The sequence below is a fragment of the Bombina bombina genome, chromosome 1, assembly GCF_027579735.1.
Source record: "Bombina bombina isolate aBomBom1 chromosome 1, aBomBom1.pri, whole genome shotgun sequence".
Classification (NCBI taxonomy): Eukaryota; Metazoa; Chordata; class Amphibia; order Anura; family Bombinatoridae; genus Bombina; species Bombina bombina.
This window is the reverse complement of record NC_069499.1, coordinates 642,586,520-642,658,608: the sequence shown is the minus strand read 5'-3', so window position 1 is coordinate 642,658,608 and position 72,089 is coordinate 642,586,520. Positions and strand designations below refer to the sequence as shown.

Sequence of the window (72,089 nt, the reverse complement as noted above, 5' to 3'; positions counted from 1 at the left end):
ACCATATCATCAGCGTTCTCATGCTCTACAGAATTTTCTAAAACAGAGCAGTCGCGCTTTCGCTGATAAGTGGGCATATTGGCTAAAATGTTTTTGATAGAATTATCCATTACAGCCGTTAAATGTTGCATAGTAAGGAGTATTGGCGCACTAGATGTACTAGGGGCCTCCTGAGTGGGCAAGACTCGTGTAGACGAAGGAGGGAATGATGCAGTACCATGCTTACTCCCCTCACTTGAGGAATCATCTTGGGCATCATTTTTACTAAATTTTTTTTTTTTTTTTTTTTTTTATGACATAAAATACATATAGTTAAATGAGAAGGAACCTTGGTTTCCCCACAGTCAGAACACAATCTATCTGGTAGTTCAGACATGTTAAACAGGCATAAACTTGATAACAAAGCACAAAAAACGTTTTAAAATAAAACCGTTACTGTCACTTTAAATTTTAAACTAAACACACTTTATTACTGCAATTGCGAAAAAGTATGAAGGAATTGTTCAAAATTCACCAAAATTTCACCACAGTGTCTTAAAGCCTTAAAAGTATTGCACACCAAATTTGGAAGCTTTAACCCTTAAAATAACGGAACCGAAGCCGTTTTTATATTTAACCCCTTTACAGTCCCTGGAATCTGCTTTGCTGAGACCCAACCAAGCCCAAAGGGGAATACGATACCAAATGATGCCTTCAGAAAGACTTTTCTATGTATCAGAGCTCCACACACATGCAGCAGCATGCCATGCTGTCCTCAAAAACAAGTGCGCCATACCGGCGCGAAAATGAGGCTCTGACTATGATTAGGGAAAGCCCCTAAAGAATAAGGTGTCAAAAACAGTGCCTGCCGATATAATCATATCAAAATACCCAGAATAAATGATTCCTCAAGGCTAAATATGTGTTAATAATGAATCGATTTAGCCCAGAAAAAGTCTACAGTCTTAATAAGCCCTTGTGAAGCCCTTATTTACTATCTTAATAAACATGGCTTACCGGATCCCATAGGGAAAATGACAGCTTCCAGCATTACATCGTCTTGTTAGAATGTGTCATACCTCAAGCAGTAAGAGACTGCACACTGTTCCCCCAACTGAAGTTAATTGCTCTCAACAGTCCTGTGTGGAACAGCCATGGATTTTAGTTACGGTGCTAAAATCATTTTCCTCATACAAACAGAAATCTTCATCTCTTTTCTGTTTCTGAGTAAATAGTACATACCAGCACTATTTTAAAATAACAAACTCTTGATTGAATAATAAAAACTACAGTTAAACACTAAAAAAACTCTAAGCCATCTCCGTGGAGATGTTGCCTGTACAACGGCAAAGAGAATGACTGGGGTAGGCGGAGCCTAGGAGGGATCATGTGACCAGCTTTGCTGGGCTCTTTGCCATTTCCTGTTGGGGAAGAGAATATCCCACAAGTAAGGATGACGCCGTGGACCGGACACACCTATGTTGGAGAAAGGGACTGCGTCCATTGCTGCTACCATTAATCCGATTACCTCCATGCACCAAGCTACAGAAGGCCGAGGAATGGAATGAAGAACTCGGCAAGCACTTAGAAGCTTTAACCTTCTGACCACCGTCAGAAATATTTTAAATTTCTACCGAGTCTATTAATGTTCCCAGGAAGGGAACCCTTGTGAGCGGGGACAGAGAACTTTTTTCGGTGTTCACCTTCCACCCGTGAGACCTTAGAAAGGCCAGAACAATATCCGTATGAGCCTTGGCTCTGGGAAAAGAAGACGCCTGTATTAAGATGTTGTCCAGATAGGGTGCTACTGCAATGCCCCGCGGTCTCAGTACCGCTAGAAGGGACCCTAGCACCTTTGTGAAAATTCTGGGAGCGGTGGCCAACCCGAAGGGAAGGGCCACGAACTGGTAATGTTCGTCCAGAAAAGCGAACCTTAGGAACTGATGGTGATATATGTGGATAGGAATATGAAGGTACGCATCCTTTAGATCCACGGTTGTCATATATTGACCTTCCTGGATCATCGGTAAGATTGTCCGAATGGTTTCCATCTTGAAAGATGGAACTCTGAGGAATTTGTTTAGAATTTTTAGATCCAGGATTGGTCTGAAAGTTCCTTCCTTTTTGGGAACCACAAACAGGTTTGAGTAAAAACCCAGTCCTTGTTCTGTAATTGGAACTGGATATATCACTCCCATCTTGAGTAGATCTTCTACACAGCGTAAGAACGCCTCTTTCGTTGTCTGGTCTGTAGACAGACGAGAAATGTGGAACCTTCCCCTTGGAGGAGAGTCCTTGAATTCTAGAAAATATCACTGAGCAACGATCTCTAATGCCCAGGGATCGGGAACATCTCTTGCCCAAGCCTGAGCAAAGAGAGAGAGAGTCTGCCCCCTACCAGATCCGGTCCCGGATCGGGGGCTACCCCTTCATGCTGTCTTAGTAGCAGCTGCAGGCTTCTTGGCCTGTTTGCCCTTGTTACAGCCCTGCAAAGGCTTACAGGTTGCCTTGGGCTGTGAAGTGTTACTCTCTTGCTTTGCGGTAGCAGAGGCTGAAGCAGGACGGCTCCTGAAGTTGCGAAAGGAACGAAAATTAGCCTTGTTTTTAGCCTTAAAAGGCCTATCTTGCGGGAGGGCATGGCCCTTTCCCCCAGTGATATCCAAAATAATCTCTTTCAACTCGGGCCCGAAAAGGGTCTTTCCCTTGAAAGGAATATTCAGTAATTTTGTTTTAGACAACACGTCGGCCGACCAGGATTTAAGCCAAAGCGCTCTGCGCGACATGATGGCAAAACCAGAATTTTTCGCCGCTAACTTAGCTAATTGCAAAGCGGCATCTGTGATAAAGGAATTAGCCAGCTTTAGAGCCTTAAATTCTATCCATAATTTCGTCATATGAGGTCTCCGTCTGGAGCGACACCTCCAGCGCCTCAAACCAGAAAGCCGCTGCAGTAGTTACAGGAATAATGCAGGCAATATGTTGGAGAAAGAAACCTTGTTGAACAAATATTTTCTTTAGTAAACCTTCTAATTTTTTTTATCCATAGGATCTTTGAAAGCACAACGGTCTTCAATTGGTATGGTTGTGCGCTTAGTGTTGAAACTGCCCCCTCTACCTTAGGGACCGTCTGCCACGCGCCCGCCTGGGATCAGTTATGGGGAACATTTTCTTAAAATGGGGGAACAAAAAGGTACACCTGGTCTTTCCCACTCCCTAGCAACAATATCCGCCACCCTCTTAGGGATCGGAAACGCATCAGTGTATACAGGGATTTCTAGATATTTGTCCTGTCACAAATATCTCAGGATTCAGCTGCTAAGGAGTTAACTTTGTGTAGCTTGCACTCAAAACAGTTATTTGTTTTCAAGAAGAATTGTGTTTGTATTTTCTTTGAAGTGCCAGAACCCTCTAACTAGCCACCAAATGTTAGTGTGTATGCATTGAGTCATAAAATCACTGAAGCTCTTAGTCACAGAGATACACAGGATAAAGTTTATGGCTTAAGCTGTCAATAGAATGCATGATGCAAAACAGGCCCTTCATTACAAAAACTGACCAGGTCACTGACAGGACATTGGTATATTATGTACATATGTGGGTTAAAAGTGTTATAACCTTAACGGCAGGTAAATATGACAACCTATGGCATATTTGATATCAAACTGGTTCTCCCAATAAAACTAAGAGGTTCTAAATATGGAAATTTCTTACCTAGCAGGAATGATAATGGATTGTATAAATTCAGGCAAGAAATTTAGTCTATTGAAGGTTGTAAAGACAGTGGGGTATCTTAGCCCGCCCAGGAGGGTGTGGTTAAGCAACATGATCTCTGAGAAGTAGGTTTAAGAATCTTATTTTTTAACAATAAGATTGTAATTCTTACAAGGGGAGCTGCTGTACAGAAGGAGCCATCATTTTCTTGCCATTCCCCTGGCGCAGATCTTGAAGCTAGTAAAGTATTCAATTCTGTTTTTCTCCTTTTTATTTTAAAACACTGTTTGCGTGTGTAATTTTATTTGTAACAACTTTTTATTATTAATGCATTGTGCATAATATTTTTAGCATAATAAATAATTCCTTTATTAAGTTTGGCCTTTGTCTAATAATTGAACCACTTTACTGAAAGACTGGAATATTAGAACTGTATAATTTTAGGTTATTTTCTGCTAAATTGTATTTCTAGAGTTAGTGTAAAGTCTGGGGTTTTCCTTAAGATTTTCCCTTTAATAAATTTTAAGTGGTGGCAGCATTTGAGCTATAGGTGACAGAAAAGGGGGCTGAAAACCCTTTCTGTGCCAAATAAGTGACTGGTGCAGGGTTGGATAACCTTGGTTCGTCACATGTCCATTTTACACAATTTCTCTGGGACCACCATAGGGTCGAAATCATCCAGAGTCAAGACCTCCCTAAGCAGTACGCGGAGGTGTTCCAATTTAAATGCTAGTGAATCTGATTCTGCCCGCTGAGAAACTTTTCCTGAATCAGAAATTTCTCTATCAGACATAACATCCCTCGCCCCTACTTCAGAATGTTGTGAGGGTACATCAGATAAGCCTCCCAAAGCTTCCGACTGCTCCTCATCTGTTCTCAAAACAGAGCTATCGCGCTTTTTAGGGAAAACTGGCAGATTGGATAGAAAGGCCGCAAGGGAATTACCCATGACTGCCGCCAGTTGTTGCAATGTAATAGGTGGTAATGCACTAGAGGTACTAGGTATCGCTTGAGCGGGCGTAACTGGTGATGACACATGGGGAGAGGACGGCGGACTATCCTCATTACTTTCCGTCGAAGAATCATCTAGGGCTATATTTATAAGTGACAAAATATGATCTTTAAAGTGTATAGACACATTAGTGCACTTGGGACACATTTTGAGTGGGGGTTCCACCATGGCTTCTGAACACATAGAACAAGACTTTTCCTTATTGTCAGACATGTTTAACAGATTGGTATTATACACAAGCAGGCTTGGAAAAACAATTTATGTAATAAAAACATAATTTATGTAAGAACTTACCTGATAAATTAATTTCTTTCATATTAGCAAGAGTCCATGAGCTAGTGACGTATGGGATATACATTCCTACCAGGAGGGGCAAAGTTTCCCAAACCTCAAAATGCCTATAAATACACCCCTCACCACACCCACAAATCAGTTTAACGCATAGCCAAGAAGTGGGGTGATAAGACAAAAGTGCGAAGCATAAAAAATAAGGAATTGGAATAATTGTGCTTTATACAAAAAAATCATAACCACCACAAAAAGGGTGGGCCTCATGGACTCTTGCTAATATGAAAGAAATGAATTTATCAGGTAAGTTCTTACATAAATTATGTTTTCTTTCATGTAATTGGCAAGAGTCCATGAGCTAGTGACGTATGGGATAATGACTACCCAAGATGTGGATCTTTCCACGCAAGAGTCACTAGAGAGGGAGGGATAAAATAAAGACAGCCAATTCCGCTGAAAATAATCCACACCCAAAATAAAGTTTAAATCTTATAATGAAAAAAACTGAAATTATAAGCAGAAGAATCAAACTGAAACGGCTGCCTGAAGTACTTTTCTACCAAAAACTGCTTCAGAAGAAGAAAACACATAAAAAATGGTAGAATTTAGTATAAATATGCAAAGAAGACCAAGTTGCTGCTTTGCAAATCTGATCAACCGAAGCTTCATTCCTAAACACCCAGGAAGTAGAAACTGATCTAGTAGAATGAGCTGTAATCCTTTGAGGCAGAGTTTTACCCGACTCGACATAAGCAAGATGAATTAAAGATTTTAACCAAGATGCCAAAGAAATGGCAGAGGCCTTCTGACCTTTCCTAGAACCGGAAAAGATAACAAATAGACTAGAAGTCTTTCGGAAATCCTTAGAGCTTTGAAATATTATGTTGAAGCTACTAACAACATCCAAAGAATGCAATGATCACTCCTTCGAATTCTTAGGATTAGGACACAATGAAGGAACCACAATTTCTCTACTAATGTTGTTAGAATTCACAACCTTAGGTAAAAATTTAAAAGAAGTTCGCAACACCGCCTTATCCTGATGAAAAATCAGAAAAGGAGACTCACAAGAAAGAGCAGATAATTCAGAAACTCGTCTGGCAGAAGAGATAGCCAAAAGGAACAAAACTTTCCAAGAAAGTAATTTGATGTCCAACGAATGCATAGGTTCAAACGGAGGAGCTTGAAGAGCCCCCAGAACCAAATTCAAACTCCAAGGAGGAGAAATTGACTTAATGACAGGTTTTATACGAACCAAAGCTTGTACAAAACAATGAATATCAGGAAGATTAGCAATCTTTCTGTGAAAAAGAACAGAAAGAGCAGAGATTTGTCCTTTCAAGGAACTTGCAGACAAACCTTTATCCAAACCATCCTGAAGAAATTGTAAAATTCTCGGAATTCTAAAAGAATGCCAGGAAAAATTATGAGAAAGACACCAAGAAATATAAGTCTTCCAGACTCTATAATATATCTCCCTAGATACAGATTTACGAGCCTGTAACATAGTATTAATCACAGAGTCAGAGAAACCTCTTTGACCAAGAATCAAGCGTTCAATCTCCATACCTTTAAATTTAAGGATTTGAGATCCTGATGGAAAAAAGGACCTTGCGACAGAAGGACTGGTCTTAACGGAAGAGTCCACGGTTGGCAAGAGGCCATCCGGACAAGATCCGCATACCAAAACCTGTGAGGCCATGCTGGAGCTACCAGCAGAACAAACAAGCATTCCTTCAGAATCTTGGAGATTACTCTTGGAAGAAGAACTAGAGGCGGAAAGATATAGGCAGGATGATACTTCCAAAGAAGTGACAATGCATCCACTGCTTCCGCTTGAGGATCCCTGGATCTGGACAGATACCTGGGAAGTTTCTTGTTTAGATGAGAGGCCATCAGATCTATTTCTGGAAGTCCCCACATTTGAACAATCTGAAGAAATACCTCTGGGTGAAGAGACCATTCGCCCGGATGTAACGTTTGGCGGCTGAGATAATCCGCTTCCCAATTGTCTATACCTGGGATATGAACCGCAGAAACTAGACAGGAGCTGGATTCCACCCATACCAGAATTCGAGATACTGCCTTCATAGCCAGAGGACTGCGAGTCCCTCCTTGATGATTGATGTATGCCACAGTTGTGACATTGTCTGTCTGAAAACAAATGAACGATTCTCTCTTTAGAAGAGGCCAAGACTGAAGAGCTCTGAAAATTGCACGGAGTTCCAAAATATTGATCGGTAATCTCACCTCCTGAGATTCCCAAACCCCTTGTGCTGTCAGAGACCCCCAAACAGCTCCCCAACCTGTCAGACTTGCATCTGTTGAAATTACAGTCCAGGTCGGAAGAACAAAAGAAGCCCCCTGAACTAAACGATGGTGATCTGTCCACCACATCAGAGAGCGTCGTACAATTGGTGTTAAAGATATCTCAATATCTTTGTGTAATCCCTGTACCACTGGTTCAGCATACAGAGCTGAAGAGGTCGCATGTGAAAACAAGCAAAGAGGATCGCGTCCGATGCTGCAGTCATAAGACCTAGAATTTCCATGCATAAAGCTACCGAAGGGAATGATTGTGACTGAAGGTTTCGACAAGCTGATATCAATTTTAGACGTCTCTTGTCTGTCAAAGATAGAGTCATGGACACTGAATCTATCTGAAAACCTAAAAAGGTTACCCTTGTCTGAGGAATCAATGAACTTTTTGGTAAATTGATCCTCCAACCATGATCTTGAAGAAACACCACAAGTCGATTCGTATGAGATTCTGCTAAATGTGAAGACTGAGCAAGTACCAAGATATCGTCCAAATAAGGAAATACCACAATACCCTGTTCTCTGATTACAGACAGAAGGGCACCGAGAACCTTTGTAAAAATTCTTGGAGCTGTAGCTAGGCCAAACGGCAGAGCCACAAACTGGTAATGCTCGTCTAGAAAAGAGAATCTCAGAAATATAATGATAGTGATCTGGATGAATCGGAATATGCAGATATGCATCCTGTAAATCTATTGTGGACATATAATGCTCTTGCTGAACAAAAGGCAGGATAGTCCTTACAGTTACCATTTTGAATGTTGGTATCCTTACATAACGATTCAATATTTTTAGATCCAGAACTGGTCTGAAGGAATTCTCCTTCTTTGGTACAATGAAGAGATTTGAATAAAACCCCAGCCCCTGTTCCAGAACTGGAACTGGTATAATTACTCCAGCCAACTCTAGATCTGAAACACATTTCAGAAATGCTTGAGCCTTCGCTAGGTTTACTGGGACACGGGAAAGAAAAAATCTCTTTGCAGGAGGCCTTATCTTGAAGCCAATTCTGTACCCTTTTGAAACAATGTTCTGAATCCAGAGATTGAACGGAATTGAACCAAATTTCTTTGAAAAAACGTAATCTGCCCCCTACCAGCTGAGCTGGATTGAGGGCCGCACCTTCATGTGGACTTGGGAGCTGGCTTTGGTTTTCTAAAAGGCTTGGATTTATTCCAGACTGGAGATGGTTTCCAAACTGATACCGCTCCTGAGGATGAAGGATCAGGCTTTTGTTCCTTGTTGTGACGAAAGGAACGAAAACGATTATTAGACCTAAATTTACCTTTAGATTTTTTATCCTGTGGTAAAAAAAAAGTTCCTTTCCCTCCAGTAACAGTTGAGATAATAGAATCCAACTGAGAACCAAATAATTTATTACTCTGGAAAGAAAGGGAAAGCAGAGTAGACTTAGAAGACATATCAGCATTCCAAGCTTTAAGCTATAAAGCTCTTCTAGCTAAAATAGCTAGAAACATATACCTGACATCAACTCTAATGATATCAAAGATGGCATCACAAATAAAATTATTAGCATGTTGTAGAAGAAGAATAATCCTATGAGAATTATGATCTGTTACTTGTTGCGCTAAAGCTTCTAACCAAAAAGTTGAAGCTGCAGCAACATCCGCTAAAGATATAGCAGGTCTAAGAAGATTAGCTGAACACAAGTAAGCTTTTCTTAGAAAGGATTCAATTTTCCTATCTAAAGGATCCTTAAAGGAAGTACCATCTGCCGTAGGAATAGTAGTACGCTTAGCAAGAGTAGAGACAGCCCCATCAACCTTAGGGATTTTGTCCCAAAATTCTAAGGTCAGATGGCACAGGATATAATTGCTTAAAACGTTTAGAAGGAGTAAAAGAATTACCCAAATTATTCCATTCCCTGGAAATTACTTCAGAAATAGCACCAGGGACAGGAAAAACTTCTGGAATAACTACAGGAGATTTAAAAACCTTATCTAAACGTTTAGATTTAGTATCAAGAGGACTAGAATCCTCAATTTCTAATGCAATTAGAACTTCTTTAAGTAAAGAACGAATAAATTCCATTTTAAATATGAAGATTTATCAGCATCAACCTCTGAGACAGAATCTTCTTAATCAGAAGAACCAATATCAGTATCAGAATGATGTTCATTTAAAAATTCATCTGAAAAATGAGAAGTTTTAAAAGACTTTTTACGTTTACTAGAAGGAGGAATAACAGACATAGCCTTCTTAATGGATTTAGAAACAAAATCTCTTATGTTATCAGGAACACTGAGTATTAGATGTTGACGGAACAGCAACAGGTAATGTAACAGTACTAAAGGAAATATTATCTGCATTAGCAAGTTTGTCATGACAAACAGTACAAACAACAGCTGGAGGAACAGATACCAAAAGTTTACAGCAGATACACTTAGCTTTGGTAGCTCCAGCACCAGGCAGGGATTTTCCAGAAGTATCTTCTGACTCAGCTTCAACGTGGGACATCTTGCAATATGTAATAGAAAAAACATATAAAGCAAAATTGATCAAATTCCTTAAATGACAGTTTCAGGAATGGGAAAAAAAATGCCATAGAACAAGCTTCTAGTAACCAGAAGCACAAAATAATGAGACTTAAATAATGTGGAGACAATAGTGACGCCCATATTTTTTTAGCGCCAAAAAAGACACCCACATTATTTGGCGCCTAAATGCTTTTGGCGCAAAAATGACGCCACATCCGGAACGTCGACACCTTTGGCGCAAAAAACGTCAAAAATGATGCAACTTCCGGCGACACGTATGACGCCGGAAAAAGAAAAAAAAATTTGCGCCAAGAATGACGCAATAAAATGAAGCATTTTCAGCCCCCGCGAGCCTAACAGCCCACAGGGAAAAGTCAAATTTTTAAGGTAAGAAAAAATGATTTATTCATATGCATTATCCCAAATATGAAACTGACTGTCTAGAAATAAGGAAAGTTGAACATTCTGAGTCAAGGCAAATAAATGTTTGAATACATATATTTAGAACTTTATATAAAAGTGCCCAACCATAGCTTAGAGTGTCACAGAAAATAAGACTTACTTACCCCAGGGCACTCATCTACATGTAGTAGAAAGCCAAACCAGTACTGAAACGATTATCAGTAGAGGAAATGGTATATATAAGAGTATATCGTCGATCTGAAAAGGGAGGTAAGAGATGAATCTCTACGACCGATAACAGAGAACCTATGAAATAGACCCCGTAGAAGGAGATCATTGAATTCAAATAGGCAATACTCTCCTCACATCCCTCCGACATTCACTGCACGCTGAGAGGAAAACCGGGCTCCAACCTGCTGCGGAGCGCATATCAACGTAGAATCTAGCACAAACTTACTTCACCACCTCCATAGGAGGCAAAGTTTGTAAAAACTGATTTGTGGGTGTGGTGAGGGGTGTATTTATAGGCATTTTGAGGTTTGGGAAACTTTGCCCCTCCTGGTAGGAATGTATATCCCATACGTCACTAGCTCATGGACTCTTGCTAATTACATGAAAGAAATAGATTGCCCTGTTAAAGTGATAACCAGTCTATTGAGCCCATTTAAATAAGCCTCTAGTTCTATACTAAGTTTCAGAACATGGCTTACCCTTCCCACATGGGGAATCTTGTCAGTCTTCTAGCATTATCTTGTCTTGACTAGAAAAAAGATGACTGAAACATACCTCAAAGCAGTTAAGCCTGCAAACTGTTCCCCCCAAATGAAGTTTTCTAGTACTCAGTCCTGTGTGGGAACAGCAATCGATTTTAGTTACAACATGCTAAAATCATTTTCCTCTCAGCAGAATTCTTCATCATATTTCTGCCAGAGAGTAAATAGCACAAACCGGTACTATCTAAAAATAACAAACTTTTGATTGAAGATATAAAAACTACAAATCTAACACCACATTCACTTTACCCTCCCGTGGAGATGCTACTTGTTAGAGCGGCAAAGAAAATGACTGGGGGGCGGAGCTATATGGAGAGCTCTGCTGTGTGCTCTTTGCCACTTCCTGTAGGGAATGAGAATATCCCACAAGTAAGGATGAATCCATGGACTGGATACACCTTGCAAGAGAAATACAAATCTTATGGTGTTTACTGTCCCTTTAACGTGTTCCCAATTATCCATTTTACCTGCTGGAGTGTATTATTTAGATAGCTCCTTTACCTTTATTTTGTCTGTTGTATATAGAACTATACTGAAAACTGCAATACTTAAAAGGGACATTCCAGCCTAAATAAGAATCTGCATGGATGCATTAATTTTTTTTAATAGAAGCATTTTTGCAATATACATGTATTAGCAAAAATGCTTCTAGTAAATACACATTTGAAAAAGCTTTTAAGTACACACCGGGCTTTGGTTGTTTCAGAACTTTGGATAACCAATCTGTTTAAAAAAGGCTATTGTGTTTTTACTGGAGGGGAGTTGAGAAAGGCGCAATGTGAATTTCTGAATCTCACAATTTTGAATGGTAGAAATTAAAAAAATTTCAACTTGGAAGGCTAGAAAAGCTTCAAGTTTGATGCAATTCATTAACAATTTAAAAAGTAAATTGATAACTTAATATGACTACATGTTGAATTTAGAAATGAATGTTCAAAGTTTGTTAAATTGGGAGAATTTATTAAATCACTGTAGGTGAACTTACAAAGGGAATATATTGCTCCATTTATTAATACGGAATATATGTATGCAAGACAGTAGAATGGGTCAGGAATTATGAGAGGGTGTTTGCACCCCCCCACCCCTTCTTACCCTCATTCTAGGTTAAGAGGAAGTTTTTTGTTTTAGGGATGTGTGATCAGAATTTACGTCACAGAGTGGGGTAAAAATCCAAAGTTTGAAACGTGATTTTTTTTCTTCCTTTCTGCATAGGACACATGTATACACATACATTATATTGTGCTTATTTTGAAATCACACTACAGATACGGATTGTATTATTCAAATTCATTATGTAACAGTACAACACTGACACTTTGTGTAATCTATATTTTTGTGAATACTGGCTAATTTGAAGACTGATGTACAATTTTTTTTATTTTCTTTCAAACCACAATAAAAAGGAAATCTTAAAATCATACACCAGGCACCAGCACTTAAAACACAGCACTTACTCAGAAAGCCTAAGGTGATTGTAACATATGGTAAACACTCAATTTGTTATAGGAATATTGCCCACTTTTCTTTGCATAAATGTTTTGTAGATTAACCATTGATATAGCCCACTGGTTTTCAAACCTGGGTTTCATGTCCCTTTACCAGAAAATGGTCTACTGCTCATTGCAAATTCAAAGTGCTATTTCATAATCATTTTTATAACAGTTATTCAATTCTACTGTATTAAGTGACTTGAAGAGAAAAACTATTTTACTGTCCCTGTATGCTTACCTGATAAATGTATTTCTTTCCGGAGATGGCGAGTTCACGGAATCAATTACTAGTGGGAATATCTCTTCTGACCAGCAGAAGGCGGCAAAAACATGATTTATGCTTACCTGATAAATTTATTTCTCTTGTGGTGTATCCAGTCCACAGATCATCCATTACTTGTGGGATATTCTCCTTCCCAACAGGAAGTTGCAAGAGGATCACCCACAGCAGAGCTGCTATATAGCTCCTCCCCTAACTGCCATATCTAGTCATTTGACCGAAACAAGCCGAGAAAGGAGAAACCATAGGGTGCAGTGGTGACTAGAAAATCTTTAGTAGCTTGAAAGTAAAACTTCAAAGCACGGACCACATCCAGATTATGTAAAAGACATTCCTTCTTTGAAGTATTAGGACACAATGATGGAACAACAATCTCTTGATTGATATTCTTGTTAGAAACCACCTTAGGTAAAAACCCAGGTTTGGTAAGCAAAACTACTTTATCTGAATAGAAAATCAGATAAGGAGAATCACATTGTAAAGCAGATAACTCAGACTCTACGAGCAGAGGAAATAGCCATCAAAAACAGAACTTTCCAAGATAAAAGTTTGATATCAACGGAATGAAGGGGTTCAAACGGAACCCCTTGAAGAACCTTAAGAACCAAGTTTAAGCTCCATGGGGGAGCAACAGGTTTAAACACAGGCTTAATTCTAACCAAAGCCTGACAAAAAGCTTGAACGTCTGGAACTTCTGCCAGACGCTTGTGCAAAAGAATAGACAGAGCAGAAATCTGTCCCTTTAAAGAAATAGCTGATAATCCTTTTTCCCTAGGAAGGAGACTCTTGTGAGTAGAGATAGAGAACTCTTTTCCTCGTTCACCTTCCACCCGTGTGACCTGAGAAATGCCAGAACTATGTTCGTATGTGACTTGGCAATCTGAAAGCTTGACGCCTGTATCAGGATGTCATCTAGATAAGGGGCCACTGATATACCTCGCGGTCTTAGGACCGCCAGAAGCGATCCCAGAACTTTTGTAAAGATTCTTGGAGCTGTAGCTAACCCGAAGGGAAGACCCACAAATTGGTAATGCCTGTCTAGGAAGGCAAACCATAGGAACCGATGATCTTTGTGAATCGGTATGTGAAGGTAAGCATCCTTCAAATCCACTGTGGTCATATACTGACCCTCCTGGATCATAGGTAGGATGGTCCGAATAGTTTCCATTTTGAACGATGGAACGCTGAGGAATTTGTTTAAGATCTTTAGATCCAAAATGGGTCTGAAGGTTCCCTCTTTTTTGGGAACCACAGATTTGAATAAAATCCCTGTCCCGTCGGTGGAACTGGACAGATCACTCCCATAACTAGGAGGTCTTTCCCACAGCGTAAGAATGCCTCTCTCTTTATCTGGTTTGCAGATAATCTCGAAAGGTGAAATCTCCCTTGAGGGGGGGGGGGGAGCCTTGAAGTCCAGAAGATATCCCTGAGATATGATCTCCAACGCCCAGGGATCCTGAACATCTCTTGCCCACGCCCGGGCAAAGAGAAAGTCTGCCCCCTATTAGATCCGTTGCCGGATAGGGGGCCGTTCCTTCATGCTGTCTTAGAGGCAGCAGCAGGCTTTCTGGCCCGTTTGCCTTTGTTCCAGGACTGGTTAGGTTTCCAGCCCGGCTTGGATTGAGCAAAAGTTCCCTCTTGTTTTGTAGCAGAGGAAGTTGATGCTGCACCTGCCTCGAAGTTTCAAAAAGGCACGAAAATTAGACTGTTTGGCCTTTGATTTTGCCCTGTCCTGAGGAAGGGAATGACCCTTACCTCCAGTGATGTCAGCAATAATGTCCTTCAAACCAGGCACAAATAGGGTCTGCCCCTTGAAGGGAATGTTAAGTAATTTAGACTTTGAAGTCACGTCAGCTGACCAAGATTTAAGCCATAGCGCCCTACGCGCCTGGATGGCGAATTCAGAATTCTTAGCCGTTAGTTTAGTCAAATGAACAATGGCATCAGAAACAAAAGAATTCGCTAGCTTAAGTGTTCTAAGCTTGTCAAGTATTTCAGTCAATGGAGTAGCTGTCTGAAAGGCCTCTTCCAGAGACTCAAACCAGAATGCCCCAGCAGCAGTGACAGGCGCAATGCATGCAAGGGGCTGCAGGATAAAACCTTGTTGAATAAACATTTTCTTAAGGTAACTTAATTTTTTATCCATTGGATCTGAAAAAGCACAACTGTCCTCGACAGGGATAGTGGTACGCTTTGCTAAAGTAGAAACTGCTCCCTCCACCTTAGGGACCGTCTGCAACAAGTCCCGTGTGGTGGCGTCTATTGGAAACATTTTTCTAAAAAAATAGGAGGGGGGGAAAACGGCACACCGGGTCTATCACACTCCTTATGAATAATTTCTGTAAACCTTTTAGGTATTGGAAAAACATCAGTACACACCGGCACTGCAAAGTATTTATCCAGTCTACACAATTTCTCTGGCACTGCAATTGTGTCAATCATTCAGAGCAGCTAACACCTCCCCAAGCAATACACAGAGGTTCTCAAGCTTAAATTTAAAAGTAGAAATATCTGAATCAGGTTTCCCCGAATCAGAAATGTCACCCACAGACTGAAGCTATCCCTCCTCAGCTTCTGCATATTGTGGCGCAGTATCAGACATGGGCCTTAAGGCATCTGCGCGCTCTGTATTACGTCTAACCCCAGAGCTATCGCGCTTTCCTCTGAATTCAGGCAGTCTGGCTAATACCGCTGACAGGGTATTATCCATGATTGCCGCCATGTCCTGCAAAGCAATCGCTATGGGCGTCTGATGTACTTGGCGCCATTTTAGTGCGAGTCCCTTGAGCGTGAATCAAAGGATCCGACACGTGGGGAGAGTTAGTCGGCATAACTTCCCCCTCGTCAGAATCCTCTGGTGATAATTCTTTTAAAGATAAAAACTGATCTTTACTGTTTACAGTGAAATCAATACATTTAGTACACATTCTCCTATGGGGTTCCACCATGGCTTTTAAACATAATGAACAAGGAGTTTCCTCTATGTCAGACATGTTTATACAGACTAGCAATGAGACTAGCAAGCTTGGAAAACACTTTAAATCAAGTTAACAAGCAATCTAAAAAAACGTTACTGTGCCTTTAAGAGAAACAAATTTTGCTAAAATTTGAAATAACAGTGAAAAAAGGCAGTTAAACTAACGAAATTTTTACAGTGTATGTAAAAAGTTAGCAGAGCATTGCACCCACTTGCAAATGGATGATTAACCCCTTAATACAAAAAACGAATTAACAAAACGTTTTTAAACAGTCATAGCAACTGCCACAGCTCCACTGTGGCTTTACCTTCCTCAAAAAACGATTTTTGAAGTCTTTTGAGCCCTTCAGAGATGTCCTATAGCATGCAGGGGACTGCTGAGGGAAGCTGTATGTCTAATTTTAACTGCGGAAAAACAGGCCCCTCCCACTCCTACTACAACAGTGGAAAGCCTCAGGAAACTGTTTCTAGGCAAAAATCAAGCCAGCCATGTGGAAAAAAAAAAAACTAGGCCCCAATAAGTTTTATCAACAAAGCATATATAAAAATGATTTAACATGCCAGCAAACGTTTTATATTGCACATTAACCCCTTAAGGACCAGCGACGTACCCTGTACTGACCAGCGTTGAGACTGCTCTATTCCACAAAGCCTGCTGGAGGGAGGGCATTAATAGCATGTTCTTGCTAGACTTGTGCCATTATGTCCTAAAAAAAACCTTAACGACCAGTGACATACAGGGTACATTGTGGTCATTAAGGGGTTAATCAGAGTATATACCTCTGATGATAGCAAGCCTACTAGTCACTATTAAATCACTGTATTTAGGCTTTAACTTACATTAATCCGGTATCAGCAGCATTTTCTAGCAAATTCCATCCCTAGAAAAACTTAACTGCACATACCTTATTGCAGAATACCCTGCACGCCATTCTCCCTCTGAAGTTACCTCACTCCTCAGACATATGTGAGAACGGCAGTGGATCTTAGTTACTTCTGCTAAGATCATAGAAAAACGCAGGCAGATTCATCTTCTAAATGCTGCTTGAGATAATAGAACAACTCCGGTACCATTTAAAAAACAAACTTTTGATTGAAGAAAAAAAAAAAAAAAAAAAACTAACTATATTACACCACTTTCCTCTTACTACCTCGAGCTATGTTGAGAGTTGCAAGAGAATGACTGGGTATGGCAGTTAGGGGAGGAGCTATATAGCAGCTCTGCTGTGGGTGATCCTCTTGCAACTTCCTGTTGGGAAGGAGAATATCCCACAAATAATGGATGATCCGTGGACTGGATACACCTTAAAAGAGAAAAGCACCACAGCAAAAACTGTTAAATACCACTCCCCTTACCCACAATCCCCAGTCATTTGGCAAAAAAGGAAAGGAGAAAGAAAGTAATATAAGGTGCCTGATGTTTATAGAAAAATAAACAGTCTTAAATAAAAGGGTAGGCCATGGACTCACCATATCCGGAAATAAATTTATCAAGTAATCATATATTATGCTTTTTCCTAAGATATGGAGAGTCCACGGAATCAATTACTAGTGGGAATCAATACCCAAGCTAGAGGACACAGAAAAGGGAGGGACAAGACAGGTAACCAGAAGGCACCACTGCTTGAACATTTCTCCCAAAAGAAGCCTCAGCCGAAGCAAAAAGTATCAAATTTGTAAAATATTGAAAAAGTATGTAAGGATGACCAAGTAGCAGCCCTGCAAATTTGTTCCATTATTAAAAGCCCAAGAAGAAACAGCCCTGGTAGAAAGAGCCGTGATTCTCTTAGGAGGCTGCCGTCCAGCAGTCTCATAAGCCAAGCTAAAAAACCTATACCTTTCTGACCCTCTCTTCCCAGAAACAACAACAAATAAGGAAGACTGACGAAAATCCTTAGTTGCCTGTAAATAAACTTTGTTGCACAACCTAGATGTGGTACGTGCTTTAAATCGCTCCTTATGAGAGGAAGGATCAGGACACAAAGGAAGGAACAACAATCTCTTGATTAATCTTCCCATCCAAAACCACCTTAGGAAGAAAAACTAAGGCAGTACGCAGAACTACATTATCAGAATGAAAAACAACAAAGAGATTCATATTGCAAAGCTGAAAGCGCCGAAACTCTTCAAGCAGAATAGCAAAAAAAAAAACAAAAAAAACTTTCCAGGATAAACACTTAATATCCAAAGAATGCATAGGTTCAAAAGAACCATGTTGAACTCTTAAGAACCAAAATTTAGACTCCACGGAGGAGTAGCAAATTTAAACCTATGCCTGACTAACCAGAACCTGGCAAAAAGACTTAAAATCTGTATCTGCCAGACGTTTATGCAACAAAATAAAGCAGAAAATTGACCCCTCAAGGTTCTAGCAGATAAACCCTTCTCCAAACCCTCTTGGAGAAAAGACAAAATCCTAGGAATTTTAACTATTCCAAGAAAAACCTCTGGAATCACACCAAATCTTTTAATAAATCTTTCTAGACACAGGCTTAAGAGCCTGAATCATAGCTTCAATAACAGATTCAGAAAAACCACGCTTAGATAATATCAAGCGTTTAATCTCCAAGCAGTCAGCTTCAGAGAAACGAGATTTGGATGAAGGGGCCCCCTCCGTAACAGAAGACTCCAAGGTGGAAGAGATGACATCTCCACCAGATTACACAAGGCCACGCCGGAACAATGAGAATCACCAACGCCCTCTCCTGTCTGATTCAAGCAATCGCCCGTGGAAGGAAAGCGAACGGAGGAAAAACATACGCTAGACTGAAGTTCCAAGGAATGGCAAGAGCATCTAACAGTACAGCCTGAGGATCTCGAGAAAGTGACCCATACTTTAGAAGCTGGCATTCTGACGAGATGCCATGAGATCCAGCTCCGGCTGCCCCCACTTGAGAATCAAGTTAGAAAATACCTCCGGATGGAGTACCCACTCCCCTGGATGAAAAGTTTGTCGGCTTAAAAAATCTGCTTTCCAATTGCCCACCCCTGAAATGTGGATCGCAGACATACAATTGTGGGACTCTGCACACTGAATCATTCTGGCTACCTCTGTCATGGCCAAGGAACTCCGAGTCCCCCCCCCCCCCCCAATTGATGTAGGCCATGAACGTTATGTTGTCCAACTGAAATCTGATAAACTGGACTGAAGCTAACTAAGGGCAGGCTAGAAGAGCATTGAAGATTGCCCTCAGCTCTAGAATATTTATAGGAAGAACCGACTCCTCCCAATTCCAAAGACCCTGTGCCTTAAATGAACCCCAGACAGCTCCCCATCCCAAGACTGGCATCCATGGTCACAATCAACCAGGTAGGTCTGCGGAAGCAGGTTCCCAGAGAAGATCCTGGGACAACCACCACAGAAGAGTTTATCTCCTGATAAAAAAAAACCAATATGTGGAGACAGATCCTCATAGTCCCCTTTCCATTGTCTGAGCATGCACAACTGCAGAGGCCTGAGATGGAACCAAGCAAACTGAATGTCTATAACTGACACCATCAGCTCAATAACCTCCATACACTGAGCTTCTGATACCCAGGGAAAGGCCTGAAGAATAAGACAAGGATTGAAGATCTTTGATTTTCTGGCCTCTGTCAGGGAAAAAAAAAAAAAAAAATTCTAGGGAAACTATCATTCCCAAAAATACCACTTCTGTAGCCAGAATCAAGGAACTTACCTAAACTCACCTTCCAACCGTGGGAATGCAGAAAAGACAAGATCTCCGTGAGGGAGCTTGCTTGTTGAAGAGATGGCACCTGAACAAAAAAAATTTGTCTAAATATGGCACCACTACAACACCCTGTAACCAAAGAATCGCCAAAAATGCTCCCAGAACCTTCGAAAAAATCCTGGGAGCCGTAGCAAGACCAAATGGAAAGGCCACACACTGAAAAGGTTTGTATAGAAACGCAAATCTTAAAAACTTGCGATAATCCTTGCGGCTAGGAAAATGCAGATACGCATCCTTTAGTTCAGGAGGGTCAGTTCATGACCACAGTGGATTTAAAGGAAGAATGGAACGAACAGTCTCCATCTTGAAAGACTGAACTGAGAAACTTGTTCACACTCTTGAAATCTAGAATAGGACAGAATGTTCCCTCTTGGGAACTAAAGATTGGAATAAAAACCCAGACCCTACTCCTGAAAAGGAATAGGAACTATTACTCCCATATCGGAAAAATCCTGGACACACAGGAACACCTCTCTCTGGTTTACAGATAACCTGGAAAGAAAACCTGCCCCTGGGATAAGTCCTAAACTCTAGCTTGTAACCCTGGGATACGATGTTCACCACCCAGGGATCCGGAACATCCCGAACACAAGCGAAAAAGAAAATCTGCCACCCACAAGAGCCGCTCCTGGATCGGGGGCAGACCCTTCATGCTGACCGAGTCAGTAACAGGCTTTATAAATTGCTTCCCCTTATTCCAGGAATGATTTGACTTCCAGAAAGACTTAGAATGCTCCTGCTTGGAAGAGGAATGTTTAGCTGAGAAGTTCCGAAAGGAGCGAAAATTACTTTTGACACTTTTGTTTGTGTCTTATCCTGAGGAAGACAATGACCCTCACCTCCTGTAATATCAGCAATAATCTCAGCCAGACCTGGTCCAAACAAGGTCTTACGATTCTAAGGAAAAAAAAAAGCTTAGTTTAGAAAAAACATCAGCAGACCAGGAATTTAACCATAAAACAGAGCTAAAACCTCAAAGCTAGGAATCCCAGGCTTCTCCCACTCCCGTGCAACAATCTCTGAAGCATGACCAGGGAAAACCTCCACTGCGGAAGAATCATCAATATATAATACGCTTGCTAGATTTCTTAGGAGTCATTACAACCATAGAATCAGAATCATCCAAAGTAGACAAAACCTCCTAAAGGAACAAAACGGAGGTGCTCTAATTTGAACCTGAATGACAACTTCAGCATCAGGAGGAAATATTCTGTTTATTGTCTGAGGGTGATATCTGACTTAAGAATCCTCTTCCTCAGACTTCTGAAAAGAGACATTAGAAAGAAAAAAACACAAAAAAAAAACCCTGAAACAGGGGTTTCCAAATTTTTTTAAATTTCCTCTTATGCTTCTGAGAAGCCATATCCTGCAAAGAAAACTCCAGCTGGAGCATGGGAGGAAGCACAGCGTATAGCATGCAGGCAGACAAGGGTAGGGATGCCTGAGAACAAGGCTGCACTTTAAACAGCATCTTCCCTAAAAAAAGGCTCAGATTCAAAAAGATTCTTTGTAATGCAATGTTCCCTCAATACATGAACAGAAAGAAATAGGAGGTTCCACATTAGCCCCAAACAGAGTACAAATAACATGGGCCACTTAGTCCATCAAAACAAAAAATACATTTCAAATAAATTTATACAAAAAAAAGTTACTATCCCTTTAAAAAAGTAATGTTAACACAGAAATGTATAGCAACAAACTTTATAAAAGTAAAGTAAAATAAACATGGGCAGCTCTACACCTCAACCAGATTGCTGAAGCGCCTACCTGAACCTGCTGATCAAAACAGAGAAAAAAAAAAAATAGGAACACTCTGCAGCAAAGAAACAGCCACTTGTACACAGCCCTGAGCTGCACTAAAATAAAACAAACACTTACTGGTTTGAAAAAGTACGCCAAAACTACCTCAGCAAGCTGCACCCACCAAAACATAACATGCCCAGACACTCAACCTTACCCAGGGGAAAAAAAAAAAAAGTTACAAAAAACATTAAACTGAAAATCGCATACAAAGTAATAAAAAAAAAAATCATTAGGGGGCGTGTCCGAACACCGACTAGAATGGCTGCTTTTTGTCTATGGCTGTGAATCTGGGCAGATAAATCCGCTGTTCATCGCTCATCAGCACTAAAATTCAAGGCTTCTTCAAGTACTATTGTGCTGTCTACCTCTAACGGAGCAGTATTTTACAGTTTTTTCCAGCCCAGCAGACCAGACCTTAGGAGGTACGCAGCGGAGGCCTAGCATCGGCCTGGATCCTCATTCGCCCTCCCCAATTTCCTGATAAGTCAGGTCCGGCAGCTGAAATAGCTGAGCAGCTACAAGAGCTGAATTTTAGCCGTACAACACAGCAAACACTGAACTTTATCATACTAATGGAGTTGAACCACGTAAAACTGCTGAAGTTGGTGGACTGTTTATTTCAAGACCACATTTTGCGCTTTACAGAGACATTACATCTAACATGGGGGAGTCTGAGTAAAACCGCGACACCAAGGCTACTGTTCCCTTCGGAGGGCAAATTGGCTCTGCCACCAGACGTCCATCTAATGGAACCTGTGGAGACAATGTGCCAGGTAGATAGTGGCGACAACCTCCCGGGGCAGTGGAAGCAATATGGCAGTACTTGGTGCAGCTGACAGGTCGGTACAGAAGGAGAGTGAGGAGGTCACTAAGACCAGACATGGGGTTATGTCCAGTGATCCGGCTACCGTTAAGACCCGCTCCAAGACCCTAAATAAAGGACAAAATGAGGAGAGATCATTTGAGTGAAATGGCGTATGGTCAAAGCCCTGACTCCCAGCTGTTAAGAGACGTCCTGGACGAGTTGTTGTCTTACACCCGCTGTGAATCTCAGAGTTTCACACTGGAGCAGTGGTCGCTTACAATAGAGACTCCCCTTGGTGCAGAATACGAGTCACGCTACAAGATCACCTCTGCACTCAAGATCCAACTGAGCGGACTCAAATTGTTTCTGTGCCCCAGATCAGGAGTGGGGTAACTTATTACTATGTTATTTAGGAGTCAATTAATCACTTGGCGGGACCGATTTACTGACGCTCACATCTCGATGGATGTTACTTGTTAGCTATGTCCCGTTCATATTTAGTGTCTCCACTCTGTTTATAAGTGCTTACTGTTGGCCACACAAGTTTGTTTGTACTTTTTCTTAAGTTAATAATATGCGTTTGATAGGTTATATCCCACTTTTACTACTAGTTAGCTACGTACAGCTCATAGAGAATCAAGCCGTCTGGGATGATATGATATTATGCACAGAGGCAGGCTTGTAACAATTCCCCCATTTGTGCCACCCCATGGACTCCTTGCTTACTGTTTTTAATTAGTGTACTCCCTCTGCCATTACAAGCGTTAATAAACAGGTGGTACAACTCCTCTGATATTAGTATACCATCTTGAATATGTATATCTATAGATCCATATCCCCTAAGATGGTATATCGTTAGATTAGAAAGACCAATCTCAGACCACCTTTCATAGTTTGTAAAATTATTATTCACAGTTGCCCAACCAAGGTTTTTCTTTTTCTAGCATATCACTGTTGATAGTGTTGGTTTTCTAATATCCTAGTCCATATTGATTACATTCCCATGTATATATGCGGCAAGGGTCCAAGAGTGGCCCTATATATTCAATAATCACTGAGTGACCCCTATAACCCCTCTTTCTACTCTTTCCTTAGGGTAAGAGTACACGTGAAGCTATTGTTTACTTTAAGAGGGAACCTGTTTTTTTTTTCTTTTTAAAAAGCCTTTATATTTCCATGTGGGGGTCACTCTTAATTCTTATTGTATCATCTATAGTTCTATAAATAGAAAAGAGGATTATATAGCTAATGTGGGCATAATGTTTATATTTCTCTGTAATATGATGAGTAATTTAACACACTCTGTTAGATTTATTTGATTGTTTGCATTCTGTGTTTCTACCCACTGTATTTAAGGGTTTGGCTTCTTGTTAAGTATAATTTTTTGTTTTTACCTTACACTTTCTCTTTGTAAATTTGTAAGCTTTTATCCTCAATAAAAATATTTGGAAAAAAAAAAAAAAATCATTAGCCAGAACCTTGTCAATGCCCTGTAATATAACCCCCTCATCAGAATAACTGAATAGTTTAAGTGCCAATATAATATAATTTAGCACTTACCATAAAAGTAACTGCCCTGCAGCAGGCAGCCTCCTCCTATGGACCTGTAAAAAAAAAATAAATGAAAAAATACTGTACAATCTTTCCGACAATGGCAGCAATAAATCAATTGGGAGGCACAGAGGGGATTATACCCCAAGTTCCCAAATGCTTAAAAGCCACCAATGCTCTACTGAAGAGACTGAAATGGACTACGGCTAAACCCTTAGCAAAGATCAGAACATTGTCCTGCTTTGAAAATAAACTCTTGCTTGTAGAATCTTACAGACACCTAACTTTACCACCTCCTTGCAACTACTACAGGCAAAGAGAATGACTGGGGATTGTGGGTAAGGGGAGTGGTATTTAACAGTTTTGCTATGGTGCTCTTTGCCGCCTCCTGCTGGTCAGTAATCGATTACGTGGACTCACCATATCTCAGGAAAGAAATACAATTATCTAATGTTACAAGCATTTATTGTTGCACTAGTGTTTGCATATAACGGTTTAAACCCTACATAGGGATTAACTACTTCCATGAGCATGACGAGAACGAGTCGTCATGCAGATCTCTACCTGTGTGAGCATGACAACCATTCTTGTTATGCAGGGGGATTGCCAATCCCTCACGGCAGACCATGATTTGTAGTGTTAGTGGGTGGCATTTATAAGGCTACATGGGAGTGTTGGCAAGGTCACCAGACATGGGTGGTGACAGAGGGGACGGGACCAGGAACTACTAGTAATGGGAGCTGGCTGGGGACAGGTTGTTTAAACCACTCCATCTCGGCTCCCTTACAAGCTACAGACCTCCATACCTCATTTAAAAGAGAATTCAAAATGCCCAAATATTTATTTTTGTAAATGTAAAAATAGTTTTGCTGGGGGGCAAAAAAAAAAACAAAAAAAAAAAAAACAAAACTTTTTACTAAGTAGAGACACCCCAATAAAGTATATTTTATAGTAGACCAAGATGTATAAATATATGCATTTTGTCTGTATAGTTAGGTCACCACTGCGGTGATAATGCTTAGCATACATGCAGATTTCTCCTTCTAAAGAAAATGTAACCTCTGTATTAACTTTATGATCATTAAGTAATCCCACCATGTTTGTCATTTCACCTTGATACTGAGCTCCAGCTACCGTTTCATGTTTTTGCAAGTAAACATTTAGTTTTTTGTTCTTCCCATCAGGTTTCATGCCATCCATTTTCTTCCAACCTATATCAATAAAGTCTATTGAATCCTTGTGATATATTTATGTAGCATTCATTGTGACAGTTTAATGTCAATGTTCTTAAGAGCAGTTTCTTGGAAACTAATTTGAGCTAGTTTCAAAACTCAGATTAAATGGTGGTTCCAAGACTATTATATTCTGTGTGTTGAGCTGGCTCATTAATTTAAAAGCACATTCTAAGAAATGTTAGATTAACAATCTGGCAATATTTTCTAACAAGGCTCATCAGAAATGTAAGATCCATAATAATTCTAGAAAAAGCACCCCCCCCATTCAGATAGAGCATGTGTGGGGAAAACTTTCCATCAGCCAATGTGTTTTATTCTCTTGGTATCCATTGGTTTAAAGGATTTATAGGTATGCGTCGAGCTGCTGATGGGGGACTACACATTCTTACTGGCTCACCCTATTTGTTCAGTAAGCTCACAGTAGTGCATTGCTGCTCTCTCCTCGACAAGAAGATACCAAAAGAATGAGGCAAATTAGTTAAGTATATTGTATTCTCTATCTAAATCATGAAAAATAAATTTGGTTTTCATATCCCAGAATCCCAGCTCAAGTTCTCACAGCCTGTGACAGAAGCTGAACACTTTTTCCCCCCTTCAAACAGCAGTGAGAGTCACAGCTATACAATATACATTTTAAAAGGGATACTAACCCCTCATTTTTTATTTCATGATTCAGATAGAGCAAGTAATTTTAAGCAACTTTCTAATTTAGTCCTATTATCAATTTTTCTTTGTTCTCATGTTATCTTGATTTGAAAAAGCAGTAATAAAAGGTTAGGAGCCGGCCCATTTTTTAGTTCAGCACATTGGTAGAGCTGCTGATTGGTTTGCTACATTTAGCCACAAATCAGGAAGTTCTACCCATGTGCTGAACAAAAAAATGGTCTGGCTCTAAAGCTTACAGTACTGCTTTTTCAACTCAAGATAGCACGAGAACAAAGAAAAATTGATAATAGGAGTAAATTAGAAAGGTGCTTAAAATCTCATGCTCTATCTGAATCATGAAATAAAAAAAATTGGGTTTAGTATCCCTTTAAGCCCCCCACCACCTTTATTTTGGTTATAAACAATAGAAACCTCTTTCTAAAAGGGTTTTATTAAAAAAAAAAAAAAAAAAAAAAAAAAAAAAGGGTGTTAGATTTCCCCACCATAATACATATACAACTGTATATATGTTGAATTGTTAACTTCCTATGCCCCAAGACGTGTTTTATTTACTAATTAGGAGTTTAGACACCCCCACTCTAAAAAGAAAAACAAGACACTTTTGAAGAAAAAAAAAAAGAAAAAAAAGAATATACTTAAAATCCCATTTATTTCTTAACTTTAACATCCTAAAGAACCATTAGTTTGCTTGTGGCACTGCTCACAGAGGCATCAGGTACGCGCTCATTGGGATGACAGTAGAAAGTTGTGACTGACTGCTGAACACATTGGAAGTGAAGTGACAAAGACTGAGTTATGTAGACCAGCCCAAGCACAGTTGAAGAAAATAAACTGCATAAAACTCATGGTCCAAAATAATGGGAAAAAAAAATACATTAAAAAAAAAAATATATATATAAAAAAAATTGAACCTCTCTGGAAGAGCACAGGGCAGCAATAAAACATGTATAAAATAACCAACCTGTTAGGAAAACAGGCGATTCAAAGCGGCATAATATACTTAATGGGTGGCAAGGGGGCAGCATTTCAGATATCCATTTCAAGATTATTATTAACCTACATCCTGCTGTAATCAAGAGATGTTGGCATCTCTGCTTTGGAAACTTTCACATTTTGTGCACTAAGTTGCCCCCTCCCAAACAAAAGAATAAAAATAAATGTGGAATGGGTCTCCATTTGTAGAGACTGCCCACAATTTAAACACTACTGATGACCAAAAAAAACAAAAAACCTCACTAGCCCTGGCCAGCTCAGAGACTCCTGGACAGACAACAAAGGAAAAAAAAAAAATAAAAAAAAAAAAATCAGTATCTTCGACGTTTGTTAGAGCCAAAATCACCACCTGCGGCACCACGTGGGAATGTGGGTGGGTTGGTTGCTCCTCCAAGTGCTTCTATGTTAGAAGCCTGTCCAAAGCGTTCAGTTGGTGGTGGGGTCTGAAACAAACAAACAACACTTATAGAAATATGTCCTCATTAGTTTATAACTGAAAATTACTGGTGGTTTTCCCTTACCATTCCAATAGCAGCACCCTCTGGCATCATAGGACCAGGTCCTGTAGTGGCTGCAGTTCCAGTAGGCACATTGCTTCCAACTAGTGGGGGAGGACGGTTATTAACTCCAATTGAGCCTGCAAAAAAATAATCCAACTTTGTTTTATATAAAAGTAACAGCATATAGTCTTGTATTTTAATGGTGGGCTGTATGTCTATTAAATTATTAAGCATACAAGCTACCACTTGTGTATTAAGGTAGGAATTTACATAGGCAAACTACCAATACTACTTTACCTGTCATAGCCATCTGTGCCAGCCTCATGTCTGCTTCTCGCTGATGAAGAGAAAAAAAAAATAAAAAAATAAAGGGAAAAAGTTTAAATATACAGTCACAGAAAACATTTGTCATCCAACAAGGAAACAAGAGGGGAATCGCACTCACAATTACGAACCCATTATAAAATGCTAGATAGATAAGATTGATAGATTAGATAGAAAGATTAGATAGAATTTGCTTTACAACCTCATGTATATTTTTGAAGTGCAGTATTTGAAATCTGCTACTTAACACAAGAGAAATAAAGTGAAAAAATACTCACAGAATCAGGATAACTTCCTTTATAGCTTTCCTGCTGACGTCTGAGCATTTCTTCTTGCTGTCTGCGAGTCTCCTCCTCACGTCTTCTGCGCTCCTCCTCATGTCTTAAAATAGCGTGTATCAAAGGACCATTAAACTCGACATTTTAACACATAAAATGTTTCATCATTGCAATACACATTTTGCTGCAATATACATCTGTACTTTTAAACTTTCTCCCAGGAAGGCAGGGGTTATTTTTAAGGCAATTTAGGTTTGCTTTTTGATTAGTTTACTCCCCCCCCCTAAACTTCTGAGTCACTTGATGTAAAAAAAGTGAACAATTTGTCTTATAATAGAAAAATTATTCTTTGCAATAGCAGTTGACATACTAGGTAGTTTAGTGGTGAATATAATTAATATAATATAATATATATATATTTTCGGTCCCCGAAAAGTCACAAATAAAAAGTATATATGTAAAGGACCAGAGAGTGCAGCCTTCCATTTATTATACTATTCAACCCCTGCATGCACCCTGGCGGATTGACTTATGAAGTGAGAGTGCTCTCCAGCTGTTTATATTTGAGAGAACATACATACACTTTTATCACCAATTTTGCTTTGTTCTCTTGGTATACCTTGTTGAAAGCTAAAACTAGGAGGTTAAAATTCTAATTTCTTAGACCTTGAATTACACCTCCAATCTGAAAAGATTGACAGTTTTTCACCACTAGAGGGGCATTAGTTCATGTGTTTCACAGATAACATTGGGCTCACGCACGTGAATTTACTGAGGAGTGAGCACGGATTGTCTAAAATGCAAGTCTGTCAAATGTACTCAAATAAGGGGGCAGTCTGCAAAAGCTTAGATATTAGGTAATTACAGAGGTAAAACGTGTATTATAACCGTTTGTTATGCAAAACTGGGAAATGGGTAATAAAGGGATTATCTTTATAAACAGCAAAAATTCTGGTGTTGACTGTCCCTTTAAAATGGGGGTGACAGGGAAGAGCTGTTTGAGAGGGATTAGGGAGGGATGTGTCAGGTGGGAGGGTAATCTATACCAGTGATTTGCAACCTTTTTTTTGCATTAAAAAAATCCCGTGGCACACCACCATACCAAAATTTTACAAAATCACACATTGTAGCCTAATACAGGATATATATATATATATATATATATATACATATATATATACACATATATATATACATATATATATACATATATATATACACATATATATATACATATATATATATATACACATACACACATATATATATATACACATATACATACACACATATGTATATGTGTATATATATATATATATATATATATATATATATATATATATATATATATATATATATATATATATATATATATATATATATATATATATATATATACACATACATATATATACACATACATACATATATATATATATATATATATATATATATATATATATATATATATATATATATATATATATATATATATATATATATATATATATATATATATATATATATATATATATATATATATATATATATACTCATGCCTCCTACAAACTATACGACATTTACATTCCTTCACAAACAATCATAATGATTGCCTGTGAATGAACGTCAATTTCATGGTTATAAATGATGCCTGATGAGTCTGTCACATACCTCCCAATATTTCAAAATTTGAAAGAGGGACACCCCCGCACTGTTGTCAGTCTGCTGCGGCACACCTGAGGATCTCTCACGGCACACTAGTGTGCCATGGCACACTGGTTGAAAAACACTGATCTATACACTAAAATAAAATTATGAAAAATTTGAAAAAAACTTTTTCTAACTTTGACCCCCAAAATCTTGCGCATCTACAACCACCAAACACTGTCTACATGTTCTTTGCGATATTTACATTGTAACACTGATAGGAATCCCTGAATAACCCTTCACATGTAGACAACCTAAAGTATTGATCTAGGCACAAGGGGTGAGCAGCTGCAGTTAGCCAGCTTCTAATTAGTAAAAAGCAATGACAAAGCCATATATGTCTGCTATTTCTGAACAAATGGGATCCCAGAGAAGCATTTACAACCATTTGTGCCATGATTGCAAAATAGGTTTGTAAATAATTTCAGTGAGAAAAAAACAAAACAAAAAACTTAAGTTAGTGAAAAAGTTTAAGGATTTTTTTGTGAAATGGGCCTAGATCAATACTTTAGGTTGTCTACATGTGAAGGGTTATTCAGGGATTCCTATCAGTGTTACAATGTAAATATCGCAAAGAACATGTAGACAGTGTTTGGTGGTTGTAGATGCGCAAGATTTTGGGGGTCAAAGTTAGAAAAAGTTTTTCAAATTTTTCATTATTTTATTTTAAACTGTACAGTAAATTATGATAAAAAATAATTGTATATTTAGAAAGTCCATTTAATGGTGAAAAAATAAAAATCTACACTCTAGTGTGGGTACATTAAATGAGTAAGAGGAAAATTACAGCTAAACACAAACAGCAGAAATGTAGAAACAGTCCAGGTCCTTATGTTCTGGTCACTAAGGGGTTAAGGTTCATAATCAGTCTACAATTTGTTTAAATTCCCTTTAATAAAGATTTGTCAACACAAAAGACCCTTTAAATGCACACACCTTAGTTCAATTTGCTTGCGTTTCTGCAGCTCTTGATTGTGAAGCTCCTCCATTCTGCGCAACTCTTCTTGGCGCCTCATTAGATCTGAAAATAAAATGAGAAATGCAAGGTAAATAATATATATAAATATATATATATATATAAATATATATATATAAATAAACTGTAGCAAAGAAGCACTCACTGAACGATTCCAACTGTGACAAAAGACTTTAATTCAAACGAGTTTGAATTAGTCTTTTGTCACAGTTGGAATCGTTCAGTGAGTGCTTCTTTGCTACAGTTGATCTATTATCTTACAGCACCCTGACAAGTTGCATAAGTTGGTGAGAGTGCACTTACACCATCACTTAAAAAAAAAAAAAATTATATATATATATATATATATATATATATATATATATATATATATATATATATATATATATATATATATATATATATATATATATATATATATATATATATATTTTCTTTAAAAACATGCTGATTTATAGACTCCTAACCTAGCCCCAATGTGTCAGATGTATACACGCATTTACAGACTCCTGCAGGTTCCTGTTTATGTTCCGTCTTTTCATATGCAGGGAACGGGGAGGTGGGGAGTGTCTACTCTTGTTTACCCAGCCCCTTTCAATTCCAGACTACCTCAACAGTGCTAAACTGAGCTTCTAAGTAAGTTTTTAAAAGGTTTTATACTGGAGTTTTAGAACAGCATCTGTGCACACTTTTATATTATTGTCTATCACATGCAGTTTTATGAAAATTGGTGTATACTGTCCCTTTAATTACTGCATAAAACTTGCAGTATTTAAAATTTTACAAAAAGGAGCATTCATAATACTAGTTAGCCTTGCTCCAAAAGCAGCAAGTTATGAAGAACTATCAAGATTATACACATTTAGCAACAACTTTTCAGATTGTTTTGAACCAGCAGCCTGAGACTCAAGCCTAGTTACAAAGAAACACTGATGTCATCACTTAATAAAAATTCAGGCCCTAGTTTACAGAATGAGTACAAAGACTCACCTTGTCTCATAAGCATAACCTGGTGTTCATGTCTTGCAGCCTCCATTTCCACCTCCATCTTTTCCTGTGCTTCTTTAATGTTCCGATCCACTTGTTCCTGCTGCTGTTTTTCCATTTCAATCAGGGCCTTCCAGCGCATAGCATATTCATACTCAAAGGAACCAGGTTGAGCAAAACGAATAGGTTGTTCCCGTTCCCTTGAACATACAGTTAAAAAAACAAAATTAAAAACAAAACCACGGTTACCCATCCACTAATAGCTAGATATTTTCATTTAACAAATCCAATTTATGAAAAAAATAAAACAAAAAAAAATAAATCTGACTTTAGCATACAGCCAACAGAAAATGCCAAGGTCGTATGTCACATACTTGTGATAGAGCTGGTTTTTAGCAAGAAGTTTCTCAGGTAAACCTTCCTCTTCATCCAACTGCTCCATGGGTTCTACAGTTATAGGCCGCGGGAAACTGCAAGACAAAAAAGAAACATTCATTTTCCGCCCCATAAAGCCTGCAGAAGAATTAATAAAGCCTTCCTGATGTTACATTATGGGCTAGCCCATATTCTAATTTTACAGTGTATGAATGAATATTTAAAATTAGAACATATTAAAGCCACTGTAAATGAGACTAGTATATGCAATTTAATGTGGTTACCAAAAAACAATACTTACGCAGTGAGAAGGTAAGCACCATCAGAGCATCGATCTAGAGCTTTACGTGCAGAGGGCTTTGATGCAAACTCAACAATGCCTTTGCCAGTAGGTCTACCACGGTCATCAACAATTATCACAGCTCTCTCCACCTGCCCAAATATGGAAAATGCCTCCTCCAGTAGTTCATTGGACACAAACTGTGGAAGATTACGGACAGACAAAGCAGCACTGTGACAAGCAAAGCGAACTCGCAGCTGCTTTCCACGAAGTGGAAGGTTATCCAGTTCAGCCTTTGCTATTTCAGCCAGGGTGCGAGTTTCCTGTAGGGAAAAAATCACCAAGTCATTCATTCTGATACCTTAATAAGCAGGTTCTTCACTATAGAAGCCAGTTAGCCAAATAGCATAGAAATTCAGACCTTGCACCCAACAAACCTATACCTATCAATTTGACACTTTTTGCAATTGTCCTCATGACTACTGATTTTTCTCTCGCCTTCACAGGCCAGATACTTTCCTGCCGGCAAGTTCTGAAAAGTTGCAGTTTATGTGTAAAAAAGGGTTGGCAATAGTTTTAAAATAGATTGGCAACATTTCTGATACATATAATTTTAGTGGGACAAGGTATGACAATATATAACACAACTGAAGTGTTTGCCAGACAGTGGACGAGTGACTCCACTTACCGATTGTTTTAGTATACCATTTATTTCTTCAGGTCAAGATGTACAGTATATGGATAAACTTGGGAACTATATTATAGTATGACAAACTGTATGGGATGTCTTTCCTACGTCTCTTTCCCCTTTTCCAACAATTCTTTACCAGTCTTTTTCCGTGTCACATTTTGTTTACTTTATTACCAAATATTCTTGCTTAAAAAATATAAAATCACTTTCATGCATCAGAATAAAACTTTTAAACAACTTTCTTACTTCTATTATCCAATTTGCTTCATTCTTTAGATATCCTTTGTTAATAGATACTACTATAAGAAAGAATAATGCACAGATACTGATCTAAAAATCTTGTATAAAACCCAGGACCATACGTGAAAATGAGAAATCTCAATGTATCCTTCCTGGTAAAAATTTTTTTTTAAATAAATATTAAAACTTAGAAGTTCCCAGTTTAGCACTGTTGATTATATTTGACTGGGAAAACAAGCAGACACTACTACCCCGCCCCCCATCCCTGCATATGAAAAGAGATAAACCATGTATACATCTGACACTGGGGATTGGTTGAGTCTGAAAATCAGCACAAAGTTAACCATTTAAATGCCAGGCACTTTAAGGATTTTTTAAAATATTTTTTCCCCAGATCCATAAGACTTACACAAGGTTAGGCTATTACCTTTCCAACAGTGGGTCTTGGTTTTAATAAAGTTGCGGTGACGTCATTGCACGTAATGTCACCGCGCAAAATGTGAAGACCCGGCGATCTCTGTCACTATGCAGGCCTGATCGCCAGGGTGAGAGCCCTTAGATCTCCCTTAAGATGAGAGAGTGCTAGCGATGGCTGTGAGCCGTTAGCACCTGAGTGGGAAACTCTGCGACGGCTCAGACCCGTCGTTACCACTCAAGGGGGTTAAGAGTAATAAAGAAAAACTATACATCGTTTCAAAAACACTACCAGATGGGCTATATAAATGGATCTACAAACTATTTATGCAAAGAAATATCTAGTGTACAATGTAGGCTGATCATATTGCCGTTTTAAAAAGGGACACATGAAAAATACATATGTCAGAACATTATTCAAATCATTTCTTTAAACAGCCCTGACATATGTATTTTTCATGTGTCCCTTTTTAAAGCAGCAATATGGTCAGCCTAGTACAATGTCCCTTTAAAAAAAATGTTTAAAACTATTTTTTGTTGCAGCTTTCTCACCTGCCATAAAAACTAAATAATGGTATATTCTGAATCTGCTGGGCCTACAGAATATATAATTTGTGTGGGATACTTACTGAAATGTAACTTCTAGTAGCTAGCAAAAAATCTCAATATTGCTACAGGAGTGTGAAAAAGGTTCAACTACAATTCAATTACTTTCCACCTTATTCAAACCTACTTTGCATCCCATTGGGTTTTCTATACCCCACTCACCAGTCTAATAAATCCAAATCCTTTGTCTTTGTGTATGAAGATCTCAGCTGCCTTGCCATATCGCTCAAACATTTTGCGTAGCTCCTCTTCTGTGAGATCAGGAGGCAAGTTGCCAACAAAAAGACGGCTTCGCTGGGTAAAAGTCTTCTCCCCAGGTTTACGGAAAGTTTTCAGATCAATGGTAACCTCTTCATCTATGAAGATATCAATATGAGGTATAGTCTACCAATCACAAACAAATCAAAAAAGGGAGCATTTACTTACTGGGTTCTGTGTTCTGTTCTCCATTGGTGGGTGAAGGAGTCTCATCCTCTGGCGGCTGCTGTTGCTGCTGCTGTTGTTGGTGGTGCTGCTGCTGGTGATGCTGCTGCATTTGTTTCCGGGGTGCATGATTCTGTTCCATTCTAAAGCCTCTGTTTCCCTGCATGGTTCACTATCAAACAGATATTTGTTTAAAATACACTATTGATTACCGCAGAAAAAATAAGTTATTTTAGAAGGGGGGGGGGGGGGGGGGGGGGCAACCCCCCTCCAAAAAAAAAACCAAACACAGGCAATTGATTAATGTAGGATATAGATATATATTTCTAAATCCAACAGATTTTACAGTTCAGAGACTACAAAATTAAAGGGACATTAATCTGTTGGGGACGCTTTACATCTTCCTACTGTTGTCCACAGTGAAAGAATACATTTAGTTTCAAGATGGTAATTCACAGGTCAGTGATGTTGGTAGCAAGATAAATTTTCCACTTTAATCAATCCCCCCAAAAAATTTAAACTACCTGGCTCCTAAATCTTTAGACAAACCCATACATTTTATGCAAATTTGTCAAAACCCTTCCATATGTGCAAAAGATAGATACGTAAAAGCCGGCAAACTCACTAATCTGTTACGGTTTGCAATTTACATGGTGCAAGAATGCACAAGCTATCTGTAAAAACAAAATTATGCTTACCTGATAATTCTCTTCTGAACGGGGAGAGTCCACAGCTGCATTCATTACTTATGGGAATATGAGGCAAAGAAACCCCAGCCAAAGGCTTAAATACCTCCCCCACTTCCCTCATCCCCCAGGCATTCTGCCAAGGGAACCAGGCACAGTAGGAGAAATATCAGGGTGAAAAAGGTGCCAGAACGACGAATAAAAAGAATTTAAAAGATTGGAACCAATGTGAAGTCTGAACTTGAACCAAAGTCCCAGAAGGACAAAAAAGGTAGAAGACTACCTTACCATAGACCGCTAACTTAGCACAGAGAACTGAACACCCGTCGGTCTGAAGAAAACCACCCCCCCAAAAAAAACCCACACACAAACTTGAGCAGAACAGAAAAGGAATAGTAACATCCGTTTATGCCACTGGCTTCCATCGGATAGGCCGTCAGACTAAATGTCATAGTATAGAGACAAGTAGCTAGAAAACATATGTCAGGACATTCCTGGCAAGTGTAAGAGAAAACTCAAAAAAGGAAAGAACCCACCACTGCCAAGGTACCTGCAAGGCCTCCCAACCTAAGAAAGGATCCTGCGAGAGACAAAATATGTGGTTGATGCACAAACAGCAGTCAGATTATCTGACCCTTACTATGACTGACAGTTGCTTCTCTGATAGGACTGTTCGATGTCCCAAGGACAAGAGATTAAAATATCCCAGCATCGATGATGCCCAGTGATCAGATAATTAATTTCCAACCACGAGTTCCTAAGAAAAGGAAGCAGGCACCAACATCCAGAGAAACCAACTCGGGATCCAGGATACCTATCCTTATTACCACTCTGACTCAGATGAGGAAACTACCTCTGGAGGAGCCAAATGGTACAGACCAGATCCTTCCAACTCGAAGGAAAATAGAGAACCCCAAGAACATTCCATAAAGAAATACCCAGGAAAAGAAAAAAAAAAACTCCCATCTCTCCAGAAGCGAGAAAGGGAACCGCCTCAGTAGGAACAAGAAAATGTCGCCCTGCTGATGTCGGACAAATCCAACACTATAAAATCTTAGAAACAAAAGAACCGAAATGCCAAGTCAAAGACAAGGAGTAGGTTAAGAAAACGGACTACCAACACCAAGAGCTGGATCAAGACCAAAAAAACTTGTGTAACAACCACAAAGTTATCTGGAAAGGGAAAATTGCTCCCCCCCAAAAAAAAACATAATTTATGCTTACCTGATAAATTCCTTTCTTCTGTTGTGTGATCAGTCCACGGGTCATCATTACTTCTGGGATATTATCTGCTCCCCTACAGGAAGTGCAAGAGGATTCACCCAGCAGAGTTGCTATATAGCTCCTCCCCTCTACGTCACCTCCAGTCATTCGACCAAAGACCAACGAGAAAGGAGAAGCCAAGGGTGTAGTGGTGACTGGATTATAATTTAAAAAATATTTACCTGCCTTAAAAAACAGGGCGGGCCGTGGACTGATCACACAACAGAAGAAAGGAATTTATCAGGTAAGCATAAATTATGTTTTCTTCTGTTATGTGTGATCAGTCCACGGGTCATCATTACTTCTGGGATACCAATACCAAAGCAAAAGTACACGGATGACGGGAGGGATCGGCAGGCTCATTATACAGAAGGAACCACTGCCTGAAGAACCTTTCTCCCAAAAATAGCCTCCGAAGAAGCAAAAGTGTCAAATTTGTAAAATTTGGAAAAAGTATGAAGCGAAGACCAAGTTGCAGCCTTGCAAATCTGTTCAACAGAGGCCTCATTCTTAAAGGCCCAAGTGGAAGCCACAGCTCTAGTAGAATGAGCTGTAATTCTTTCAGGAGGCTGCTGTCCAGCAGTCTCATAGGCTAAACGAATTATGCTACGAAGCCAGAAGGAGAGAGAGGTAGCCGAAGCCTTATGACCTCTCCTCTGACCAGAGTACACGACAAACAGGGAAGACGTTTGTCGAAAATCCTTAGTTGCCTGCAAGTAGAACTTGAGGGCACGAACTACATCCAGATTGTGTAGAAGACGTTCCTTCTTTGAAGAAGGATTTGGACACAAGGATGGAACAACAATCTCTTGATTGATATTCCTGTTAGTGACTACCTTAGGTAAGAACCCAGGTTTAGTACGCAGAACTACCTTGTCTGAGTGAAAGATCAGATAAGGAGAATCACAATGTAAGGCTGATAATTCAGAGACTCTTCGAGCCGAGGAAATAGCCATTAAAAATAGAACTTTCCAAGATAACAATCTTATATCAATGGAATGAAGGGGTTCGAACGGAACACCCTGTAAAACGTTAAGAACTAAGTTTAAACTCCATGGCGGAGCAACAGTTTTAAACACAGGCTTGATCCTAGCTAAAGCCTGACAAAATGCCTGGACGTCTGGATTTTCTGACAGACGCTTGTGTAACAAGATGGACAGAGCTGAGATCTGTCCCTTTAATGAGCTAGCCGATAAACCCTTTTCTAAACCTTCTTGTAGAAAGGACAATATCCTAGGAATCCTAACCTTACTCCAGGAGTAATCTTTGGATTCACACCAGTATAGGTATTTACGCCATATTTTATGGTAAATCTTTCTGGTAACAGGCTTCCTAGCCTGTATCAGGGTATCAATAACCGACTCAGAAAAACCACGTTTTGATAAAATCAAGCGTTCAATTTCCAAGCAGTCAGCTTCAGAGAAGTTAGATTTTGATGTTTGAATGGACCCTGTATCAGAAGGTCCTGTCTTAGAGGTAGAGGTAGAGACCAAGGCGGACAGGATGACATGTCCACTAGATCTGCATACCAAGTCCTGCGTGGCCATGCAGGTGCTATTAGAATCACTGATGCTCTCTCCTGTTTGATTTTGGCAATCAATCGAGGAAGCAGCGGGAAGGGTGGAAACACATAAGCCATCCTGAAGTTCCAAGGTGCTGTCAAAGCATCTATCAGAACCGCTCCCGGATCCCTGGATCTGGATCCGTAGCGAGGAAGTTTGGCGTTCTGGCGAGACGCCATGAGATCTATATCTGGTTTGCCCCAACGTCGAAGTATTTGGGCAAAGACCTCCGGATGAAGTTCCCACTCCCCCGGATGAAACGTCTGGCGACTCAAGAAATCCGCCTCCCAGTTCTCCACTCCCGGGATGTGGATTGCTGACAGGTGGCAAGAGTGAGACTCTGCCCAGCGAAATATCTTTGATACTTCCATCATTGCTAGGGAGCTTCTTGTCCCTCCCTGATGGTTGATGTAAGCTACAGTCGTGATGTTGTCCGACTGAAACCTGATGAACCCCCGAGTTTTTAACTGGGGCCAAGCTAGAAGGGCATTGAGAACTGCTCTCAATTCCAGAATGTTTATTGGCAGGAGACTTTCCTCCTGACTCCATTGTCCCTGAGCCTTCAGAGAATTCCAGACAGCGCCCCAACCTAGTAGGCTGGCGTCTGTTGTTACAATTGTCCAGTCCGGCCTGCTGAATGGCATCCCCCTGGACAGATGTGGCCGAGAAAGCCACCATAGAAGAGAGTTTCTGGTCTCTTGATCCAGATTCAGAGTGGGGGACAAATCTGAGTAATCCCCATTCCACTGACTCAGCATGCACAATTGCAGCGGTCTGAGATGTAGGCGTGCAAAGGGTACTATGTCCATTGCTGCTACCATTAAGCCGATCACCTCCATGCATTGAGCTACTGACGGGAGTTGAATGGAATGAAGGACACGGCATGCATTTAGAAGCTTTGATAATCTGTCTTCTGTCAGATAAATCTTCATTTCTACAGAATCTATAAGAGTCCCCAAGAATGGAACTTTTGTGAGAGGAAAGAGAGAACTCTTCTTTTCGTTCACTTTCCATCCATGCGACCTTAGAAATGCCAGAACTAACTCTGTATGAGACTTGGCAGTTTGAAAGCTTGAAGCTTGTATCAGAATGTCGTCTAGGTACGGAGCTACCGAAATTCCTCGCGGTCTTAGTACCGCCAGAAGGGCACCCAGAACCTTTGTGAAGATTCTTGGAGCCGTAGCCAATCCGAATGGAAGGGCTACAAACTGGTAATGCCTGTTTAAGAAGGCAAACCTTAGATACCGGTAATGATCTTTGTGAATCGGTATGTGAAGGTAAGCATCCTTTAAATCCACTGTGGTCATGTACTGACCCTTTTGGATCATGGGTAAGATTGTCCGAATAGTTTCCATTTTGAACGATGGAACTCTTAGGAATTTGTTTAGGATCTTTAAATCCAAGATTGGCCTGAAAGTTCCCTCTTTTTTGGGAACCACAAACAGGTTTGAGTAAAACCCTTGTCCTTGTTCCGACCGCGGAACCGGATGGATCACTCCCATTAATAATAGATCTTGTACACAGCGTAGAAACGCGTCTTTCTTTATTTGGTTTGTTGACAGCCTTGACAGATGAAATCTCCCTCTTGGGGGAGAAAATTTGAAGTCTAGAAGGTATCCCTGAGATATGATCTCTAGCGCCCAGGGATCCTGGACATCTCTTGCCCAAGCCTGGGCGAAGAGAGAGAGTCTGCCCCCCACTAGATCCGGTCCCGGATCGGGGGCCCTCGGTTCATGCTGTCTTAGGGGCAGCAGCAGGTTTCCTGGCCTGCTTGCCCTTATTCCAGGACTGGTTAGGTTTCCAGCCTTGTCTGTAACGAGCAACAGCTCCTTCCTGTTTTGGTGCAGTGGAAGTTGATGCTGTTCCTGTTTTGAAATTCCGAAAGGGACGAAAAATAGACTGTCGAGCCTTAGCTTTGGCTTTGTCTTGAGGTAGAGCGTGGCCCTTACCCCCTGTAATGTCAGCAATAATTTCTTTCAAACCGGGCCCAAATAAAGTTTGCCCCTTGAAAGGTATATTAAGTAATTTGGACTTAGAAGTTACATCAGCCGACCAGGATTTTAGCCACAGCGCCCTACGTGCCTGAATGGCGAATCCTGAATTCTTAGCCGTAAGTTTGGTTAAATGTACTACGGCCTCCGAAATGAATGAATTAGCTAGTTTAAGGACTCTAAGCCTGTCCGTAATGTCGTCCAGCGTAGCTGAACTAAGGTTCTCTTCCAGAGACTCAATCCAAAAAGCTGCCGCAGCCGTAATCGGCGCGATGCATGCAAGGGGTTGCAATATAAAACCTTGTTGAACAAACATTTTCTTAAGGTAACCCTCTAATTTTTTATCCATAGGATCTGAAAAAGCACAGCTATCCTCCACCGGGATAGTGGTGCGCTTAGCTAAAGTAGAAACTGCTCCCTCCACCTTAGGGACCGTTTGCCATAAGTCCCGTGTGGTGGCGTCTATTGGAAACATCTTTCCAAATATTGGAGGGGGTGAGAACGGCACACCGGGTCTATCCCACTCCTTAGTAACAATTTCAGTTAATCTCTTAGGTATAGGAAAAACGTCAGTACTCGCCGGTACCGCAAAGTATTTATCCAACCTACACATTTTCTCTGGTATTGCAACAGTGTTACAATCGTTAAGAGCCGCTAAGACCTCCCCTAGTAATACACGGGTGTTTTCCAATTTAAATTTAAAATTTGAAATATCTGAATCCAATCTGCTTGGATCAGAACCGTCACCTACAGAATGAAGCTCTCCGTCCTCATGCTCTGCAAGCTGTGACGCAGTATCAGACATGGCCCTAGAATTATCAGCGCACTCTGTTCTCACCCCAGAGTGATCACGCTTGCCTCTTAGTTCTGGTAATTTAGCCAAAACTTCAGTCATAACAGTAGCCATATCTTGTAATGTTATCTGTAATGGCTGCCCAGATGTACTAGGCGCCATAATATCACGCACCTCCCGGGCGGGAGATGCAGGTACTGACACGTGAGGCGAGTTAGTCGGCATAACTCTCCCCTCGCTGTTTGGTGAAATTTGTTCAATTTGTACAGATTGGCTTTTATTTAAAGTAGCATCAATACAGTTAGTACATAAATTTCTATTGGGCTCCACCTTGGCATTGGAACAAATGACACAGGTATCTTCCTCTGAATCAGACATGTTTAACACACTAGCAATAAACATGCAACTCGGTTACAATCTTATTTAACAAAAACGTACTGTGCCTCAAGAAGCACTAAACGATTAAATGACAGTTGAAATAATGAACTGAAAAACAGTTATAGCATCACACTTTAAAAACAACACAACTTTTTAGCAAAGGTTTGTTCCCATTAGTAAAATAACACTAATTAAGTTTTAAACAGAAAAATTACAGAGCAACGTTTTAAATCACAGTCACTATATAAGTCTCACAGCTCTGCTGAGAGAATCTACCTCCCTTCAAAGAAGTTTGAAGACCTCTGAGTTCTGTTAGAGATGAACCGGATCATGCAGAAAATACAAGAGTAACTGACTGGAAATTTTTGATGCGTAGCAAAGAGCGCCAAAAACGGCCCCTCCCTCTCACACACAGCAGTGAGAGAGAAACGAAACTGTCATAATTAAAACAAGCAAACTGCCAAGTGGAAAAATAATGCCCAAATATTTATTCACTCAGTACCTCATTAATGCAAACGATTCTACATTCCAGCAAAAACGTTTAACATGAAAAATACCTATTAAAAGGTTTAATGTACTTTTACAGAGTAATTCCGGTGAAATACCATCCCCAGAATACTAAAGTGTAGAATATACATACATGTTCATTATAACGGTATGGCAGGATCTTTTCATCAATTCCATTCAGAAAATAAAAACTGCTACATACCTCAATGCAGATTCAACTGCCCGCTGTCCCCTGATCTGAAGTTTTTACCTCCCTCAGATGGCCGAGAAACAGCAATATGATCTTAACTACTCCGGTTAAAATCATAAGAAAAACTCTGGTAGATTCTTCTTCAAACTCTGCCAGAGAGGTAATAACACGCTCCGGTGCTATTGTAAAATAACAAACTTTTGATTGAAGTTCTAAAAACTAAGTATAATCACCATAGTCCTCTCACACCTCCTATCTAGTCTTTGGGTGCAAGAGAATGACTGGAGGTGACGTAGAGGGGAGGAGCTATATAGCAACTCTGCTGGGTGAATCCTCTTGCACTTCCTGTAGGGGAGCAGATAATATCCCAGAAGTAATGATGACCCGTGGACTGATCACACAACAGAAGAAAAAGCCATATCCAAAGAGTTATGAACTCTGTTCACACGAGTATTTAAGTGGCTGTCTATGCAGCCCCAAAACAGCCTCTAAAAAGGTAACACCCACAAAGTCTGCAGACTTTGAACCCAAAGAGATCAGGAGCGAGAGAGCGCGAGCGACACACAACACAATTCTCTAAAGATCCAGTCTGGATCAGCCCTCAGAATCCTAAAACTCCCCATCGGTTGACAGCAAGAGACTGCATAAGGATCCCCCAGATCCCCAAACATATAGAAAGAAGGAGAGAAAATATATATATATATATATAAACATTACAAGGACAAAAAAAAAAAAACAGTCCCTAAGAATCTTGTCTCTGCAACTAGATTACCAAAGTCCTACCCCAAAAAGGGTAAGGACAAGTCTGCAATCTTCAATAAGAGGAGATAAACACTGGCAAAAGATCCAAAAATCAAATAATTTATCCATAAGGAGTACCAATAGGGGGGGAAACAGCACCCCATACACTAGGTACTGGAGATTTCTTTAAATCGACATCCAGCGCCAGCAGTTGGATTTGAACCAACAACCTTTGAGTTGCAAAGCCACAAAGCTAACCACTAGACTACACAGGCTGCTTTGTAACCTAGGACAATCCTGATACCCAGGATAGAAGGTCCAAGGAGGTAAACAAAAACTAGTACCCAAACAGGACCAGCATGTGGTCAAGGATACAAAATTTCTGAAAAACCCCACAAAAGAACAGTTAACTAGTACCCAAAAAGGACTAGCCTGCAGACCAGGTTCAAGGGCTTGCAAAAAAATTCTAAACCCTAGCAGGGCAACACTAAACAGACAAGCAACAGACAAATAAGCCAAGAGGCCTAAATATTGTCTTAACATAAGTGACTAATATGTGACTTCCGCCGGAAGCAACAACCATCGCAACCATAAAATCGCAGGGAAAAAAAAAAAAAAAAAATCCTACAAAAAAGGAAAAGTCTACAACAGTCTCGAGCTCCAGGGAACCCCCCCCACATCCTAACTGGATCAAAAGAAAGTAGGTCACACCCGCAGGTGAAAGCCAAACAAGAAAGAAAACCAACAGGACCAGTCTGTCGGACTCCTGATTCCTCAAGAGCTCAGAACTGGGATTAGATACACAAAAGACAAATCAAGAATAGGAAACACATCCCTCCATTTGTCGAGCGCTGTTCATCAGAAGACAGTATCCAGAGGCCAATAAAGGCATAATTCCTCCAAAACCGCCAAGCCTCAGCAGTACGTGCAAAATCCAGGCATTTTAAGGCCTCGACCCTGACGGAAGCACCCTTGTAGCACCAGAGAGAACTGCTCCAGAGTAAATACTCTCCTCACCTGGCACCCCCAGGTGAATAGGACACGGGTAAGCTCTCAGCTGGCCCTCAAACTGTAAACTCGCCAACACCAAGAATATGGACATGCGCAACCGAGCTGCAACCTCTGGATAAAATAAACCTCCTTCCGGAGAAGGGGTAACCGTAGTTGGGACAGCTGCTTGTGCAGGAAAAGTGATTTCTAGGGAACGCGTCTCATGGGACATAGAATCCTCAGGGGCGGAAGGCTCAGATGTCTCTACTCTCTCCCCAGAGGAAGAAAAAAAAAAGCACTATTACTGCATATGGAACATAATTGGTTGGGCGGAATTACCCAGGCCTCAATACAATCTAAACTGGAAACAGAATATGAATCCGAGAAATCCTCAGAAAAATTAGAGTCCTCAATAACTTGACCGTATACAAATAACTGGCACCTCACACACCCAAAAGCTGGGGCACTCACCACCTCCTATGACCCAGACAAGTAGAGAAAGACCCTCTCTCCACCAACCCTCAGTCAAGAATACAGAAATGGGCAATAAACATGACCACGCCCGGTCACAAGGTGCAACCTACAGGTCAAGGAAGCACGCCAGTCCCATCAAGAAACTGCATAGCTCAAAATCCATACACAACAGCAGACAGAATCACATTAATATGATTAAGTCACCCACTGTTCATTAACCCCCCCCCTTAGAAATTAACCCTTAATTCCATAAAGATAGAGGCTAACTGAGACCCTGAATTCCATCATTACATTTATTCCACAGTGAAAGGAAAATTATATGATTTTACCAGAATCTATGCTGTGGAACAGTAACACGGTCCCTCAAGTGTGACAGATAGTAGCGTCGCTTGGACACGAGTGCAGAAAGCAGGCAGCGAAACTGGTCAATGCCTATTGCCTACGGAGCTGTTGATATGAGTCGGATGGTTTTACAGAAAGACTCTCCCTGCATCTCCGGACTCAACTTTCATCCAAGCTCTCACGGAGAGGCTGAAAGGACCACTTAAAACTCCCGTCCCAACACTTCTCAGCCAACCTCCTGTGACGAAAGGCAAAGAATGACTGGGGGATGAGGGATATTGGGGAGGTATTTAAGCTTTTGACTGGGATGTCTTTGCCGCCTCCTCCTGGTGGCCAGGTTCTGTATTTTTCATAATTAATTAATGCAGCTGTGGACTCCCCGTTTTAAGGAGAAAAAAATGCAGGATGTTAGTCATTAAACTGCTAGATCCAACTTAAAAAAAAAAGGGATATGAAACACAAATGTTTTCTTTGTGATTCAGGAAGCGCGTGCAATTTTATGGAACTTTATAATTTACTCTTATTCATCAAATGATTGAAGAAACCACTAGCCTCATTCTATTATGTTCTTTATGCTAAGGCTCATACATCCATGTATGTATGAATAAAAAAAAAATAATCAAAATAAGTGGAAAAACTAAAAGTATGTAAAAATGATATATTTTGTACAATTCTACATAAGACTGCTTTCCGTACAACTACTTTGTTTTTAATATTTGTTGCTATGCTGAGTTTGGAATGGGGTAGGAGCATGTGTAAATTGTGAAAACGGCTTAAAAAGGGATATGAAATCACAAATAGTTTTCTGGCGATTCAGATAGAGCATACAATTTAAAAAAAAAAAAAAGTTTCCAATTTACTTCTATTAATTTTTCCTTGTTCCCATGGCATTCTTTGAGGGATATCTAGGTATAGTGCTGCCATCTAGTTCTCTTGCAAACTTAACTGTTGCAAAAACATAATTTATGCTTACCTGATAAATTTATTTCTCTTGTAGTGTAGTCAGTCCACGGGTCATCCATTACTTATGGGATTATATCTCTTCCCCAACAGGAAGTTGCAAGAGGATCACCCAAGCAGATCTGCTATATAGCTCCTCCCCTCACATGTCATATCCAGTCATTCGACTGAAACAAGACGAGAAAGGAGAAACCATAGGGTGCAGTGGTGACGAGTTAAATAAAAAAAATTTTGAACTGCCTTGAGACAGGGCGGGCCGTGGACTGACTACACTACAAGAGAAATAAATTTATCAGGTAAGCATAAATTATGTTTTCTCTTGTTAAATGTAGTCAGTCCACGGGTCATCCATTACTTATGGGATACTAATACCAAAGCTAAAGTACACGGATGAAGGGAGGGACAAGGCAGGTACTTAAACGGAGGGAACCACTGCCTGAAGTACCTGTCTCCCAAAAACAGCCTCCGAAGAAGCAAAAGTGTCAAATTTGTAAAACTTTGAAAAAGTGTGAAGTGAAGACCAAGTCGCAGCCTTGCAAATCTGTTCAACAGAAGCCTCATTTTTAAAGGCCCAGGTGGAAGCCACAGCTCTAGTAGAATGAGCTGTAATTATTTCAGGAGGCTGCTGTCCAGCAGTCTCATAGGCTAAACGTATTATGCTACGAAGCCAAAAAGAGAGAGGTGGCCGAAGCCTTTTGACCTCTCCTCTGTCCAGAGTAAACGACAAACAGGGAAGAAGTTTGACGAAAATCTTTAGTTGCCTGCAAATAGAATTTCAGGGCACGGACTACGTCCAGATTATGCAAAAGTCGTTCCTTCTTTGAAGAAGGGTTAGGACACGATGGAACAACAATCTCTTGATTGATATTCCTGTTAGAAACTACCTTAGGTAAGAACCCAGGTTTAGTACACAGAACTACCATGTCTGAATGAAAAATCAGATAAGGAGAATCACAATGTAAGGCAGATAACTCAGAGACTCGAGCCGAGGAAATAGCCATCAAAAACAGAACTTTCAAAGATAACAGCTTAATATCAATGGAATGAAGGGGTTCAAATGGAACGCCTTGCAGGACATTAAGAACTAAGTTTAAGCTCCACGGCGGAGCAACAGTCTTAAACACAGGCTTAATCCTAGCCAAAGCTTGACAAAAAGCCTGAACGTCTGGAATTTCTGTCAGACGCTTGTGTAGAAGAATAGACAGAGCAGAAATCTGTCCTTTTAACAAACTAGCGGATAAGCCCTTTTCTAAACACTCTTGTAGAAAAGCCAATATCCTAGGAATCCTAACCTTACTCCATGAGTAACTCTTGGATTCGCACCACTACAAATATTTACGCCATATCTTATAGTAAATTCTTCTGGTAACAGGTTTCCTGGCCTGTATTAGGGTATCAATAACCGACTCCGAGAAGCCACGCTTTGATAGAATCAAGCGTTCAATCTCCATGCAGTCAGCCTCAGAGAAATTAGATTTGGATGGTTGAAAGGACCCTGAATTAGAAGGTCCTGCCTCAGAGGCAGAGACCATGGTGGACAGGACGACATGTCCACAAGGTCTGCATACCAGGTCCTGCGTGGCCACGCAGGCGCTATCAGAATCACTGATGCTCTCTCCTGTTTGATCTTGGCAATCAGTCGAGGCAGCAGCGGAAACGGTGGAAATACATAAGACATCTGGAAAACCCAAGGGGCTGCTAGAGCATCTATCAGCGCCACTCCCGGGTCCCTGGACCTGGATCCGTAATGAGGAAGCTTGGCGTTCTGGCGAGACGCCATGAGATCCAGATCTGGTTCGCCCCAACAAAGAATCAGTTGAGCGAAGACCTCCGGATGAAGTTCCCACTCCCCCGGATGAAAAGTCTGGCGACTTAGAAAATCCGCCTCCCAGTTCTCCACGCCTGGGATGTAGATTGCTGACAGGTGGCAAGAGTGAGACTCTGCCCAGCGAATAATCTTTGAGACTTCCAACATCGCTAGGGAGCTCCTGGTTCCCCCTTGATGATTGATGTAAGCCACAGTCGTGATGTTGTCCGACTGAAATCTGATGAACCTCAGAGTTGCTAACTGAGGCCAAGATAGAAGAGCATTGAATATCGCTCTTAATTCCAGAATATTTATTGGGAGGAGTTTCTCCTCCTGAGTCCATGATCCCTGAGCCTTCAGGGAATTCCAGACTGCGCCCCAACCTAGAAGGCTGGCGTCTGTTACAATAGTCCAATCTGGCCTGCAAAACGTCATACCCTTGAACAGGTGGGGCCGAGCAAGCCACCATAGAAGAGAATCTCTGGTCTCTTGGTCCAGATTTAGTAGAGGGGACAAATCTGAATAATCCCCATTCCACTGACTTAGCATGCACAATTGCAGCGGTCTGAGATGCAGTCGTGCAAATGGTACTATGTCCATTGCCGCTACCATTAAGCCGATTGCTTCCATGCACTGAGCTACTGACGGGTGTGGAATGGAATGAAGGGCACGGCAAGCATTTAGAAGTTTTGATAACCTGGCCTCCGTCAGGTAAATTTTCATCTCTACAGAATCTATGAGTCCCTAGGAAGGGAACCCTTGTGAGTGGTAATAGAGAACTCTTTTCCACGTTCACCTTCCACCCATGCAATCTCAGAAATGCCAGAACTATCTCTGTATGAGACTTGGCAGTTTGAAAACTTGACGCTTGTATCAGGATGTCGTCTAGGTACGGAGCCACCGCTATGCCTCGCGGTCTTAGGACCGCCAGAAGTGAGCCCAGAACCTTTGTAAAGATTCTTGGAGCCGTAGCTAACCCAAAGGGAAGAGCTACAAACTGGTAATGCCTGTCTAGTAAGGCAAATCTTAGGTACCGATAATGATCCTTGTGAATCGGTATGTGAAGGTAGGCATCCTTTAAATCCACTGTGGTCATATACTGACCCTCTTGGATCATGGGTAGGATGGTTCAAATAGTTTCCATTTTGAATGATGGAACTCTTAGGAATTTGTTTAGGATCTTTAAGTCCAAGATTGGTCTGAAGGTTCCCTCTTTCTTGGGAACCACAAACAGATTTGAATAGAATCACTGCCCGTGTTCCGTTCGTAGAACCGGGTGGATTACCCCCATTAGTAAGAGGTCTTGTACACAGCGTAGAAACGCCTGTTTCTTTATTTGGTTTGCTGATGACCTTGAAAGATGAAATCTCCCTTGTGGAGGAGAAGCTTTGAAGTCCAGAAGATATCCCTGAGATATGATCTCCAACGCCCAGGGATCCTGGACATCTCTTGCCCAAGCCTGGGCGAAGAGAGAAAGTCTGCCCCCCACTAGATCCGTTTCCGGATAGGGGGCCCTCTCTTCATGCTGTCTTAGGGGCAGCAGCAGGCTTTCTGGCCTGCTTGCGCTTGTTCCAGGACTGGTTAGTTTTCCAGCCCTGTCTGTAACGAGCAACAGCTCCTTCCTGTTTTGGAGCGGAGGAAGTTGATGCTGCTCCTGCCTTGAGGTTACGAAAGGCACGAAAATTAGACTGTTTGGCCTTTGATTTGGCCCTGTCCTGAGGTAGAGCATGGCCCTTACCTCCCGTAATGTCAGCGATAATTTCCTTCAAGCCGGGCCCGAATAAGGTCTGCCCTTTGAAAGGAATATTAAGCAATTTAGATTTAGAAGTCACGTCAGCTGACCAGGATTTAAGCCATAGCGCTCTGCGCGCTTGGATGGCGAATCCGGAGTTCTTAGCCGTAAGTTTGGTTAAATGTACGACGGCATCAGAAACAAATGCGTTAGCTAGCTTAAGTGCTTTAAGCTTGTTCATAATTTCATCCAATGGAGCTGAGCGAATGGCCTCTTCCAGAGACTCAAACCAGAATGCCGCCGCAACAGTGACAGGCGCAATGCATGCAAGGGGCTGTAAAATAAAACCTTGTTGAACAAACATTTTCTTAAGGTAACCTAATTTTTTATCCATTGGATCTGAAAAAGCACAACTATCCTCCACCGGGATAGTGGAACGCTTAGCTAAAGTAGAAACCGCTCCCTCCACCTTAGGGACCGTCTGCCATAAGTCTCGTGTGGTGGAGTCTATAGGAAACATTTTCCTAAATATGGGAGGAGGGGAAAAAAAAAAAAAAAAAAAAGGCACACCGGGTCTATCCCACTCCTTGCTAATCTCTGTAAGCCTTTTAGGTATAGGAAACACGTCAGTACACACCGGTACCGCATAGTATCTATCCAACCTACATAATTTTTCTGGAATTGTTACAATCATTCAGAGCCGCTAATACCTCCCCTAGCAATATGCGGAGGTTCTCAAGCTTAAATTTAAAATTAGAAATCTCTGAATCCAGTCTCCCTGGATCAGATCAGTCACCCACAGAATGAAGCTCTCCGTCTTCATGTTCTGCAAATTGTGACGCAGTATCGGACATGGCTATCACATCATCAGCGCGCTCTGTTCTTAACCCAGAGCTATCACGCTTGCCTCTTAATTTTGGCAATTTAGATAATACTTCTGTCATAACAGTAGCCATGTCTTGCAAAGTGATTTGTAAGGGCCTCCCTGATGTACTTGGCGCCTCAAAATCACGCACCTCCTGAGCGGGAGGCGAAGGTACTGACACGTGAGGAGAGTTAGTCGGCATAACTTCCCCCTCGTTGTCTGGTGATAATTTCTTTGCATGTAAAGATTGACTTTTATTCAAAGTTACATCAATGCATTTGGTACACAATTTTCTATGGGGCTCCACATTGGCCTTCATACATAGTGAACAAACAGATTCATCTGTGTCAGACATGTTTAAACAGACTAGCAATGAGACTAGCAAGCTTGGAAAATACTTTCAAATAAATTTACAAGCAATATAAAAAACACTACTGTGCCTTTAAGAAGCACAAAAAGCTGTCACAGTTGAAATAACAATGAACCAAATTAGTTATAGCAACCAAATTTTCACAGTAAATGTATTAAGTTAGCAAAGGATTGCACCCACCAGCAAATGGATGATTAACCCCTTAATACCCAAAAACGGATAACAATTTAATAATTAACGTTTTTATCACAGTCAAACACACTGTCACAGGTCTGCTGTTACTGATTACCTCCCTCAAAATGAATTTTGAAGACCCCTGAGCTCTCTAGAGACGTCCTGGATCATGGAGGATGAAGTAGGAAGATTGTGACTGAATTTTTACTGCTCAAAAAAGCGCTAAAATAGGCCCCTCCCACTCATATTACACAGTGGGGAAGCTCAGTTAACCGTTTCTATGCAGAAAACAAAGATAGCCATGTGGTAAAAATCATGCCCCAATAAGTTTTATCACCAAGTACCTTACAAAAAACGATTAACATGCCAGTAAACGTTTTGAACATACATTTTAAAAGTTATGAAGTGTTATTAATAAGCCTGCTACCAGTCGCTTTTACTGCAGTTAAGGCTCACACATTACTTCAGTGTTAACAGTATTTTCTGAGTCAAATTCCATTCCCTAGAAAAATACTTCAGTGTACACACACTCCTCAGCCTAATACCAGTAGCTACCACTGCATTTAAGGCTGTACTTACATTACATTGGCATCAGCAGTAATTTCTCAGTCAATTCCATTGCTTAGAAAAATAATTTACTGCACATACCTCGTTTGCAGGGGGGCCCTGCATGCTATTCCCCTCTTCTGAAGTTACCTCACTCCTCAGAATGTGCGAGAAACAGCCAGTGGATCTTATATACGTCTGCTAAGATCATAGAAAACGCAGGCAGATTCTTCTTCTAATGCTGCCTGAGAACAAACAGCACACTCCGGTGCCATTTAAAATAACAAACTTTTGATTGAAGAAATAAACTAAGTTTAAAAACACCACAGCCCTCTCACAACAACCTGTCTTTAGTTAGCTTGCAAGAGAATGACTGGGTATGACATGTGAGGGGAGGAGCTATATAGCAGATCTGCTTGGGTGATCCTCTTGCAACTTCCTGTTGGGGAAGAGATATAATCCCATAAGTAATGGATGACCCGTGGACTGACTACACTTAAGAGAAACTGCTACTATATTTGCTTTATCTGAATAATTAAAGAAAAAAATAAAATAAATAAAGATAGCAAGAGAACAAAGAATATATCTATATATCTATATCTCAGGAGTAAATCAAAGTTGCTTAAAATTGTACGCTGTAAATCATGAAAGAAAGAAAAATTGGGTTTAGTATTCCCTTTAAGCTAGCCCTGAGAAATCGGACCATAGTGTAATTTTAAAATATGTATACAATATCTAACCTTACAAATAGATACTGTATACATATCTGTATAAATTGCATGATGGTGCATAGTAACAAAAATACATTTTATCTTCTGATTTAAATCATATATAAAATTCCAAATATTCAATGTTTTGGCAAGATCAACTGATGCTAAATGTGGGATAGAGATAGATATTTTTAAACTACATTATAATTCAAAAGGTTATAATCCCAAAATAAGTCTTAATTAGGCTGTATATATTCATGGCCATAATATTTTTTTGTGTGGTTAAATTCAATTAATACATTCACAATGTCATGCTCTACCAGAAGTTTGTGTAAGATTATTATGGCATTTTGTCCCTCTGTCTAGAACAAGGGTGTACAGTAGGTAGATTGGGATCTACCAGCAGATCCCGACTGATGTGATCAAAATGATGTGGTCAAGTTACGCAATCTCAACACTGGTCAGTGAGTAAATTGTGGTAGATAAAGCGGTATCCCTAGCAACCATAGTGTGTGAAGGGGCAGGGCATTAAACAGTGTGATGGTCGGCACAAAAAGCGCTACAGGATTGGATCTTGAGGGACATCGGTTTCAACCAATCAATATAGATTATTTTTTAAACGACAACACAATTGACCTATCAAAAGCATGATTGAGTAAGTACTCTCCCAATGGATATGGCGGTATAGTAGTTAGGAGGGTAAGCGTCAATAGATAGAAAAAGTAAAGGTGGAGGCTGCTGTGCTATGTTAAAGGAACAAGTCTGATTGACGCCTGACAAATAAACGTGTTGACCCGGTAAGAAATGGTCTGCATGGCGCACTATAGAAATTTGTGTAAGCCTCACTGGCTTATATAAGGCTAAGCCCGCGGCACAAAGTAAAGGGGGTCAGTGGCATTAATTTGAATGCAGTGTTCTGTAACATTGCACAAGGGTTTTGTCATCAGGATTAATCTGTTGTATCTTTAGGTTTTTGCACCTCCATGTGTTGCTAAATCATGCAACCTTAAAGGGATACTAAACCCAAATTATTTGTTTCAGGATTCAGATAGAGCATGAAATTAAGCAACTTTTTAATTTACTCCTATTAATTTTTTTCATTCTCTTGCTATCTTTGTTTGAAAAAGGCATCTAAGGTAAGGAGATAGCCAATTTTTGGTTTAGACTCTAGACAGCACTTTATTGGTGGATAGACATGTATCCAACAATCAGCAAGAAAAACCCAGGTTGTGTACCAAAAATGGGCCGGCTTCTAAACTTACATTCTTGCTTTTCAAATAAAGATAGCAAGAGAATGAAGAAAAATAATGTGAAAAGTAGATCCCAACACAAGTGTTGGCACCCCTGGTCTAGAAGATGCACATTCTTGGTTTCCAGTTTTCAAAAACTGAATTTGTCTCTGCAGAAATAACATGCCTCCGTTCTTCACGGCAAAACATTTTATTAAAGAAATATTCAAAGTTGAGAAATAGACCTTAAAAAGGGGGACAAACTTTTTCTTCATGATTCAGAGAGCATAACATTTTCAGATTAGAGACTTATCCCAGGCATTCTTAAAGTCCCCTACAGTGGTAATGACAAACACTGTAGGGGACCTAAAGAAAGCCTGGGATAAGTATAAGGCTATCCTACAAACTAGATAAGTTTATACTTTTAGGAAATATTGGCAGACTTGCTGGTTTCTAGGATTCAAATAGAGCATAACATATACAGATTAGAGATTTAAATTTGGGTAAGCCAATTACAAGCAGCTAGCTCGCAGTGCATTGCTTCTGAGCCTATTTATGTCTTTATGTACACAGAATCAACTCTTAGGGGTCGATTAATCAAAGGCTTCGCCTGCCAGTTCTTACAAGAGAACCTGCAGTCTGTATTTATCAATGAGCAGTCATCAGACCACTGCTTCCCTAAGGGCTAGATTTATCAACGCTGAGGCTCAGCTCGCCTGTTGCGGGGCGAAATTACCCGCAGGTAATTAACATTGCACACGAGCGCAATTTTGCGCTTGCGTGCAATCCCGCCCCCTGCCCGCGCACAGCCAATCACGCGCGGGCAGGAGCTGTCAATCTCCTCGGTCGGACTCGACCGAGGAGATTGAATTTCGCCACAATAGAGGTGGCGTAGATGTTAGGGAAGCAGCGGTTGGGTGACCGCTGCTTGATAAATCACGGCGAGCAAGTTCTTGACAGAACTCTCTGCCGTAGGGGCTTAATAAATCTAGCCCATAGTCTACTCCACCTCTTTGCTTGAGAAATTAAATCTCCCCGGTGTCATCCAACTAGGGAGATTGACAGCTCCTGCCCACGCATGATTGGCTGTGCACAGGCAAACGTTGCACAAGAACGCAAAATAGAAGATTGGATTGTTCGTCCCTTTAATAATAAAAATTTAAATAGCACAATCGGTTCAGCAAATAGCTGTGCATTCCAGCAGGCATTAAGCCAGATTTCCCGTACGGCTATTGGCTAAGAGGTGAAAACCTCAACTCTCAGAAAAACAGCGTTATGCCGCAGGCTGCCTGAGCAGCTCAGTGCGGCAAACACATAAAACAAATAAAGGAGCTTTCAGCATGAAAGTATTTTATAGTTCATTACTGAAAGTCCACTTTTTGTTCCAATGGTCAATCCTAGCGTTTACCATCACTTTAAGGATAACTAAAAAAATTGATTTAACCCTTTGAGTGCTAAGCTGATCTAAGTTTTTTTTTTTGTACAGATCCCCAAGACTTACACCATTGGAAAGGTTAGGCGATTACCTTTGCAACGGTGGGTCTTGGGGGGTCTGTAGCTGCTTGAGTTACAGGCTTCTAAGCAGCATGCCCCTTTCCCTATTCTTGTAATTGTCAATTTTAAATAAAGTTGTGCGTGACGTCACTGTGCAAAACGTGAAGCCCCGGTTATGCCTGTCACTATATACAGGCCCGATCATCAGGGTAGGAACCCCCAGATCTCCCTCAAGGTGTGTGAGTGCTAGCGACGACTCAGATCCGTCGTTAGCACCTGAGTGAGAAACTCTGACGGCTCAGAGCCATCGTTAGCACTGAAAGGGTTAAACAAAAATCTATATATCTATAAAATTCACTTTACCTAGTATATCCCGGACCGGAAGTTGCAGACAGTCACTTCCGGTTCCACAAGTTGCTGGAATGCAAGCTTGCATTCCACACACAGTGTTTGGCGCCAGAATTGCAGGAGGGGTGTGTATATCACTTATGTTTAAGCTTTATATGCTGTGCTAGCTATATATATACACACACACATACACACACACACATACACACACATACATTAGGGCTGAAACAACTAATCAATAAAAATAGATAATGAAAATAGTTTCCATTATCGATTAGTTGGTTATCGATTAGTTGTTATGCTAAGCCTCACACTGTTCAGCGCTGCTGCACCATCTTACTCCTCCCAACTCTCACACGGCATGCAGACTGCTTTGCACAATGGTGCCACCTTACTCCTCCCATGGCGTCCAGGCTGTTTACAGAACTAGATGCGTAGCTCACATGACGTTAGAGGAAGCTGTATTAGGGGTCGGGTGCTTTACAAAGTCACTCATCACATGTTAGAGTAATGTGCATAAGTAGCTTTTATCTCTTCCTTGGCCCACAGCGTTTGGCAGTTGGATCGCAAGCACGCTGTGACTGCAAACTGACCATGAGTTCCCGCTTGCTCTTCTGTTGGTGGTGCTTTGAATCACTAGGTAGGAAATAATTTTGCAATTTTGTCATCTTACTGATAGTAGGCCTGAGGTTGCTGTAGAGTAGATGTAGTTGCGCAGGACTGGGTACTATAGGCACCGTTAAGCAGGACAAAGCAACACCAGACCAGTCAAAACGTTTACTTCAATAACCTAGTCGGTCCTGCCTAATAGTTCCTAGTACCCAGTCCTGCACAGCTACATCAGGAAAAACATCACCACTGCACAAATTTACCTAAAAAAAAAAAAAATTACAACTTTAAAAACATTTATAAACTTTCAGTTTGTTGGCAAACTCCACTGTTCTATTTGAATTTTATTGTATATCCCTTTATTACAATGAGCTATGGCACTGCGCGAGGAACTACAGTAACAAGGTAAAACAAAAGACAAGGTCCCTTAAGTATTTGCTTGTATAATAAAAAGATTGTCCTATTTTCTTTATTTTTTTTGCAAAAATAAAAGAAGCAAGCACTGGGGAGTGTATTGGAGGGCTGTTTTTTAATATAAATTAATTCTGTTGCCTTATGGGAGCCTTTTAAATACACTAAATTAATCTGTATTAAAGGATCTAGGACTTGTTGTGCCTCTAAGTCTGCATTTGCACTTTACTTCAGTCTCTTTTGGGGACAGCAGAATACAAAAGTTACACTACAGGAAGAGTGGACAAAATGAATAAGGTAGAAAACTATTTCCTTCTGATTCAGAGACATGGGATATATAATTGATGGGTTTTTATTTTTTTAAGTATATTTTTTTAATACTTTTTTCAGATCCCCAAGACTTATACCATTATATATAAAGGTCTTAGGGGTCTGTAGCTGCTTAGATGCCTGATACAGGCTTCTAAGCAGCATGCCCTACTTCCCTATACTGTCTATTGTATTTTTAAAATAAAGTTGCGCAGTGAAATCACCACGCAAAACGTGAAGCCCCGGCGATGCCTGTCACTATACAGGCCCAATTGCTGGGGTGGGAGTTGATGGGAGCCCCCAGATGGCCCTCAAGGTGGGTGAGTGCTAGCAACGGCTCTGAGCCGTCAGCACCTGACTGGGAAAAGTTGCAACAGCTCAGAGCCGTTGTTAGCACTCAAAGGGTTACAGGGATACTAAACACATTTTTTCCTTCATGATTCAGATAGAGCATGTAAATTTAAGCAACTTTCTAATTTACTCCTATTATCAATTTTTGTTTGTTCTCTTATCTTTATTTGAAAAAGCAGGAATGAAAGCTTAAGAGCCGGCCCATTTCTGGCTCAGCACACTGCATAATGTTTCCCGATTGGTTGGTACATTTAGCCACCAAACAGCAAGTGCTACCCAGGTTCTGAACCAAAAATGGGCCTGCTCTTAAGCTCATATTCCTGCTTTTTTAAAATAAAGTTACCAAGAGAATGAAGAAAAATTGCCAATAGGAATAAATTAGAAGGTTGCCTGTCCTATCGTCCTAACGGGACGTCAGGTTGGGCCAGATATATTGTGATACGGTTGGGATGATGTGAGATAGTGTGTATTTTTAATTTTGGATAGGTTGTGTTACATAGTGTGGCAGGGTACCCAACCCTTTAGAATTGAAGGCTTGCTAATGCTATTGTTAAATGTTCCACTATAATTGCCTTTTAACCCTTTGAGTGCTAATGACAGCTCTGAGCCGTCACAGAGTTCCTCACTTGGGGAGATCTGGGGGCTCCCATCCGCTCCTACCCCAGCAATCGTGCCTGTAGAGTGACAGGCATCGCCGGGGCTTCCCGATTTGCGTGGTGACGTCACGCGCAATAACGTGACGACGTCACGCGCAATAACGTGACGACGTCACGCGCAACTTTATTTATAACAAAGTATAGGAGCAGGGCGCATGCTGCTTAGAAGCCTGTATCTCAGGCATCTAAGCAGCTACAGACCCCCAAGACCCACCATTGGAAAGGCAATCGCCTAACCTTCCCAAACAGTGTAAGTATTGGGGTCTGAAAAAAAATATTCAAAAAAAATATTCAAAAAAAAAAATCTTAGCACCCAGGAGGAAAAGTGCTTAGCACTCAAAGGGTTAATAGAGTAATTCAAATTATTTAAGACTTTGTGAATAAAACCAAACCAATATTATTTAAAACTTAAGTCTGTAAAGAACAGAATAAATATACATCCATATAAACATATTACTTGCACGTCAAGTATCGTGTATTTTAATGCTCTCAGCCTGTATTGGTCAATGAGAAATATGTACTTTAAGATGCTGTACAGTTTAATGCATTTCTTAGTGAGAAATGTATGTTTTTTTATTAATGTGATTAAAATCGCAAACCGCTGTTTTTGGGTCCAAAATCGAGATTTTCATTTTTCCCATATCGCCCAGCCCTAGTCTGTTCTTTGTTTTAACAGCATTCTCCATATAAGTCCATGGGTGGAAGAGGTTAGCACCGCCGTAGTTCCTTAAAGTGAATAAACTTTCATGAATTAGTGTCTAGTGGGCAGTTTCATTCATGAAAGTTTATACGGCACCGTATTTTTACAAAAACGTACCTTTCTCCTGTACAAAGCCGGATCGCCGATCCCCCGCCCACAGTTCATCCAATGACGAAACCAGCTTCCTCCAATCATGGCTCCCCCCATCCAGAGCGTCCATCTCGTGAGGCCATGCCATGATTGGAAGAAGACTTTTGTCATTGCTGTGTAATTACAGCAGGAGAATCGTGCGGGGGGGGGGGGGGGGATCAGTGATCCGGCTTTGCACAAGAGAAAGGTAAGTATAGGTATAAATATGGTGCAATGTAAACTTTCAGGAATAACAGTGCCCCTGTTTTTAATAGTATTTTTAAAAACTGGCACTAATTCATACAAATTTATATTCTTTTTAAGTACTGAAATTAGCCCACATTGGACTTTTGCTTGTGCGATAACTTTTTTTTTTTTTTTTTAACTTACGTGCCCTAAGCTGACCATGATAAAAATATGAGTGCAGCTAGCGAATGAGTGAAAAATTTAGCGTGCCACTTGTAATCTGACCCAATGTATTCAGCTAGCTCCATGTAGTGTATTGCTGCTCCTTCAACAAAGGAGAACACAAGGATTACCTAAATTTGTTACCAGAATTGTTACCAAATTGTATGCTCTAACTGAAGCAAAAAATAAATAAAAATGGGGGCTTATGCCCCTTTGTCAACTTCTTACATTTACTTAAGGAACCTTTTGCTGTGAAAAAGTGACGTTATTTTTGCGCACACAAATTCACAATTGTGAAAGCTACAAATCCAGGAATATGAGATTATCTTCTACATAGAAAAAAAAAGTCCAAAATAATGTTACAGAAACCTGTGGGAGAGCAATAACAATGACTGAATTAATGGAATTCCCTTCACAAACTCAAGTATTTCATAAAATCCTAATTAAATATTTTTTTTTATTTAAATCAAATATTTTCTTTCCACCCCTCTCCCAAATAACTTGCCTCGAGGCAATCGCAAACCCCATATCAATGAGTATTATGGATCACACCACCATTGACAATAGCTAGGGCCTCCGTAGGCTGTAACACCTGGGAACTATTTTTAAAAAATATGATACTCCATCCGCCAAGCAACAGTAAAGTTATGTTTTTAAAAAGGACACCAGTTTACAGGCACTTTAACAAATAAGCACCCAACAAAGTATTTAAAAGCAAAACGACTTAAAACATGAGATTTTATTTTAAACGCCCTGAGCAAACTAGAGTATCCCTTAAGCTAACTGTAAAGCTATAAACGGAAAGCGTTAACCCATTTTATTCGTGGACCACTCCGTTTACAACTATCCCGTCTGTGTGTCTAGATAGTTGTAAACGCCCCCGCGAACAATAAATGGCTGATTTTTATCAAACGTAACAGTAGCTTCAATAAAGAGCCATTGTAGATATTCGTCTGAATAGGCTGGCCCTCCAGATGTGAATCAGTTGCTGTACGCTCCTAATTTATGAAGAATACGTTGTTTCGTTACCCACATTAAAAAGGTGGCATACATTGAATGAATATGGTTACTCTGTATAAATTAAATTATGCTTATCGGACACCACTTATTACAGTACAACTGTACGCAACGGCCCAAACGCGTTCCGGTTTAAGCTTTCCCGGTTTGAATGTTGAAATAAAGACAATAAACCGCCATTTCTATTCATTCATAAAACAATGGAACTACCGATTGCCTCCTCCCCCACCGAGAAGCAGCAAGGCCGTTTGTAACCAAAATCACTCGATGTATCCCCACTACTATCCACCTAACACTCTTTTATATAATTATTCCAAATCCCATACCTCTCGTCGAACGGGCCTCTCACCGATGTTATGGTGTTCCGCAAAAGCAGCAGCCTTTTTCTTCGAGTCGTACGGCGACCTCCCGCGCAGCAAAGGAAGCTCGTGTCGGACGGAAACCACTTACAACCGATCAGTAAGTAGGCCTTGGTTTTCTGGACCTACTATTAGTTGCTGGCTTTGTCCATCAACTGTAAGTGTTGCAGCGATAGGCTAAATTGAAAGCCATTCAATAAAGTAGGCGGGTTTTTCAGTAAAGGGCTTTTTTATTGGACAATTTTAGTAGGCGTACGGTAGTGGAAGAGGGCGTTTTTTTTATTGTAAAGAAAGGGTTGTGTGAGAAAAAAAGGATGGAGAAGAATAGTGAAGTTAAGACGCAGGCGCAGAAATGTACTATGCTGTGACGACGGTTGTAGGCCACATATTTCATTTTCTTTGTGGAATATTGTTAGCGAATGGTGATAGATGCAAACCCCTTCTCGACTTGGAATTTCAGAAAAAAACGTGCCAAAATACCGGACAATATTCAGCATTTTTGCTTTCACCTTGTTTTAAACAGAACCGTTTATTTACTTATGAAAACTATATGTTTAGACAAAAAACAAGGTATTGACCCATTTTGGTATATTTAATGGCTCTATTTGGCTGCCAAGTACGATTGTATAAAAAAATAACTTTTCGCAAACTGAGTCTCTCACTGAAATTAAATACACACAATTACTGTAATTATAGACTTCCCAACCTGCAAAAACTCATTTCAGGGAGGTGGCTTCACCCGGCACCCGCTACTGCCACCCCCCCCTTCCCAGTTATATATTGGACACCTTGAAACCCTAAATAAGAGACATCATTAAAGTAGCTTCCCATTAAAGTCACATTAAAAAAGTAGCTTTATTGCTCAACCACATACAATAAACCTATTTTCCAGTGATCATACGTTTGTTGAATGCTTAAATATTTTAGAAAATGAAGTTTAATTACGTGCAGTAAATTAGGTAGTATTTGTGTTTTAATTTTATTAAAATCAGTGGGGGCTATTTGGTTACTGATGCATGCTTTAAAGGGACATGAAACCCAAAAGTGTACTTTCATGATTCAGATAGAGAATACAGTTTTTAACAACATTACAATTTCTATTATCTAATTTGCTTAATTTTTTAGATATCCTTTGTTGAAGAAATAGCAAGACACATAGGTGAGCCAATCACACGCAGCACCTATGTGCAGCAACCAATCAGGAGCTACTGAGCCTATTTAGATATGCTTTATTTATTATATAATCAAGAGACTGAACTAAATTAGATAATGGAAGTAAATCGGAAAGTTGTTTAAAATCGCATGCTCTTTCTAAATCCTGAAAGAAAAAAAATGGGTTTAATGTCCCTTAGAACCATAGAATTGTTATTGTTTTAAAAGATGGATAACCCCTTTATTACCCATTCCCCAGTTTTGCATAACCAACACAGTTATATTAATATACTTTTTACCTTGTGATTACCTTGTATCTAGGAACCTTCTTCCAGCCCCCTGATCACATGACTGTGACTGTTTATTATCTATTGTCTTAAATTATTATCTATTGTCTTAAATTTAGCATTGTGTTGTGCTAGATCTTAAATAACCCCCTGTGCCTGAACACAGTGTTATCTATATGGCCCACGTGTACTTTCTGTCTCTTTGTGTTGAAAAGAGATTTAAAAAGCATGCGATAAGAGGCAGCCCTCAAAGGCTTAAAAATTAGCATATGAGCCTACCTATGTTTAGTTTAAACTAAGAATACCAAGAGAAAAAAGCAAATTTGATGATAAAAGTAAATTGGAAAGTTGATTAAAATTAAAAGTCCTATCTGAATAATGAAAGTTTAATTTATACTAGACTGTCCCTTTAAGGGTTCTATAATGTCCCAGCAATTAAAGGCATTACTTAAAGAACCACTTTTCCGGATTTGGGCCACATTGGATCATGGTTCTTGGAGGTTGCATTCCATTTGCTGGCATCAGGGAGTCGCTATTACAATCAGGGAGACTCCCTGAACTTCAGGGATAGTTGGGATGTCTGCAATTATAAGACAAATGGTTGCAAAAGCTTATCTGGGAGCCATGTGTTCAGAAATAGCAGATATGCATGGGTTTACCATTGTTTTTTGGCAATTAGAAGACCACTAATTGCAGCTGTGCGCATCACTTCTGAAACTCCTGGCAATGAAGGGGTTAATCATGTAGCTTTTAAGGTTAATATTTGCTTTAGTATAGGGACTTCCCTCCCACCTGACACCTCCCACTCCCTGATACTTTCCCCCACCCCATTTGTCAACACCAGCTTAGGTACTGGAAACAGTCTACCAGTTTGCAGTTTAGGATTTATTTTTTTACTGTAGATCCCTCCCATCTCTCTGACCCCCCCAAAAACAGCTCTCTAACCCACTCCCACCCACTGCTCTCTGCCATATTTGTTACTATCAGCCAGTCTACCAGTAACAAATTATTCTCCCCCTCTCTAAGATCACCTTTTTCTGTAGTGTAGGATCCCCCTTCCAGCCAATTGTTATCCATAGTCTAGGGCCCTATCCCTCCCTCTCCCCTGCCTAACACTTTAGTCGTACTGTAGGGAACCCCGCCTTCCCTTCCACCTGCACCAACTGAAGATCATTACATAGAGTGACACATACAGTGCAACACGCTGTAACGATCTGGCTTCATATGGTAAAGGAGCATGAGTGGTCCCTTACCATATGAAGGCAGATGCCTTCTGCCCCATCTGCAGTCTCGCTGTCTTAGCTGACAGCGGAGACCGCAGCATGCACCTCTGTGTTGGACGTAGGTACTATGTTAACACAGTATGCTAGCAAAGTCTTTGTGACGTAGTACCTACGTCCAACTGGCGCAATGGGTTAACATTACCCACATATCTAATATTGTGTTGCGTTTTTACCACTATTGTGCTGTTTTTTTAAATAATAATGCAGTGTAAAATTGTGTGTAAAATGTTTCAAATTGTGGTTAATATGTTTGGCATCTTTCTTGTAAAAAGTACTAGTTGTAGCGGTTAGTAAATCAAAATCCTGGACATTTTTTTGATAGATTTGTACTGTGATACAATTATTATTATTATTATTATTTCTGTGATGAGTCATTTATGGCAAATCAACGCCAACTGCAGATATACAAAATTAATACAGCCATAATATGTGGGCAGATTTATCATTCTCTGAATGAGCAATGTTTGCATGCAGGGAACTTGTCCACCTCGTATCACATGGAGCAGGCAGCATTTGCCTGTATTTATCACTGTGCAAGTGCATAGCTTGTCAATCACCTATCCAGATTAGTCAGGGCTGATTTTAATTCATGTCCTATGAGGTGGTGGTGATGTTAGAAAGCAGAAGTCTAGTATAACATTCTTTCAAAACTGCTGCTATAAAGTGCTGAAGACATCTCCCTGCTTTTTAACAAAGGATTCCTTGAGACAAAGAAAATGTGCTAATAGAAGTACATTGGAAAGTTGTTTAAGTTGTCTATCTCACTGGTTTTCAAAACTGTCCTCGGGCCTCCCTAACAGGCCACATTTTAAAGATATCTGAACTAGAGCATAGGTTGAAATAATCAGTTGAATAGTAAACATGGTTATTTTACCTGCTCTCAACCAGAGTAATCCTGAAAATCCAGAATTAAGGATATTTGGTGGGTCCATAATCCTTATTATCGTGCTTTCACATGTGAATCCAAACAATACAAATCTTTTGCATGTATAGACTTTTTCTTAAAGGGACAGTCTATACCAGAATTTTCATTGTTTAAAAAGATAGCTAATCCCTTTATTACCCATTCCCTAGTTTTGCACAACCAACACAGTTATATAAATACACTTTTTACCTCTGTGATTACCTTGTATCTAAGCCTCTGCAAACTGCCCCCTTATTTCAGTTCTTTTGACAGACATCCATTTTAGCCATTCAGAGCTGGCTCACCTGAACTCCACGAGCGTGAGCACAGTGTTATCTATATCAGTGATTTTTAACCTTTTTTTTTGCCGTGGCACACTTTTTACATTAAAAAAATCCTGTGGCACACCACCATCCCAAAATTTAAAAAAAAATCACACATTGTAGCCTAATACAGCATATATATATATACACATACACACAAACACACACATACTGTATGTATTGTGCTGTTATGCCATGCCTCCTACAAACTACCCCTGCACTGGGAGTAAAAAACAAGCAAAGTTTAAAAAATATGTCACACTGTTGTCAGTCTGCCGTGGCACAACTGAGGATCTCTCATGGCACACTGGTTGAAAAACACTGATCTATATGACACACATGAACTAACACCCTCTAGTGGTGAAAAACTGTCAAAATGCCTTGAGAGAAGAGGCGGCCTTCAAGGGCTTATAAATTAGAATATCAACCTCCTAGGTTTAGCTTTCAACTAAGAATACCAAGAGGATTTGAGCAGTTTCACAGTCCCATGGAAAAGAATGTAAGGCAGGGAGAGATAATTGAATTAAAAAAAAACGATTTATTATACTTGCATTAAGAACACAAACGGCAGAGAACACAGCTGTGTTCTCTGCCGTTTGTGTTCTTAATGCAAGTATAATAAATCTTTTTTTTTTAATTCAATTATCTCTCCCTGCCTTACATTCTTTTCCATGGGACTGTGAAACTGCTCAAATCGTTTTGCCTTATCGCTATTAGGGGTGTCTGGAGAGCCCTACCAGTTCTGTGTGAGAGACAGCCTACAGCAGTGTATTCCACCTGCTGTGAACACGGGAGGCTAATACCGCAAGTGCACTTTAGTTGTACATACTAGTGCAACCAGGTGAGTCCAACGTTGGAATATTATACATCACCTGACATATGGATCTGTACAAGTTTGGATCGTCATCTGAAGTGGTAAGCCCTCGCTTCTGTTACATTGGATGTCTTGGATTACAATGCTATTATAATTTAATTTTGAGATACCCGCTACTTGTGGGGCCCTTGTTAAGGGTAGTTTTCACAAAAAGAAACATTTTTATAATATATTCATACAGTAAAAAGTCTCTAAACTGTGTGTAAGAATACCAAGAGAACAAAGCAAAATTGGTGATAAAAGTAAATTGGAAAATTGTTTGAAATTACATTCTCTATCTGAATCATGAAAGTTTATTTTGGACTAGACTGTCCCTTTAATCGCAGATAAAGTTTTTGGACTCAATCCTTTTTTTTTTTTATAAACTTTTTATTGTTTTCATAATCATGTCTGCAGAAGTCTTAACATACAATTTCTCAAAGCATGAGCCAACAAAACATAAGAATACAAGTTAGTCAACAATTTACATAATATATTACTCCTCTGTACAATACTTAGGTATACCAGCAAAATAACAGTTGGCAATACATTTCCATGATCATAATCATATCTGCATCCGACTTGACATAGCATTTCTCCCCACATAAGCGGATAAAAGTAAATTTGCAGAATTATCAAACAATCACAACATTTGACCCATGTTAGATCTTATGTACAATACCTAGGTATATCAGCATGATAGCAGTTGGTAGTCATTTAAATAATACAGATTTAAACAATAGATTGCATAATAATAATAATAGTAATATATGTCATATTAATTCTTATATATAACGTCCAAAATGTACCCACATGTTGGTTTTAGTAAAGCGCTAAGAACAGTATAGAAACAAAAGAGAGTGAGAAAACCTTTGATCTAATCATAATCAATTATATTCTCAGCTAAACGGGAAGTATTTCTCATAATTTGAATATAAGATATAAAAACAAGAAAGGAAGCAGACAAAAGAACGAAACAAGTATACCCCTCAATCCTCAGCTCCTATACACCCTTCCCACATATCTCCATAAGAGAAAGACTTCGTCTGTGCTTTACTTCTTATTACAGTTTTGATATACAATTTCTTACACATTAACCTATACGTAATCAAAGTCTGGCTTTGTTTCCCTCAACTTGTAATATCTCCAACATGGTACCTCCACACGTCCTGACAGCCTAAATCTGGCTTTAAATCTTTGATTATGTCCTCAACATATTCATATTAACCCTAACCCCAGTTTCCCTCTATACTCCCCTCCATACCTCCTTTGTCTATTAGAACAGTAAGAAAGAAAAAAAAAAAAGGGGGGGGGGGGAGGGAATATTCCCAATTCTCCTCACCCGACCACCAGGAGCTGGGCAATCTGCCTGTTAGTAATGCCATACTAAAATAATCAGATTTCCTCAATGGGGCTATTATCTGCTTTTGTAATGTTTCCGGGAAGGATCCTATCACCTTTAACCATTTCTGAAAAAAGTTACATATATTTTTTTCTTTAGGGAACGTGATCTCAAATTGCTCCAGATGCATCTGTAAAATAATTTTATTGTTGAATTCCCTCATAGAGGGACCATTTTTGGCTTTCCAGGACCTTAGCAACAGATTACGTCCTATTAAGATTGCTGTATTTATTAGGTCTATATTCTCACCGGCTTGACCCTGGTGTCCAGTCTGGTTTTACTCTCCAGAAATTTGTTTAACCAAAAGTTTATTCTGTTCCAATATTTTTGGATTTTCGGACACAACCATATGCAATGCATCAGATTTGCCTTCGGAAATCTACATTTACAACAACAGTATTCCTCTCGCTTTGACCATCTGGACAGATCTGCCGGTGTGATATATATTTTATATAGTATTTTCATATGGGATTCCCTCCACCCGATGTTCCCTGATAATTTGTGCATCGTCCGAATGCTCTGATATATATCTTCAGAGGAGATCTCTCTCCGCCATTTTATTTTAATCTCTTCTAAGTTTGCTTTACCCGCACTTAACAGGCTTTATTCCAGCCTGATGTAACTTAATACTAGTGTCTATCACCCCCAGGGACCAATTATTACCTTGCTTTCCTGTCAATTGGCAATAGTAGTTCCTAATTTGAAGATATGTGAAGAACTCTTTATGAGAGAGAGAGAATTATTGCGCTAGCATCTCAAATGTCTTGATTCCCCTTAATTCTTTGTCCTCTAATTGATGAAAAAATATTAAGCCTCTTTGTTCCCATCTCTTAAAAACCAAATAGGCTAGACCTGGCAGGAAATCTGGATTGCCCAGAATGGGCAGAAAATGTGAAATCTGATTGTTTGTCCCCTCTTCTTGCAGATATGTAATCCATGCCACTATCACATTAAAGATTTTTTTTCCCCTTAATTATTTTGGGAATATTTTTTACATTCAGATGTAGGAGCCCTTTCAAAGAAAGGGGGTGTTTTACATTCTGTTCCATCCTTGAATAAGAGAACATCTCTGTCTCTGTGAGCCAGTCACAGGCAATCTTCACCAAGAGCGATTATATAACTTAATATCCGGGAACCCCAATCCCCCCCATTCTTTTTTAAGCCTCAATTTATTAAGAGCTATTCAGGCTTTCCCCCCCGATTGTCTACAATCGGAAAAGAACTTCTTTATATCCCTTTCCTTAATAAATATTGGGAGATTCTGACACAGAAAAATAATTTTGGGTAAGATAATCGTCTTTATTAAATGTACTTTCGCTGATAAGGTCAGTGGAATAATCTTCAATTTCTGTAAATCTTTTAATGCCGATGCCCAAACTTTCTCATAATTTAAATCATACCAGTCTGCCGGATTTTTACTTAACGTGATTCTAAGATATTTGATCAGCTCTTTAGCCTCTTTAAAAGGTTTCTTGCTTATACTCCTTGAAGTTTTATGTAGCCATAAAATTTCGGATTTTGAAACATTAATCTTGTATCCTGAAAAGGAACTAACTTCCCTTATAATTTCTAATAAGATAGGGATATTTTTTCTTGAATCCCCAATGAATACCATCAAGTCATCTGCATATAACAACAATACTACCTTTCTCCCTCCTAACAATAGACCTTCCAATTCCTTTCTTAATAGGGTCGCTAATGGCTCTATGGCTATATTTAACAGCAGGGGTGACAGTGGACATCCTTGTTTCGTACCTTTCGTAATTTTAATGGATGCAGACCTTTGGCCATTGATTGAAATAACCGAGGTTGTATTACTATAAATGGTCTTAATGAAATCTGCAAAGTGTCCTGTGAGCCCGAAGTTGTCAATTGATGTAAATAAATGGTCCCATGCAATTGAATCGAACACCTTCTCGGCGTCGATGGTGATTAGAGCCGCCTCTCTTCTGTCACTATTTATCTCATTATACTTATTGATCCAATAGTGTTCAATTAAAGAAAAAACTCTATGCATGTTTTTTGAAGAATATCTACCTATCATGAATCCCGATTGGTCTGTATGTATTAAAGGGTCCAATACCATTTTCAATCTATTAGCAACTATTGAAGTCAACAACTTATAATCATTGTTTAATAATGAGATCGGTCTATAAGAGTCAACTGCTTCTGGATTTTTATCTTTCTTCAATATCAGAGTAATAATAGATGTGGAGAAGTATAAGGATTGCATGTTGCTTTGTAGGTAATATTGATTAAAAAGAAGTTGTAATGTTGGCGAGATCGAATCTTGTAATATTTTATAAAACTCTATAGGAAGTTGGTCTGGGCCTGGAGCTTTGTTCAAAGCTGCCTTTTGAATTCCTTTGATAATATCTTCTTGCGTTATAGGCGCATTTAATATATTTAAGTCCTCTTGTGAGATTATAGCTAGTCTGATTTTCTCCCAAAATGCCTTCTTATTTGCTAGGTTGATCTCGCCCTGTGTATATAATCCCTGATAGAATGTCTGAAAGGCCCTACTAATCTCTTTAGGAGTCACAAATTTCCCTTCATTGTTCTTGATGACCTCTATATAATTTTTCTTTTTGTGGGCCTTTGCCAGATGTACAAGCCATTTAATGTTTTTACCCGAAAAGCTCGAAAATGCCGCTTTCTGCTTCAGTTCATTTTGTTGTTCCTGTTGATGTAAAAAGCTATCTCTAGTCTTCTTGGCATCTTGATATTTAGTCCAGGATCTAGGATCCGGGTGGTCTATGTACTTTCTATAGGTATTCCTGACCGCGTTGTTCAACCCTACCTCCCTAGCTTTCAACACTTTTTTCCTTTTGGATAACATGGCTTTGATTTCTCCGCAAAAGAAAGCTTTCGCTATCTCCCAGAATATTTCCACTTTGTGCAAATATGTTTTATTATTATTATAGAACTCGTCCCATAATCTCCTAAGCTCATGCTGAAACTGTAAATCATGTATTAAATATCTGGGGAAGAAAAAAACATACGCCTAGATTTAGAGTTCTGCGTTAGCCGTCAAAAGCAGCGTTAAGGGGTCCTAACGCTGCTTTTGGCTGCCCGCTGGTATTTAGAGTCAGGCAGGAAAGGGTCTAACACTCACTTTCAAGCCGCGACTTTTCCATACCGCAGATCCCCTTACGCCAATTGCATATCCTATCTTTTCAATGGGATCTTCCTAACGCCGGTATTTAGAGTCTTGGCTGAAGTGAGCGGTAGACCCTCTACTGACAAGATTCCTACCTCCAAAAAAAGTCAGTAGTTAAGAGCTTTATAGGCTAACGCGGTTTTATAAAGCTCTTAACTACAGTGCTCTAAAGTACACTAATACCCATAAACTACCTATGTACCCCTAAACCGAGGTCCCCCCACATCGCCGCCACTATAAATATTTTTAACCCCTAATCTGCCGACCGCACATCGCCGCCACCTACATTATCCCTATAAACCCCTAATTATTATTATTATTATCATTTATTTGTATAGCCCTGCCAAATTCCATAGCGCTGGGTACAATGATAGGGGTATACAATGACAAAGATTTGTGATACAATACAAAACATAACAAGACTAAACAAATCTAGCACAGGAGGAAGAGGGCCCTGCTCCGGAGAGCTCACAGTCTATAGGTTTAGGGTGCAGAGACATAAGGTTGGGGTAGCTTGTTACATCGGTTTTATTTGCAGCAGTGAGTCAGGCAGTTCATGTACATGTGTTAGCTTGGTTCGGATGCAGGATGGAGGAGAGATGGTAAGCCTCTCTGAATAGGTGGGTTTTCAAGGATCGTCTGAAGCTATACAAGGTTGGAGGGAGAGTTCCAGAGGACAGGAGCAGCATGTGCGAAGTCTTGGAGGCGGGAGCGGGATGTAGAGATAACAGGAGTGTAGAGACGTAGGTCAGAGGTTGATCGAAGAGGACGGGATGGGGAGTATTTCACGATGAGAGAGGAAATATAGTGGGGAGTTAGACTGTTGAGTGCTTTGTAGGTTAGGGCTAATACTTTAAATTGTATTCTGGAGTGTATGGGGAGCCAGTGTAGAGACTGGCAGAGCGGAGCAGCTGATGTAGATCGTCGACTTAGGTGGATGAGTCTAGCAGAAGCATTCATAATAGATTGCTGCCCCTAACATCGCCGACCCCTATATTTATTAACCCCTAATCTGCCCCCCCAACGTCGCCGCTACCTTACCTACACTTATTAACCCCTAATCTGCCGACCGGACCTCGCCGCCACTATAATAAATGTATTAACCCCTAAACCGCCGCACTCCCGCCTCGCAAACACTAGAATAAATAGTATTAACCCCTAATCTGCCCTCCCTAACATCGCCGCCACCTAACTTCAAGTATTAACCCCTATTCTGCCGACCGGACCTCGCCGCTAATATAATAAATGTATTAACCCCTAAAGCTAAGTCTAACCCTAACACCCCCCTAAGTTAAATATAATTTTAATCTAACGAAATAAATTAAATCTTATTAACTAAAGTATTCCTATTTAAAACTAAATACTTACCTGTAAAATAAACCCTAATATAGCTACTATATAACAAATAATTATATTGTAGCTATTTTAGGATTTATATTTATTTTACAGGCAACTTTGTATTTATTTTAACTAGGTACTATAGCTATTAAATAGTTAATAATTATTTAATAGCTACCTAGTTAAAATAATTACAAAATTACCTGTAAAATAAATCCTAACCTAAGTTACAATTAAACCTAACACTACACTATCAATAAATTAATTAAATAAATTACCTACAATTAAATAAACACTAAATTACAAAAAATAAAAAAAGATTACAAGAATATTAGGCTAATTACACCTACTCTAAGCCCCCTAATAAAATAAAAAAGCCCCCCAAAATAATAAAGGTCCCTACCCTATTCTAAATTAAAAAGTAACCAGCTCTTTTACCAGCCCTTAAAAGGGCTTTTTGCGGGGCATGCCCCAAAGTAATCCGCTCTTTTGCCTGTAAAAAAAAATACAACCCCCCCAACATTAAAATCCACTACCCCCCTGAAGATCTCCCTACCTTGAGGTGTCTTCACCCAGCCGGGCCGAAGTCTTCATCCGATGGGGCAGAAGAGGACATCCAGACCGGCAGAAGTCGTCATCCTATCTGGGCAGAAGAGGACATCCGGACTGACAGACATCTTCATCCAAGCGGCATCTTCTATCTTCATCCATCCGGAGTGGAGCCATCTTCTTCCAGCCGACGCGGATCCATCCTCTTCAACCGACACCTACTCTACGAATGAAGATTCCTTTAAATTACGTCATCCAAGATGGTGTCCACTCGAATTCCGATTGTTTGATAGGATTCTATTGGTTGATCGGAACAGCCAATAGAATGCAAGCTCAATCTGATTGGATCAGCCAATCGGATTGAACTTGAATCTGATTGGCTGATTTAATCAGCCAATCAGATTTTTCCTACCTTAATTCCGATTAGCTGATAGAATCCTATCAGCCAATCGGAATTTGAGGGACGCCATCTTGGATGACGTCATTTAAAGGAACCTTCATTCAGCGAGTAGGCGTCGGTTGAAGAGGATGGATCCGTGAAGATAGAAGATGCCGCTTGGATGAAGATGTCTGCCGGTCCGGATGTCCTCTTCTGCCTGGATAGGATGAAGACTTCTGCCGGTCTGGATGTTCTCTTCTGCTCCATCGGATGAAGACTTCGGCCCGGCTGGGTGAAGACGATTCAAGGTAGGGAGATCTTCAGGGGGGTAGTGTTAGGTTTATTTAAGGGGGTTTGTGTTAGAGTAGGGGTATGTGGGTGGTGGGTTTTAATGTTGGGGGGGTTGTATTTTTTTTTTTACAGGCAAAAGAGCTGATTACTTTGGGGCATGCCCCGCAAAAAGCCCTTTCAAGGGCTGGTAAAAGAGCTGGTTACTTTTTAATTTAGAATAGGGTAGGGACCTTTATTATTTTGGGGGGCTTTTTTATTTTATTAGGGGGCTTAGAGTAGGTGTAATTAGCCTAATATTCTTGTAATCTTTTTTTATTTTTTGTAATTTAGTGTTTTTTGTTTTTTTTTGTAATTTAGTTTAGTTTATTTAATTGTATGTAATTGTAGGTAATTTATTTAATTAATTTATTGATAGTGTAGTGTTAGGTTAGGATTTATTTTACAGGTAATTTTGTAATTATTTTAACTAGGTAGCTATTAAATAGTTATTAACTATTTAATAGCTATTGTACCTAGTTAAAATAAATACAAAGTTGCCTGTAAAATAAATATAAATCCTAAAATAGCTACAATATAATTATTCGTTATATTGTAGCTATATTAGGGTTTATTTTACAGGTAAGTATTTAGTTTTAAATAGGAATACTTTAGTTAATAAGATTTAATTTATTTCATTAGATTCAAATTATATTTAACTTAGGGGGGTGTTAGGATTAGACTTAGCTTTAGGGGTTAATACATTTATTATAGTAG

At 39.9% G+C, this 72,089-nt stretch overlaps 1 protein-coding gene across 2 annotated transcripts; it reads right to left on the bottom strand.

Moving 5' to 3' along the window:
• Positions 1–26,150: 26,150 nt before the first annotated feature.
• NONO (non-POU domain containing octamer binding) lies at positions 26,151–59,543 on the bottom strand. 2 transcript variants are annotated; one of them, XM_053699095.1, is made up of 11 exons: positions 59,383–59,543; positions 34,318–34,486; positions 34,054–34,247; positions 31,962–32,263; positions 31,660–31,755; positions 31,289–31,485; positions 30,259–30,343; positions 27,616–27,718; positions 27,311–27,350; positions 27,035–27,150; positions 26,151–26,956 (listed from the first exon to the last, which is right to left on the bottom strand). In XM_053699095.1, exons 2-11 carry the CDS (start codon positions 34,478–34,480, stop codon positions 26,825–26,827), a joined length of 1,428 nt encoding a protein of 475 aa, XP_053555070.1. In that variant the 5' UTR covers positions 34,481–34,486; positions 59,383–59,543; the 3' UTR covers positions 26,151–26,824. The 2 variants fall into 2 exon arrangements, with proteins under 2 accessions (XP_053555070.1, XP_053555071.1); XM_053699096.1 differs by having other exon boundaries at positions 59,406–59,531.
• Between the last annotated feature and the right edge of the window lie 12,546 nt (positions 59,544–72,089).

What these genes read in the sequence shown, in the direction of transcription:
- NONO (XM_053699095.1), bottom strand. Translation starts at nt 34,480, where the DNA reads ATGCAGGGAAACAGAGGCTTTAGAATGGAACAGAATCATGCACCCCGG. An exon ending in GATTTGGATTTATTAGACTG is followed by an intron (nt 32,264 to 34,053) that starts GTGAGTGGGGTA and finishes TTTTCCCTACAG; the next exon opens with GAAACTCGCACCCTGGCTGA. An exon ending in AAAAACCAGCTCTATCACAA is followed by an intron (nt 31,486 to 31,659) that starts GTATGTGACATA and finishes TGTATGTTCAAG; the next exon opens with GGAACGGGAACAACCTATTC.